The 72,089-nt window shown below is 43.0% G+C and overlaps 1 protein-coding gene across 1 annotated transcript; it reads right to left on the bottom strand.

The window, feature by feature from the left end:
• Positions 1–39,666: 39,666 nt before the first annotated feature.
• On the bottom strand, positions 39,667–70,550 carry LOC127648010 (adhesion G protein-coupled receptor E1-like). Its single transcript, XM_052132567.1, has 19 exons — positions 70,256–70,550; positions 64,549–64,638; positions 57,861–58,004; positions 57,625–57,777; positions 57,357–57,509; positions 57,133–57,255; positions 56,489–56,532; positions 56,263–56,385; positions 53,530–53,683; positions 52,729–52,845; positions 51,064–51,251; positions 50,816–50,980; positions 49,472–49,666; positions 47,869–48,086; positions 47,720–47,786; positions 47,035–47,126; positions 46,684–46,852; positions 43,763–43,858; positions 39,667–43,270 (listed from the first exon to the last, which is right to left on the bottom strand). The coding sequence occupies exons 1-19, from the start codon at positions 70,281–70,283 to the stop codon at positions 43,229–43,231; spliced, it is 2,361 nt and encodes a 786-aa protein (XP_051988527.1). The 5' UTR covers positions 70,284–70,550; the 3' UTR covers positions 39,667–43,228.
• Between the last annotated feature and the right edge of the window lie 1,539 nt (positions 70,551–72,089).

The following is a 72,089-nucleotide window of genomic DNA, read 5'->3' as shown; positions in this document are numbered from 1 at the left end:
TACAGGTGAAACGGTATAGTGTAGTCAGGATTACAGAGGCAGGTGCAAATGATATCATCGCATCTGAATTCCATTTTAATGGAGTATTTAAATTTTGCAATCCTGCTTGTTTCATGATTTCTCTTAGTGAAGCTGTTTTACTGCATATCCAATCAGAACTGAAGCCTGTCATTCCTAGAAAAGTCATCATCTGTACTACTGTTTGTGGCAATGGTGTTTTATGTATGCCTTCTAAATGATCTGGGGCTATAGCTTTTGTGCCATATGAGATCAATCGTCCTAAGTGTTCCACTTGTGGCTGGCAATACTGTAGTTCTGTTTTGGATGCCTTTTGTCCTCCTTGAGCTAATCTAGTAAGTACTTTAATATAATCTCTATGACACTGTTCCAATGATATGGAGCAGATCATTAAATCATCTACATACTGCAGCAGAGTACTGTCTATCATAAGGTCTTCTAAATCAGCTTTGAGAACTTGATTGAATATATGTGGTGGTGTTTAAATCCTTGCGGCATTCTGGTGTAGGTATAATGTTTACCAGCATATGTGAATGCAAACAAGTACCTACTTTCCTTTGCTACCGGAACACTGAAAAAGGCGGAGCATAAATCAATCACAGTAAAGTATTTGGCATCAGGAGGGAGATTTGTCAGCAGCGTGTGTGGATTTGGAACATCAGCCGGCCAATTTTCTACTATATCATTGATTGCTCGTAGGTCATGAACTGTTTACCAGCATATGTGAATGCAAACAAGTACCTACTTTCCTTTGCCACCGGAACACTGAAAAAGGCGGAGCATAAATCAATCACAGTAAAGTATTTGGCATCAGGAAGGACATTTGTCAGCAGCGTGTGCGGATTTGGAACATCAGCCGGCAAATTTTCTACTATATCATTGATTGCTCGTAGGTCATGAACTAAAATTGGAAGTTGACTCTCCCCTGTAGGATTCTCTGGGCATCCCTAATATCCTTGATTTGGACCTCCCCAAGGGTTTACTGGACCTTGAGATGGACCTCGAAAGGGCTGCTGCCTCTCCCCCCCTCCAACCCCAGGTGGTGGTTGCCATGGATTTATGGGGCATTCATCTTTGTTATGTCCACTCTGTCAACATCCCCAGCACCCTCTTGGAGGAAATCTTTTAGGTTTGCCTCTTCCTCTCTGTTCCCCTTGTGATGGTTTTATTTTCCATCCCATCATCTCTGGTTGTTGAGCATAAACATTGATGATTAAGGGTCACAGAGACCTGGTGTGTACTTGAAAGTATTGCTGTAAGTGGATTCAGCTGCATGGTTGGTGTTTGAGCATTTACAGGAGCCATTATTGTCATTTGCTCTGATTCTTCTTTCTTTACTGTAAATTGAATCTTCTTATGCTTATGTGTCAGTTCTTCAAGCTGTAACTGAGTTAGTTTTTTCTGCAGCTCTTTCTCTTGGTTTTTGAGCTTTTGTTCATTTTTTCTGTTTTGCTCCACTGCATGAGTCACATGATCACATAATTCCTTGTGTGTTTTGGAGGTTAAGCCGGCCACATCTTCTAGCTTGCTCTTTACAGCTTCTGGCATAGCATCTATCTAAGCATTTCTAAACAATGTAGCTATTAATGAGTCTCCTTCTGGATTCCCTTCAGTCTCTTGCTTCCATTTATTTAGTTGTTTCTGAACATATGTGATTGTGTTTTCTGTTTCCCCTAGCTGCTCCCCTTTTAGTGCCTTCGGGTCCACTCTGGTTGGATACCCAGCACGCATTGTTAACCGAAAACACATACAATCCACAGTGTTATCAGCTGAAAACACATACAATCTACATGGATATTAACTGAAAACACATAAATGCATTCTGAAATTAACCGAAAACACATACAATCCACACTGATATTAACTGAAAACACATAAATCCACACTGATATTAACTGAAAACACATAAATGCATATTGATATTAACCGAAAACACATACAATCCACACTGAAATGAACTGAAAACACATACAGTACAATCCACACTGAAATGAACTGAAAACACATACACTCCACACTGATATTAACTAAAAACACATAAATCCACACTGATACTGAAAACACATAAATGCATACTGATATTAACCGAAAACACATACAATCCACACTGAAATGAACTGAAAACACATACAGTACAATCCACACTGAAATGAACTGAAAACACATACACTCCACACTGATATTAACTAAAAACACATAAATCCACACTGATACTGAAAACACATAAATGCATACTGATATTAACCGAAAACACATACAATCCACACTGAAATGAACTGAAAACACATACAATCCACATTGATATTAACTGAAAACACATAAATCCACACTGTTATTAACTGAAAACACATAAATCCACATTGATATTAACTGAAAACACATACAATCCACACTGTTATTAACTGAAAACACATACAATCCACATTGATATTAACTGAAAACACATACAATCCACACTGATATTAACTGAAAACACATACAATCCACACTGATATTAACTGAAAACACATACAATCCACATTGATATTAACTGAAAACACATACAATCCACATTGATATTAACTGAAAACACATACAATCCACACTGAAATGAACTGAAAACACATAAATCCACACTGATATTAACTGAAAACACATACAATCCACACTGAAATGAACTGAAAACACATACAATCCACACTGAAATGAACTGAAAACACATAAATCCACACTGATATTAACTGAAAACACATACAATCCACACTGAAATGAACTGAAAACACATAAATCCACACTGATATTAACTGAAAACGTATCGGTTACCTAACGTAACCTCGGTTCTCTCTAGATGAGGGAACGAGTATTGCGTAAGCTAGCTTACGCTACGGGAAAGATTCATCTTTTCTGAGATATTGAAGCCAAAAAATTATCCTTAATTTTTGTATCCATTGTCAGCGCCAGTCGCGGCGGCTGCAGACCTTGGCGGGCTAGCTAGCGAGCTCATAGGTTGCTCTGCGGCAACTGCTGCAGCCTATAGAGCGAGCTTGGGCGAACTCGCATCCAATGAGAAGCGTCCGGCGCTCACTGCATCAAAGCCCGCCAAAAGGGCGTGACTAGAGTGCATATAAGCGTGGTTCAGTAGGCTGGAACCCTGGTTTTCATTGACTGAAGCGAAAAGTAGCTCAGTGGCGCGAGCACGGCCGACTACGCAATACTCGTTCCCTCATCTAGAGAGAGCCGAGGTTACGTTAGGTAACCGATACGTTCTCTTCACGAGAGGTTCTCTCGTATTACGTAAGCTAGCTTACGCTACGGGAACCCATTGTCAGCGCCGTGCGCTCAAGCATCCACTGTATAAGCCCCAGGGAATTAAGGGGGACCGGGGAGCCCTTATGAGTGGGGAAATAATATTTGGCCGGCAAGAATGCGGGTCATTGATTGTGTAATACATAAGCACATAGTAGGGCCGGGAGCGACAGAGCGCGGTGCGGTCTGTGTGGAATGTGTCCCATCAGTGCAGCTCACCAGGGGAGCTGTAGCGTGATAAACCGCTAGTAGTTTTGCCTGCAGAGCGGGCACTTCCATATTGTAAAATCTGACAAAGGTGGAGGAAGTCCATCCAGCTGCCACACATATGTCGTGAATGGAAATTCCGCTGGACCATGCCCACGAGGATGCCATGCCTCTAGTGGAGTGAGCCCTAATGCCCAACGGGCATGGCAGATCTTTTGGCGTATGCAGCAGCAATAGCGTCCACTATCCATCTAGATAGTGTCTGTTTGGCGGCGAGACCTTTGGTGCGCCCTCGAGCAAGCGAAAAGCTGCTCGGGCGTCTGAAAGCAGCGGGCGTGCAGTATACAATCTCAGTGCTCTGACCGGGCAAAGGAGATTGGCGTCGCGTTCGCTATCCGGTGCTGGCAGCGCCGATAGGAAATGACCTGTGCTCTGAAAGGAGTACCGATCACCTTGGGAACATAGCCGTGTCTAGGCTTTAAAATGACCTTGGAGTCACTTGGTCCAAACTCAAGACCGCATGGCGCTGACAGACAGCGGCGTGAAGGTCTCCACTGCGTTTGACTGATGACAGGGCAGTCAGAAAAGCGGTTTTGAGTGAAAGGTATTTCAAATCCACGGATTGAAGTGGTTCGAAAGGGGGCTTTCATAGTTTCGAGAACTATAGAAAGATCCCAGATAAGGAACCGATGGGAGCGCGGGGGTTCATCCTTCTAGCTCCCCTGAGGAAGCGGATGACCAGCTCGTTTTTACCCCATGACTGGCGTGCAGGGGTTCAGCGAGCGCCGCAGCGGCCGCCACTCACTTTGGCGTGGATGGGGATCTGCCCTCATCCAGCAGCTCTTGTAGAAATCTGAGCAGCGGCGACACCCCACATGTCCGTGGGTCCAGGTCTCTGTCGGTGCACCATTTTGAGAACACAGACCATTTTGGCGCATAGAGTCTTCTCGTGGAAGGGGCTCTAGCGTGTATGATGGTGTTTATTACTCCTTCTGGCAGAGCGGCGGGTAGTCGTTGATCACTCACGCATGCAGCCCAGCGCTCTGGGTGGGGATGCCAGATTGTGCCGTGAGCTTGAGAGAGGAGATCTGCTCTCACTGGGATGGGCCCGCGGCTGTCAGTGACAGCTGCGTAAGCTCCGGGAACCATGTCTGATTCTCCCCAGCGGGGCTATGAGGAGCACCGAGTGGCGCGTTTCCCTGATCCTCTGCATTACCTGTGGCAATAGCGAGGCGGGAGGGAAGGCGTAAAGCGGGCGTCTGGGCCAGTCCTGGGCCAGCGGCGTCCTCGCTTTCGAGAAAAATACTGGGCAGTGAGAGTTCTCTTTGGGCGCTAAAGAGGTCTATCTCTGCTCTGCCGAATAGGTGCCATAGCGTCTGGACTGTTTGGCGTGCAGGGACCATTCCCCTGGGGAATATTGTCTCTGGACAGTCTGTCGGGCCGTCGTTCAGGTGGCCTGGCACGTCGCGTCGCCCTCAGCGGCGCAGGTGGCACTGGGACCAACTCAGTATGCGTTTTGTCAGATGGAAGAGGTTCCTGGATCTGACACCGCCCTGGCGGTTTAGGTAGGATACCACAGATCTGTTGTCGAGCGGACCAGGGCGTGGTGACCCTGAATGACCGGGAGAAAGCGCCGCGGCGTACTCGACCGCTATCATTTCCAGACAATTTATGTGAAGGAGCTTTTCCTGAACTGACCATAGGCGAAACCGGAGAGCCCTCGCGGACCGCGCCCCAACCCGTGTTGGGCGGCGTCTGTCGAGATGACTTTCGGCGAGATACAGCTCCCATTGTCACTCCCGCTGATACCATTCGGCCACTGTCCAGGGCTGCAGAGCTGATATGCAGGTCTGAGTCACCTTGATGGGCTGGCGGCCTGTGGCCCAAGCCCGGCGAGACGCGGTGTTTAGCCAATGCTGAAGCGAGCATGTGCAGTAAACCCAGCTGAAGTACTGCTGCGGCTGAGGCCATGTAACCTAGCACTCTCTGGAATTTCTTCAGAGCGTGAGGCTGTTCATCTGAAAAGATGCGGCTAGTCAAGCTGAACACGGCGTCTTGCGCTGTGTAGATAAGCGAGCCGTCATTGCCACGGAGTCTAGTTCTATTCCCAGGAAGGAAATGGTCTGACTGGGCTGTAGTGAGCTCTTGGTCCAATTGACTGCAAGACCCAAACTGTTCAGATGGCTGAGGAGAACTGCTCTGTGAGACAGAAGCTCCATATGTGACTGAGCCATAATCAGCCAGTCGTCCAAATAGTTCAGAATTAGCAAACCCTGACTCCGCAGGGAGTGCGGCGCCGCATCCATGCGCTTCGTGAAAGTACGAGGTGCTAAGGACAGGCCGAGCGGAGGACGGTGTATTGATAAACCTGGCCGTCGGCGAATCTCAAGAATGGCCTGTGGCGGGGATTTATCTGAATCTGAAAGTATGCATCTTTCAGATCGAGAGAAATAAACCAGTCCCCTGGCGCACATCGCGAGGAGTTTCCTGATTGTAAGCATTTTGAGCGGTCTTTTTGCAAGCACCTTGTTCAAAACCCTGAGATCTAATATGGGTCTGAGGCCGCCGTCTTTCTTGGGAACAAGAAAATAGCGGCTGTAAAGCCCGACTTCAGCTCAGAGAGGGTGGCACTTTTCTATGGCCCTTTTGCACAGAAGGCTTGCTATTTCTGAGCGAAGCATGCACGCTGCTTCCGTGTTCACAGTGGTTTCGAGCAGCTCTGAAGCGAGGCGGCGATCGAACTGTAGCAAATAGCCCTGTTGTATTGTGCTTAACACCCACTTGGATATCCCTGGAATAGCTTCCCACGCTTTGAAGCGTAGCGCTAGAGGGTGAATGGCCAATTCGCTCTGATTGCCGCACACAGAGCTGAACAAAATGTGTGGCGCGTTTAGTGTGTTCATGCATGATTGCTCGCAGACAGCATGAACAGGCTGTTTTGTGAGTGACTTCCGATTGGAATGAATGGGGAAAGAGTCACATCTGTTACGTGATCGCTAAAGCATAGTCATGAGCACGGGACTTACACACAGAGGAATGGTTGCTGGCCGTGTAACAGAGCGGGCAGAGAATGGTAGCGCCTGCGCATTTGTGAGCGCATTTATTGACTCTAAGCGCTCGGCGGTTACGTAACCGCTTTATGTGGCGTGCTCTGGTGGGGACCACGAGACATGCAGTGCTTGTGTGCAGAAGTGAACACTGGATTGTGGGCACATTTTCTACACATAGGGCTGGTCGGTGTGACAGAGCGGGCAGAGAATGGTAGCGCCTGCGCATTTGTGAAGCGCCTTCATTGACTCTGGCCTTTCGGCGGTTACGTAACAGCTTTATGAGGCGTGCTCTGATAGGGAGCGCGGGATGTGTTATGCTTGTGTGTAGAGGCGAACACTGGGTTGTGGGCACTTTTTCTACACATAAGACATGTTTGCTCTTTACAAGATTTATTTGGGTCGCCGTGAAAGCGGCGTTTGAGTCTGAGCAAGCGGGCAGTGTCACCCGGCTTGTTGGCTGCTAAATTCACCACTGTAGTAGCCTGAGAGAGGGGACTGACAGGGGGTAAAGCTTTGACAGTGGTCCGGCCGGCGGGACTGAGCCGTCGTTGTTCAACACAGTTAGGAAGACTTCGACTGCTTTCGGGTTTCAGCGTTACCTTAGATCGAGGCCAGCGGGAGGCGGTCTGCGGCGGCTGTCTGGCCTTGATCGAGGCGGCAGCCCTGTCGGCAGCTAGAAGTCTGAGATTGTTGAACTGGGGCTGTGAAGAGGCTCGTGCAGGAGGCTGATCACGTGAGCGGCCTGCAGAGGAGCTAAGCGCGGCGGCAGGAAGAGGTTCATGGCTTGGGTGGCTTTCTGGACTTCTGAGAAGCGGTCAACAATGCCACTCACCGCGGAGCCGAAGAGACCGGTTGGAGAGGCGGTGCGTTGAGGAGCGTGGAGCGCTCTGCTTCTCCCATGTCGGCTAGTGTTAGCCATAAGTGTCTCTCGGTCACAGTCAGCGAGGCCATGCACTTCCCTAGAGCTTGGGCTGCAGCTTTGGTAGCCTGAAGGGCGAGGTCTGTCGGCCGTAGATCAGTAACAGCCTCTGGGTGCCTGCCTTTCTCATCCCACTCGAAGAAGGTCTGCTTGTAGGATCTGTAAAGCGGCCATTGAGTGCAGAGCAGATCGCGGCTTGGCGGCGGCGGAATAGTAGCGGCCAACATAGGCGGAAGTCGCTCTGCAGGCCTTAGAGCGGGAGCACAGGCTTGGAGCGCCATCTCGCGGAGGCGGACAAAGGTGTGCTGCTACCGAGTCCTCGACCGGGGGATGGAGGAGTAGCCTCTCTCAGTGGCGCCGTCCACCGGCGCGAGAGGTGGAGGCGTGTGAGCGGGTCCTGGCTGAAAGCGGGCGTTCCGCGACTTTGCAAGCTCCGTATGTAATTCCGGCAGGAAGGGGCGGCCGGACGCGGGTGTAAGCGGCGATGGCTTTGAAGAAAGCAGCCGTCGAGTCTGTTGGGTGCCTGCTCAGGGGCGGTGACCACTTTCGAGCCAGGCGGTCGGCGGCCTGTGTGAGGCGTGTTAACTCCCGCTCGACTCGGCCGGGTCCTGCTGGATTCCTGGGCTGAGGAGGAGGCTTGGGAGCCTGTCCACTCCTCGCTGTCGAAGCCATGATGGAACAGCAGCCCTTATCCTCCGCTCGTCATCCGAGATGGCAGCAGTCGCGGCGCTTCGGCGGCAACTCGCTGGCGTCCGAGGCGGGGAGGGTGGCGATGCTTTCGAGGAGAGGCTCGGCGAGGCAGTCGCTTCAACCACAGTTTCCGGCAGCCTTTGTGGCGGCTTCTTCCTCTTGTGACTGAGGGTAAAGGCGTGGCGGTTTCTGCTTTGACGGCTCGAGTCGAGCCCGCGGGGTCGACATCGGTAACTCCTCGCAGAAATCGCATCCGCCCTCAGTGAGGCGAGCTCTGCGTGCCCCAGTCCCAGGCAGAGGCGCCAGATGATGTGGCGGTCTCCTGTGCTGAGAAGAGCGCGACATGAGGCGCAAGTGGGCGAGGCATCTTGAAAAAGACGCTTCGTACTCTTTTGTGAATAGTTCTTGAGAACTAGCTTGCTTAATAAAAGGATACGTCGTCGGATGGCGTAGCTTCGCAGGATGGCTGAAGGTGGCTGAGGCGGCCGGCTTCTTCTAGCGCTATCCACGCTTGCTAGATGCCCCTCAAGCGGCAGCGGCTTCCAGGTCAGCGATGCGGAGAGCTCAGCTGAAGAGATGAAAATCAGGGTTCCAGCCTACTGAACTACAGCTTATATGCACTCTAGTCACGCCCTTTTTGGCGGGCTTTGATGCAGTGGCCGTGGACGCCTCTCATTGGATCTTGAGTTAAGCCCAAGCTCGTCTATAGGCTGCAGCAGTTGCCGCAGAGCAACCTATGAGCTCAGCTAGCTAGCCCGCTCAAGGTCTGCAGCTGCCGCACTGCGTTGACAATGGATACAAAAATTAAGGATAATTTTTTGGCTTCAATATCTCAGAAAAGATGAATCTTTCCCGTAGCGTAAGCTAGCTTACGCAATACGAGAGAACCTCTCGTAAGAGAACACATACAATCCACACTGAAATGAACTGAAAACACATAAATCCACACTGATATTAACTGAAAACACATAAATCCACACTGTTATTAACTGAAAACACATAAATCCACATTGATATTAACTGAAAACACATACAATCCACATTGATATTAACTGAAAACACATACAATCCACACTGATATTAACTGAAAACACATACAATCCACACTGAAATGAACTGAAAACACATAAATCCACACTGATATTAACTGAAAACACATACAATCCACACTGAAATGAACTGAAAACACATAAATCCACACTGATATTAACTGAAAACACATACAATCCACACTGAAATGAACTGAAAACACATACAATCCACACTGAAATGAACTGAAAACACATAAATCCACATTGATATTAACTGAAAACACATAAATCCACATTGATATTAACTGAAAACACATAAATCCACACTGATATTAACTGAAAACACATAAATCCACACTGTTATTAACTGAAAACACATAAATCCACATTGATATTAACTGAAAACACATAAATCCACACTGATATTAACTGAAAACACATACAATCCACACTGATATTAACTGAAAACACATACAATCCACACTGATATTAACTGAAAACACATACAATCCACACTGATATTAACTGAAAACACATACAATCCACACTGTTATTAACTGAAAACACATACAATCCACACTGATATTAATTGAAAACACATACAATCCACACTGATATTAACTGAAAACACATACAATCCACACTGATATTAACTGAAAACACATACAATCCACATTGATATTAACTGAAAACACATACAATCCACACTGATATTAACTGAAAACACATACAATCCACACTGATATTAACTGAAAACACATACAATCCACACTGATATTAACTGAAAACACATACAATCCACATTGATATTAACTGAAAACACATACAATCCACATTGATATTAACTGAAAACACATACAATCCACGTTGATATTAACTGAAAACACATACAATCCACACTGATATTAACTGAAAACACATACAATCCACATTGATATTAACTGAAAACACATACAATCCACATTGATATTAACTGAAAACACATACAATCCACACTGATATTAACTGAAAACACATACAATCCACACTGATATTAACTGAAAACACATACAATCCACATTGATATTAACTGAAAACACATACAATCCACACTGATATTAACTGAAAACACATACAATCCACACTGATATTAACTGAAAACACATACAATCCACATTGATATTAACTGAAAACACATACAATCCACATTGATATTAACTGAAAACACATACAATCCACATTGATATTAACTGAAAACACATACAATCCACACTGTTATTAACTGAAAACACATACAATCCACATTGATATTAACTGAAAACACATACAATCCACATTGATATTAACTGAAAACACATACAATCCACACTGATATTAACTGAAAACACATACAATCCACATTGATATTAACTGAAAACACATACAATCCACACTGATATTAACTGAAAACACATACAATCCACATTGATATTAACTGAAAACACATACAATCCACATTGATATTAACTGAAAACACATACAATCCACATTGATATTAACTGAAAACACATACAATCCACATTGATATTAACTGAAAACACATACAATCCACATTGATATTAACTGAAAACACATACAATCCACATTGATATTAACTGAAAACACATACAATCCACACTGATATTAACTGAAAACACATACAATCCACACTGATATTAACTGAAAACACATACAATCCACACTGATATTAACTGAAAACACATACAATCCACACTGATATTAACTGAAAACACATACAATCCACACTGATATTAACTGAAAACACATACAATCCACACTGATATTAACTGAAAACACATACAATCCACATTGATATTAACTGAAAACACATACAATCCACACTGATATTAACTGAAAGCGTATCGGTTACCTAACGTAACCTCGGTTCTCTCTAGATGAGGAGCAGTATTGCGTAAGCTAGCTTACGCTACGGGAAAGATTCATCTTTTCTGAGATATTGAAGCCAAAAATTATCCTTAATTTTTGTATCCATTGTCAGCGCAGTCGCGGCGGCTGCAGACCTTGGCGGGCTAGCTAGCGAGCTCATAGGTTGCTCTGCGGCAACTGCTGCAGCCTATAGACGAGCTTGGGCGAACTCGCATCCAATGAGAAGCGTCCGGCGCTCACTGCATCAAAGCCCGCCAAAAGGCGTGACTAGAGTGCATATAAGCGTGGTTAGTAGGCTGGAACCCTGGTTTTCATTGACTGAAGCGAAAAAGTAAGCTAGGTAGGCGCGAGCACGGCCGGCTACGCAATACTCGTTCCCTCATCTAGAGAACCGAGGTTACGTTAGGTAACCGATACGTTCTCTTCTGAGAGGTTCTCTCGTATTGCGTAAGCTAACTTACGCTACGAGGAACCATTGTCCAGCGCCGTCTTGCTCAAGCATCCACTGTATAAGCCCCAGGGAATTAAGGGGGGACCGGGGAGCCCTTATGAGTGGGGAAATAATATTTGGCCGGCAAGAATGCGGGTCATTGATTGTGTAATACATAAGCACATAGTAGGGCCGGGAGCGACAGGCGGCGGTGCGGTCTGTGTGGAATATGTCCCATCAGTGCAGCTCACCAGGGGAGCTGTAGCGTGATAAACCGCTAGTAGTTTTGCCTGCAGAGCGGGCACTTCCATATTGTAAAATCTGACAAAGGTGGAGGAAGTCCATCCAGCTGCCACACATATGTCGTGAATGGAAATTCCGCTGGACCATGCCCACGAGGATGCCATGCCTCTAGTGGAGTGAGCCCTAATGCCCAGCGGGCATGGCAGATCTTTGGCGCGTATGCAGCAGCAATAGCGTCCACTATCCATCTAGATAGTGTCTGTTTGGCGCGAGACCTTTGGTGCGCCCTCGAGCAAGCGAAAAGCTGCTTCGGGCGTCTGAAAGCAGCGGGCGTGCAGTATACAATCTCAGTGCTCTGACCGGGCAAAGGAGATTGGCGTCGCGTTCGCTATCCGGTGCTGGCAGCGCCGATAGGAAATGACCTGTGCTCTGAAAGAGTACCGATCACCTTGGGAACATAGCCGTGTCTAGGCTTTAAAATGACCTTGGAGTCACTTGGTCCAAACTCAAGACCGCATGGCGTGACAGACAGCGTGAAGGTCTCCACGCGTTTGACTGATGACAGGGCAGTCAGAAAAGCGGTTTTGAGTGAAAGGTATTTCAAATCCACGGATTGAAGTGGTTCGAAAGGGGGCTTTCATAGTTTCGAGAACTATAGAAAGATCCCAGATAGGAACCGATGGAAGCGTGGGGGTTCATCCTTCTAGCTCCCTGAGGAAGCGGATGACCAGCTCGTTTTTACCCCATGACTGGCCGTGCAGGGGTTCAGCGAGCGCCGCAGCGGCCGCCACTCACTTTGGCGTGGATGGGGATCTGCCCTCATCCAGCAGCTCTTGTAGAAATCTGAGCAGCGGCGACACCCCACATGTCCGTGGGTCCAGGTCTCTGTCGGTGCACCATTTTGAGAACACAGACCATTTTGGCGCATAGAGTCTTCTCGTGGAAGGGGCTCTGGCGTGTATGATGGTGTTTATTACTCCTTCTGGCAGAAGCGGCGGGTAGTCGTTGATCACTGCGCATGCAGCCCAGCGCTCTGGGTGGGGATGCCAGATGTGCCCTGAGCTTGAGAGGAGATCTGCTCTCACTGGGATGGGCCCGCGGCTGTCAGTGACAGCTGCGTAAGCTCCGGGAACCATGTCTGATTCTCCCAGCGGGGCTATGAGGAGCACCGGTGGCGCGTTCCCTGATCCTCTGCATTACCTGTGGCAATAGCGAGGCGGGAGGGAAGGCGTAAGCGAGCGTCTGGGCCAGTCCTGGGCCAGCGGCGTCCTCGCTTTCGAGAAAAATACTGGGCAGTGAGAGTTCTCTTTGGGCGCTAAAGAGGTCTATCTCTGCTCTGCCGAATAGGTGCCATAGCGTCTGGACTGTTTGGCGTGCAGGGACCATTCCCTGGGGAATATTGTCTCTGGACAGTCTGTCGGGCCGTCGTTCAGGTGGCCTGGCACGTCGCGTCGCCCTCAGCGGCGCAGGTGGCACTGGGACCAACTCAGTATGCGTTTTGTCAGATGGAAGAGGTTCCTGGATCTGACACCGCCCTGGCGGTTTAGGTAGGATACCACAGATCTGTTGTCGAGCGGACCAGGGCGTGGTGACCCTGAATGACGGGAGAAAGCGCCGCGGCGTACTCGACCGCTATCATTTCCAGACAATTTATGTGAAGGAGCTTTTCCTGAACTGACCATAGGCGAAACCGGAGAGCCCTGCGCGAGCCGCCCCAACCCGTGTTGGGCGCGTCTGTCGAATGACTTTCGGCGAGATACAGCTCCCATTGTCACTCCCGCTGATACCATTCGGCCACTGTCCAGGGCTGCAGAGCTGATATGCAGGTCTGAGTCACCTTGATGGGCTGGCGGCCTGTGGCCCAAGCCGGCGAGGCCGTGGTGTTTAGCCAATGCTGAAGCGAGCGCATGTGCAGTAAACCCAGCTGAAGTACTGCTGCGGCTGAGGCCATGTAACCTAGCACTCTCTGGAATTTCTTCAGAGCGTGAGGCTGTTCATCTGAAAAGATCGCGGCTAGTCAAGCTGAACACGGCGTCTTGCGCTGTGTAGATAAGCGAGCCGTCATTGCCCGCGAGTCTAGTTCTATTCCCAGGAAGGAAATGGTCTGACTGGGCTGTAGTGAGCTCTTGGTCCAATTGACTGCAAGACCCAAACTGTTCAGATGGCTGAGGAGAACTGCTCTGTGAGACAGAAGCTCCATATGTGACTGAGCCATAATCAGCCAGTCGTCCAAATAGTTCAGAATTCGCAAACCCTGACTCCGCGGGGAGTGCGGCGCCGCATCCATGCGCCCGTGAAAGTGCGAGGTGCTAAGGACAGGCGAGCGGAGGGCGGTGTATTGATAAACCTGGCCGTCGGCGAATCTCAAGAATGGCCTGTGACGGGGATTTATCTGAATCTGAAAGTATGCATCTTTCAGATCGAGAGAAATAAACCAGTCCCCTGGCGCACATCTGCGAGGAGTTTCCTGATTGTAAGCATTTTGAGCGGTCTTTTTGCAAGCACCTTGTTCAAAACCCTGAGATCTAATATGGGTCTGAGGCCGCCGTCTTTCTTGGGAACAAGAAAATAGCGGCTGTAAAGCCCGACTTCGCTCAGAGAGGGTGGCACTTTTCTATGGCCCTTTTGCACAGAAGGCTTGCTATTTCTGAGCGAAGCATGCACGCTGCTTCCGTGTTCACAGTGGTTTCGAGCCGGCTCTGAAGCGAGGCGGCGATCGAACTGTAGCAAATAGCCCTGTTGTATTGTGCTTAACACCCACTTGGATATCCCTGGAATAGCTTCCCACGCTTTGAAGCGTAGCGCTAGAGGGTGAATGGCCAATTCGCTCTGATTGCCGCACACAGAGCTGAACAAAATGTGTGGCGCGTTTAGTGTGTTCATGCATGATTGCTGCGCAGACAGCATGAACAGGCTGTTTTGTGAGTGACTTCCGATTGGAATGAATGGGGAAAGAGTCACATCTGTTACGTGATGCGCAAGCATAGTCATGAGCGCAGGACTTACACACAGAGGAATGGTTGCTGGCCGTGTAACAGAGCGGGCAGAGAATGGTAGCGCCGCGCATTTGTGAGCGCATTTATTGACTCTAAGCGCTCGGCGGTTCAGTAACCGCTTTATGTGGCGTGCTCTGGTGGGGACACGAGACATGCAGTGCTTGTGTGCAGAAGTGAACACTGGATTGTGGGCACATTTTCTACACATAGGGCTGGTCGTGTGACAGAAGCGGGCAGAGAATGGTAGCGCCTGCGCATTTGTGAGCGCCTTCATTGACTCTGGCCTTCGGCGGTTCAGTAACCGCTTTATGAGGCGTGCTCTGATAGGGAGCCGCGGGATGTGTTATGCTTGTGTGTAGGGGCGAACACTGGGTTGTGGGCACTTTTTCTACACATAAGACATGTTTGCTCTTTACAAGATTTATTTGAGTTAGCCGTGAGCAGCGTTTGAGTCTGAGCAAGCGGGCAGTGTCACCGGCTTGTTGGCTGCTAAATTCACCACTGTAGTAGCCTGAGAGAAGGGGACTGACAGGGGTAAAGCTTGACAGTGGTCCGGCGCGGCGGGACTGAGCCGTCGTTTGTTCAACACAGTTAGGAAGACTCGGCTGCTTTCGGGTTTCAGCGTTACCTTAGATCGAGGCCAGCGGAGGCGGTCTCGCGGCGGCTGTCTGGCCTTGATCGAGGCGGCCGCCCTGTCGGCGCTGAAGTCTGAGATTGTTGAACTGAGGCTGTGAAGAGGCTGCGTGCAGGAGGCTGATCCGCGTGGCGGCCTGCAGAGGAGCTAGCGGCAGCGGCAGGAAGAAGGTTCATGGCTTGGGTGGCTTTCTGGACTTCTGAGAAGCGGTCAACAATGCCACTCACAGCGGGCGAAGAGACCGGTTGGAGAGGCGGTGCGTTGAGAGCGTGGAGCGCTCTGCTTCTCCCATGTCGGCTAGTGTTAGCCATAAGTGTCTCTCGGTCACAGTCAGCGAGGCCATGCACTTCCCTAGAGCTTGGGCTGCAGCTTTGGTAGCCTGAAGGGCGAGGTCTGTCGCGCTCGTAGATCAGTAACAGCCTCTGGGTGCCTGCCTTTCTCATCCCACTCCCGAAGAAGGTCTGCTTGTAGGATCTGTAAAGCGGCCATTGAGTGCAGAGCAGATCGCGGCTTGGCGGCGGAATAAGTGCGGCCAACATAGGCGGAAGTCAGCTCTGCAGGCCTTAGAGCGGGAGCACAGGCTTGGAGCGCCATCTCGCGGAGGCGGACAAAGGTGTGCTGCTACCGAGTCCTCGACCGGGGGATGGAGGAGTAGCCTCTCTCAGTGGCGCCGTCCACCGGCGAGAGGTGGAGGCGTGTGAAGCGGGTCCTGGCTGAAAGCGGGCGTTCCGCGACTTTGCAAGCTCCGTATGTAATTCCGGCAGGAAGGGGCGGCCGGGCGCGGGTGTAAGCGGCGATGGCTTTGAAGAAAGCAGCCGTCGAGTCTGTTGGGTGCCTGCTCAGGGGCGGTGACCACTTTCGAGCCGAGGCGGTCGGCGGCCTGTGTGAGGCGTGTTAACTCCCCTCGACTCGGCGCGGGTCCTGCTGGATTCCTGGGCTGAGGAGGAGGCTTGGGAGCCTGTCCACTCCTCGCTGTCGAAGCCATGATGGAACAGCAGCCCTTATCCTCCGGCCGTCATCCGAGATGGCAGCAGTCGCGGCCGCTTGGCGGCAACTGCTTGGCGTCCGAGCGGGGAGGGTGGCGATGCTTTCGAGGAGAGGCTCGGCGAGGCAGTCGCTTCAACCACAGTTCCGGCAGCCTTTGTGGCGGCTTCTTCCTCTTGTGACTGAGGGTAAAGCGTGGCGGTTTCTGCTTTGACGGCTCGAGTCGAGCCGCGGGGTCGACATCGGTAACTCCTCGCAGAAATCGCATCCGCCCTCAGTGAGGCGAGCTCTGCGTGCCCCAGTCCCAGGCAGAGGCGCCAGATGATGTGGCGGTCTCCTGTGCTGAAAGAGAGCGACATGAGACGCAAGTGGGCGAGGCATCTTGAAAAGAGCGCTTCGTACTCTTTTGTGAATAGTTCTTGAGAACTAGCTTGCTTAATAAAAGGATACGTCGTCGGATGGCGTAGCTTCGCAGGATGGCTGAAGGTGGCTGAGGCGGCCGGCTTCTTCTAGCGCTATCCCGCTTGCTAGATGCCCCTCAAGCGGCGGCGGCTTCCAGGTCAGCGATCGCGGAGAGCTTCAGCTGAAGAGATGAAAATCAGGGTTCCAGCCTACGAACTACGCTTATATGCACTCTAGTCACGCCCTTTTGGCGGGCTTTGATGCAGTGGTGCGGGCGCCTCTCATTGGATCGCGAGTTAAGCCCAAGCTCGATCTATAGGCTGCAGCAGTTGCGCTAGAGCAACCTATGAGCTCGCTAGCTAGCCCGCTCAAGGTCTGCAGCTGCGCACTGCGTTGACAATGGATACAAAAATTAAGGATAATTTTTTGGCTTCAATATCTCAGAAAAGATGAATCTTTCCGTGGCGTAAGCTAGCTTACATATCTGAGAGAACCTCTCGTAAGAGAACACATACAATCCACACTGATATTAACTGAAAACACATACAATCCACATTGATATTAACTGAAAACACATACAATCCACATTGATATTAACTGAAAACACATACAATCCACGTTGATATTAACTGAAAACACATACAATCCACACTGATATTAACTGAAAACACATACAATCCACACTGATATTAACTGAAAACACATACAATCCACACTGATATTAACTGAAAACACATACAATCCACACTGATATTAACTGAAAACACATACAATCCACACTGATATTAACTGAAAACACATACAATCCACATTGATATTAACTGAAAACACATACAATCCACACTGATATTAACTGAAAACACATACAATCCACACTGATATTAACTGAAAACACATACAATCCACATTGATATTAACTGAAAACACATACAATCCACACTGATATTAACTGAAAACACATACAATCCACACTGATATTAACTGAAAACACATACAATCCACATTGATATTAACTGAAAACACATACAATCCACACTGATATTAACTGAAAACACATACAATCCACACTGATATTAACTGAAAACACATACAATCCACATTGATATTAACTGAAAACACATACAATCCACATTGATATTAACTGAAAACACATACAATCCACATTGATATTAACTGAAAACACATACAATCCACACTGATATTAACTGAAAACACATACAATCCACACTGATATTAACTGAAAACACATACAATCCACACTGATATTAACTGAAAACACATACAATCCACACTGATATTAACTGAAAACACATACAATCCACACTGATATTAACTGAAAACACATACAATCCACACTGATATTAACTGAAAACACATACAATCCACACTGATATTAACTGAAAACACATACAATCCACACTGATATTAACTGAAAACACATACAATCCACATTGATATTAACTGAAAACACATACAATCCACACTGATATTAACTGAAAACACATACAATCCACATTGATATTAACTGAAAACACATACAATCCACATTGATATTAACTGAAAACACATACAATCCACATTGATATTAACTGAAAACACATACAATCCACACTTGATATTAACTGAAAACACATACAATCCACACTGATATTAACTGAAAACACATACAATCCACACTGATATTAACTGAAAACACATACAATCCACACTGATATTAACTGAAAACACATACAATCCACATTGATATTAACTGAAAACACATACAATCCACACTGATATTAACTGAAAACACATACAATCCACACTGATATTAACTGAAAACACATACAATCCACACTGATATTAACTGAAAACACATACAATCCACATTGATATTAACTGAAAACACATACAATCCACATTGATATTAACTGAAAACACATACAATCCACATTGATATTAACTGAAAACACATACAATCCACATTGATATTAACTGAAAACACATACAATCCACATTGATATTAACTGAAAACACATACAATCCACACTGATATTAACTGAAAACACATACAATCCACATTGATATTAACTGAAAACACATACAATCCACATTGATATTAACTGAAAACACATACAATCCACACTGATATTAACTGAAAACACATACAATCCACATTGATATTAACTGAAAACACATACAATCCACATTGATATTAACTGAAAACACATACAATCCACATTGATATTAACTGAAAACACATACAATCCACATTGATATTAACTGAAAACACATACAATCCACACTGATATTAACTGAAAACACATACAATCCACATTGATATTAACTGAAAACACATACAATCCACACTGATATTAACTGAAAACACATACAATCCACACTGATATTAACTGAAAACACATACAATCCACACTGATATTAACTGAAAACACATACAATCCACACTGATATTAACTGAAAACACATACAATCCACACTGATATTAACTGAAAACACATACAATCCACATTGATATTAACTGAAAACACATACAATCCACACTGATATTAACTGAAAACACATACAATCCACATTGATATTAACTGAAAACACATACAATCCACATTGATATTAACTGAAAACACATACAATCCACACTGATATTAACTGAAAACACATACAATCCACATTGATATTAACTGAAAACACATACAATCCACACTGATATTAACTGAAAACACATACAATCCACATTGATATTAACTGAAAACACATACAATCCACACTGATATTAACTGAAAACACATACAATCCACACTGATATTAACTGAAAACACATACAATCCACACTGATATTAACTGAAAACACATACAATCCACACTGATATTAACTGAAAACACATACAATCCACATTGATATTAACTGAAAACACATACAATCCACATTGATATTAACTGAAAACACATACAATCCACATTGATATTAACTGAAAACACATACAATCCACACTGATATTAACTGAAAACACATACAATCCACACTGATATTAACTGAAAACACATACAATCCACATTGATATTAACTGAAAACACATACAATCCACATTGATATTAACTGAAAACACATACAATCCACACTGATATTAACTGAAAACACATACAATCCACACTGATATTAACTGAAAACACATACAATCCACACTGATATTAACTGAAAACACATACAATCCACACTGATATTAACTGAAAACACATACAATCCACATTGATATTAACTGAAAACACATACAATCCACACTGATATTAACTGAAAACACATACAATCCACACTGATATTAACTGAAAACACATACAATCCACACTGATATTAACTGAAAACACATACAATCCACACTGATATTAACTGAAAACACATACAATCCACACTGATATTAACTGAAAACACATACAATCCACACTGATATTAACTGAAAACACATACAATCCACACTGATATTAACTGAAAACACATACAATCCACACTGATATTAACTGAAAACACATACAATCCACATTGATATTAACTGAAAACACATACAATCCACACTGATATTAACTGAAAACACATACAATCCACATTGATATTAACTGAAAACACATACAATCCACACTGATATTAACTGAAAACACATACAATCCACATTGATATTAACTGAAAACACATACAATCCACACTGATATTAACTGAAAACACATACAATCCACACTGATATTAACTGAAAACACATACAATCCACATTGATATTAACTGAAAACACATACAATCCACACTGATATTAACTGAAAACACATACAATCCACACTGATATTAACTGAAAACACATACAATCCACACTGATATTAACTGAAAACACATACAATCCACACTGATATTAACTGAAAACACATACAATCCACATTGATATTAACTGAAAACACATACAATCCACACTGATATTAACTGAAAACACATACAATCCACACTGATATTAACTGAAAACACATACAATCCACACTGATATTAACTGAAAACACATACAATCCACATTGATATTAACTGAAAACACATACAATCCACACTGAAATGAACTGAAAACGTATCGGTTACCTAACGTAACCTCGGTTCTCTCTAGATGAGGGAACGAGTATTGCGTAAGCTAGCTTACGCTACGGGAAAGATTCATCTTTTCTGAGATATTGAAGCCAAAAAATTATCCTTAATTTTTGTATCCATTGTCAGCGCAGTCGCGGCGGCTGCAGACCTTGGCGGGCTAGCTAGCGAGCTCATAGGTTGCTCTCGCGGCAACTGCTGCAGCCTATAGACGAGCTTGGGCGAACTCGCATCAATGAGAGGCGTCCGCGCGCTCACTGCATCAAAGCCCGCCAAAATGGGCGTGACTAGAGTGCATATAAGCGTAGTTCGTAGGCTGGAACCCTGGTTTTCATTGACTGAAGCGAAAAGTCAGCTCGTGGCGCGAGCACGGCCGGCTACGCAATACTCGTTCCCTCATCTAGAGAGAACCGAGGTTACGTTAGGTAACCGATACGTTCTCTTCACGAGAGGTTCTCTCGTATTGCGTAAGCTAGCTTACGCTCACGGGAACCCATTGTCAGCGCCGTGCGCGTCAAGCATCCACTGTATAAGCCCCAGGGAATTAAGGGGGGACCGGGGGAGCCCTTATGAGTGGGGAAATAATATTGGCCGGCAAGAATGCGGGTCATTGATTGTGTAATACATAAGCACATAGTAGGACGGGAGCGACAGAGCGGCGGTGCGGTCTGTGTGGAATGTGTCCCATCAGTGCAGCTCACCAGGGAGCTGTAGCGTATTAAACCGCTAGTAGTTTTGCCTGCAGAGCGGGCACTTCCATATTGTAAAATCTGACAAAGGTGGAGGGAAGTCCATCCCGCTGCCACACATATGTCGTGAATGGAAATTCCGCTGGACCATGCCCACGAGGATGCCATGCCTCTAGTGGAGTGAGCCCTAATGCCCAACGGGCATGGCAGGTCTTTTGACGCGTATGCAGCAGCAATAGCGTCCACTATCCATCTAGATAGTGTCTGTTTCGAGGCGGCGAGACCTTTGGTGCGCCCTCCGAGCGAAACGAAAAGCTGCTCGGAGCGTCTGAAAGCAGCGGAGCGTGCAGTATACAATCTCAGTGCTCTGACCGGGCAAAGGAGATTGGCGTCGCGTTCAGCTATCCGGTGCTGGCAGCGCCGATAGGGAAATGACCTGTGCTCTGAAAGGAGTACCGATCACCTTGGGAACATAGCCGTGTCTAGGCTTTAAAATGACCTTGGAGTCACTTGGTCCAAACTCAAGACACGCAGCGCTGACAGACAGCGCGTGAAGGTCTCCCACACGTTTGACTGATGACAGGGCAGTCAGAAAAACGGTTTTGAGTGAAAGGTATTTCAAATCCACGGATTGAAGTGGTTCGAAAGGGGGGCTTTCATAGTTTCGAGAACTATAGAAAGATCCCAGATAGGAACCGATGGGGGCGCGGGGGTTCATCCTTCTAGCTCCCCTGAGGAAGCGGATGACCAGCTCGTTTTACCCCATGACTGGCCGTGCAGGGGTTCAGCGAACGCCGCAACGGCCGCCACATACACTTTGAGCGTGGATGGGGATCTGCCCTCATCCAGCAGCTCTTGTAGAAATCACGAGCAGCGACGACACCCCACATGTCCGTGGGTCCAGGTCTCTGTCGGTGCACCATTTTGAGAACACAGACCATTTTGACGCATAGAGTCTTCTCGTGGAAGGGGCTCTAGCGTGTATGATGGTGTTTATTACTCCTTCTGGCAGAGCGACGGGTAGTCGTTGATCACCCACGCATGCAGCGCCCAGCGCTCTGGGTGGGGATGCCAGATTGTGCCGCGAGCTTGAGAGAGGAGATCTGCTCTCACTGGGATGGGCCACGGCGCTGTCAGTGACAGCTGCGTAAGCTCCGGGAACCATGTCTGATTCTCCCAACGCGGGGCTATGAGGAGCACCGAGTGACGCGTTTCCCTGATCCTCTGCATTACCTGTGGCAATAGCGAGACGGGAGGGAAGGCGTAAAGCGGGCGTCTGGGCCAGTCCTGGGCCAGCGCGTCCTCGCTTTCGAGAAAATATTGGGCAGTGAGAGTTCTCTTTGGACGCAAAGAGGTCTATCTCTGCTCTGCCGAATAGGTGCCATAGCGTCTGGACTGTTTGAGCGTGCAGGGACCATTCCCTGGGGGAATATTGTCTCTGGACAGTCTGTCCGGGCCGTCGTTCAGGTGGCCTGGCACGTGCGTCGCCCTCAGCGGCGCAGGTGGCACTGGGACCAACTCAGTATGCGTTTTGTCAGATGGAAGAGGTTCCTGGATCTGACACCGCCCTGACGGTTTAGGTAGGATACCACAGATCTGTTGTCCGAACGGACCAGGACGTGGTGACCCTGAATGACCGGGAGAAAGCGCACGAGCGCGTACTCGACCGCTATCATTTCCAGACAATTTATGTGAAGGAGCTTTTCCTGAACTGACCATAGGCCGAAAACCGGAGAGCCCTCGCAGACCGCGCCCCAACCCGTGTTGGACGCGTCTGTCGAGATGACTTTTCGGCGAGATACAGCTCCCATTGTCACTCCCCGCTGATACCATTCGGCCACTGTCCAGGGCTGCAGAGCTGATATGCAGGTCTGAGTCACCTTGATGGGCTGGCGGCCTGTGGCCCAAGCCCGGCGAGACGCGCGGGTGTTTAGCCAATGCTGAAGCGGGCGCATGTGCAGTAAACCCAGCTGAAGTACTGCTGCGGCTGAGGCCATGTAACCTAGCACTCTCTGGAATTTCTTCAGAGGCGTGAGGCTGTTCATCTGAAAAGATGCGGCTAGTCGCTGAACACGGCGTCGCGCTGTGTAGATAAGCGAGCCGTCATTGCCACGGAGTCTAGTTCTATTCCCAGGAAGGAAATGGTCTGACTGGGCTGTAGTGAGCTCTTGGTCCAATTGACTGCAAGACCCAAACTGTTCAGATGGCTGAGGAGAACTGCTCTGTGAGACAGAAGCTCCATATGTGACTGAGCCATAATCAGCCAGTCGTCCAAATAGTTCAGAATTCGCAAACCCTGACTCCGCAGAGGGTGCGAGCGCCGCATCCATGCACTTCGTGAAAGTACGGGGTGCTAAGGACAGGCCGAACGGAAGGACGGTGTATTGATAAACCTGGCCGTCGAGGCGAATCTCAAGAATGGCCTGTGACGGGGATTTATCTGAATCTGAAAGTATGCATCTTTCAGATCGAGAGAAATAAACCAGTCCCCTGGCGCACATGCGCGAGGAGTTTCCTGATTGTAAGCATTTTGAACGGTCTTTTTGCAAGCACCTTGTTCAAAACCCTGAGATCTAATATGGGTCTGAGGCCGCCGTCTTTCTTGGGAACAAGAAAATAACGGCTGTAAAGCCCGACTCGCTCAGAGAGGGTGGCACTTTTTCTATGGCCCTTTTGCACAGAAGGCTTGCTATTTCTGAACGAAGCATGCACGCTGCTTCCGTGTTCACAGTGGTTTCGAGTCAGCTCTGAAGCGAGGGGGCGGCGATCGAACTGTAGCAAATAGCCCTGTTGTATTGTGCTTAACACCCACTTGGATATCCCTGGAATAGCTTCCACGCTTTGAAGCGTAACGCTAGAGGGTGAATGGCCAATTCGCTCTGATTGCCGCACACAGAGCTGAACAAAATGTGTGAGCTGCGTTTAGTGTGTTCATGCATGATTGCTCGCAGACAGCATGAACAGGCTGTTTTGTGAGTGACTTCCGATTGGAATGAATGGGGAAAGAGTCACATCTGTTACGTGATGCGCAAGCATAGTCATGGGCACGGGACTTACACACAGAGGAATGGTTGCTGGCCGTGTAACAGAGCGGGCAGAGAATGGGCTAGCGACGCATTTGCGGGCGCATTTATTGACTCTAGCGCTCGAGCGGTTCGTAACCGCTTTATGTGAGCGTGCTCTGGTGGGGACACGAGACATGCAGTGCTTGTGTGCAGAAGTGAACACTGGATTGTGGGCACATTTTCTACACATAGGGCTGGTCGTGTGACAGAGCGGGCAGAGAATGGGCGCGCGTACGCATTTGTGGGCGCCTTCATTGACTCTGACGCTCGAGCGGTTCAGTAACAGCTTTATGAGAGCGATGCTCTGATAGGGGCACGGGATGTGTTATGCTTGTGTGTAGGGGCGAACACTGGGTTGTGGGCACTTTTTCTACACATAAGACATGTTTGCTCTTTACAAGATTTATTTGGGTCGCCGTGAAAACGGCGTTTGAGTGCAGGCAAGCGGGCAGTGTCACCGGCTTGTTGGCTGCTAAATTCACCACTGTAGTAGCCTGAGAGAAGGGGACTGACAGGGGGTAAAGCTTTGACAGTGGTCCGGCCGCGGCGGGACTGAGCCGTCGTTTGTTCAACACAGTTAGGAAGACTTCGGCTGCTCGGGTTTCAGCGTTACCTTAGATCGAGGCCCGCGGGGAGGCGGTCTGCGGCGGCTGTCTGAGCGCTGATCGAGGGCGGCCGCCCTGTCGACGCTGAGAAGTCTGAGATTGTTGAACTGGGCGCTGTGAAGAGGCTCGTGCAGGAGGCTGATCACGTGAGCGGCCTGCAGAGGAGCTAAGCTGACGCGGCAGGAAGAGGTTCATGGCTTGGGTGGCTTTCTGGACTTCTGAGAAGCGGTCAACAATGCCACTCACCGCGGAGCCGAAGAGACCGGTTGGAGAGAGCGGTGCGTTGAGGAACGTGGAGCGCTCTGCTTCTCCCATGTCGGCTAGTGTTAGCCATAAGTGTCTCTCGGTCACAGTCAGCGAGGCCATGCACTTCCCTAGAGCTTGGGCTGCAGCTTTGGTAGCTGAAGGGCGAGGTCTGTCGCGCCGTAGATCAGTAACAGCCTCTGGGTGCCTGCCTTTCTCATCCCACTCCCGAAGAAGGTCTGCTTGTAGGATCTGTAAAACGGCCATTGAGTGCAGAGCAGATGCGGCTTGGCCGGCGGCGGAATAGGCGCGGCCAACATAGGCGGAAGTCGCTCTGCAGGCCTTAGACGGGAGCACAGGCTTGGAACGCCATCTCGCGGAGGGCGGACAAAGGTGTGCTGCTACCGAGTCCTCGACCGGGGGATGGAGGAGTAGCCTCTCTCAGTGGCGCCCGTCCACCGACGCGAGAGGTGGAGACGTGTGAGCGGGTCCTGGCTGAAAACGGAGCGTTCCACGACTTTGCAAGCTCCGTATGTAATTCCGGCAGGAAGGGAGCGGCCGGGCCGCGGGTGTAGAGCGGCGATGGCTTTGAAGAAAGCAGCCGTCGAGTCTGTTGGGTGCCTGCTCAGGGGCGGTGACCACTCGAGCCCGAGGCGGTCGACGGCCTGTGTGAGGAGGCGTGTTAACTCCCTTCGACTCCGGCGCGGGTCCTGCTGGATTCCTGGGCTGAGGAGGAGGCTTGGGAGCCTGTCCACTCCTCGCTGTCCGAAGCCATGATGGAACAGCAGCCCTTATCCTCCGCTTCGTCATCCGAGATGGCAGCAGTGCGGCCGCTCGGCGGCAACTGCGCGCGTCCCGGGGCGGGGAGGGTGAAAGCGATGCTCGAGGGAGAGGCTCCGGCGAGGCAGTCGCTTCAACCACAGTTCCGGCAGCCTTTGTGAGCGGCGCTTCTTCCTGCGCGGCTGAGGGTAAGGCGGCGGGCGGTTTCTGCTTTGATCGGCTCGAGTCGAGCCCGCAGGGGTCGACATCGGTAGCTCCTCGCAGAAATCGCATCCGCCCTCAGTGAGGGCGAGCTCTGCGTGCCCCAGTCCCAGGCAGAGAGCGCAGATGATGTGGCGGTCTCCTGTGCTGAGAAGGGCGCGACATGAGGCGCAAGTGGAGCGAGGCATCTTGAAAAAGACGCTCGTACTCTTTTGTGAATAGTTCTTGAGAACTAGCTTGCTTAATAAAAGGATACGTCGTCGGATGGCGTAGCTTCGCAGGATGGCTGAAGGTGGCTGAGACGGCCGGCTTCTTCTAGCTGTCCACGCTTGCTAGATGCCCCTCAAACGGCGACGCGGCTTCCAGGTCAGCGATGCGGAGAGCTTCGCTGAAGAGATGAAAATCAGGGTTCCAGCCTACGAACTACGCTTATATGCACTCTAGTCACGCCCTTTTTGGCGGGCTTTGATGCAGTGAGCGCGCGGACGCCTCTCATTGGATGCGAGTTCGCCCAAGCTCGTCTATAGGCTGCAGCAGTTGCCGCAGAGCAACCTATGAGCTCGCTAGCTAGCCCGCTCAAGGTCTGCAGCTGCCGCACTGCGTTGACAATGGATACAAAAATTAAGGATAATTTTTTGGCTTCAATATCTCAGAAAAGATGAATCTTTCCCGTAGCGTAAGCTAGCTTACGCAATACGAGAGAACCTCTCGTAAGAGAACACATACAATCCACACTGATATTAACTGAAAACACATACAATCCACATTGATATTAACTGAAAACACATACAATCCACACTGATATTAACTGAAAACACATACAATCCACATTGATATTAACTGAAAACACATACAATCCACGTTGATATTAACTGAAAACACATACAATCCACACTGATATTAACTGAAAACACATACAATCCACACTGATATTAACTGAAAACACATACAATCCACACTGATATTAACTGAAAACACATACAATCCACATTGATATTAACTGAAAACACATACAATCCACATTGATATTAACTGAAAACACATACAATCCACACTGATATTAACTGAAAACACATACAATCCACACTGATATTAACTGAAAACACATAAATCCACACTGATATTAACTGAAAACACATACAATCCACACTGATATTAACTGAAAACACATACAATCCACACTGATATTAACTGAAAACACATACAATCCACACTGATATTAACTGAAAACACATACAATCCACACTGATATTAACTGAAAACACATACAATCCACACTGATATTAACTGAAAACACATACAATCCACACTGATATTAACTGAAAACACATACAATCCACACTGATATTAACTGAAAACACATACAATCCACACTGATATTAACTGAAAACACATACAATCCACATTGATATTAACTGAAAACACATACAATCCACATTGATATTAACTGAAAACACATACAATCCACATTGATATTAACTGAAAACACATACAATCCACACTGATATTAACTGAAAACACATACAATCCACATTGATATTAACTGAAAACACATACAATCCACATTGATATTAACTGAAAACACATACAATCCACACTGATATTAACTGAAAACACATACAATCCACACTGATATTAACTGAAAACACATACAATCCACACTGATATTAACTGAAAACACATACAATCCACACTGATATTAACTGAAAACACATACAATCCACACTGATATTAACTGAAAACACATACAATCCACACTGATATTAACTGAAAACACATACAATCCACACTGATATTAACTGAAAACACATACAATCCACACTGATATTAACTGAAAACACATACAATCCACACTGATATTAACTGAAAACACATACAATCCACACTGATATTAACTGAAAACACATACAATCCACACTGATATTAACTGAAAACACATACAATCCACACTGATATTAACTGAAAACACATACAATCCACACTGATATTAACTGAAAACACATACAATCCACACTGATATTAACTGAAAACACATACAATCCACATTGATATTAACTGAAAACACATACAATCCACACTGATATTAACTGAAAACACATACAATCCACACTGATATTAACTGAAAACACATACAATCCACACTGATATTAACTGAAAACACATACAATCCACACTGATATTAACTGAAAACACATACAATCCACACTGATATTAACTGAAAACACATACAATCCACACTGATATTAACTGAAAACACATACAATCCACACTGATATTAACTGAAAACACATACAATCCACACTGATATTAACTGAAAACACATACAATCCACACTGATATTAACTGAAAACACATACAATCCACACTGATATTAACTGAAAACACATACAATCCACACTGATATTAACTGAAAACACATACAATCCACACTGATATTAACTGAAAACACATACAATCCACACTGATATTAACTGAAAACACATACAATCCACACTGATATTAACTGAAAACACATACAATCCACACTGATATTAACTGAAAACACATACAATCCACACTGATATTAACTGAAAACACATACAATCCACACTGATATTAACTGAAAACACATACAATCCACACTGATATTAACTGAAAACACATACAATCCACACTGATATTAACTGAAAACACATACAATCCACATTGATATTAACTGAAAACACATACAATCCACACTGATATTAACTGAAAACACATACAATCCACACTGATATTAACTGAAAACACATACAATCCACACTGATATTAACTGAAAACACATACAATCCACACTGATATTAACTGAAAACACATACAATCCACACTGATATTAACTGAAAACACATACAATCCACACTGATATTAACTGAAAACACATACAATCCACACTGATATTAACTGAAAACACATACAATCCACACTGATATTAACTGAAAACACATACAATCCACATTGATATTAACTGAAAACACATACAATCCACACTGATATTAACTGAAAACACATACAATCCACACTGATATTAACTGAAAACACATACAATCCACACTGATATTAACTGAAAACACATACAATCCACACTGATATTAACTGAAAACACATACAATCCACACTGATATTAACTGAAAACACATACAATCCACACTGATATTAACTGAAAACACATACAATCCACATTGATATTAACTGAAAACACATACAATCCACATTGATATTAACTGAAAACACATACAATCCACACTGATATTAACTGAAAACACATACAATCCACATTGATATTAACTGAAAACACATACAATCCACATTGATATTAACTGAAAACACATACAATCCACACTGATATTAACTGAAAACACATACAATCCACACTGATATTAACTGAAAACACATACAATCCACACTGATATTAACTGAAAACACATACAATCCACACTGATATTAACTGAAAACACATACAATCCACACTGATATTAACTGAAAACACATACAATCCACACTGATATTAACTGAAAACACATACAATCCACACTGATATTAACTGAAAACACATACAATCCACACTGATATTAACTGAAAACACATACAATCCACACTGATATTAACTGAAAACACATACAATCCACACTGATATTAACTGAAAACACATACAATCCACACTGATATTAACTGAAAACACATACAATCCACACTGATATTAACTGAAAACACATACAATCCACATTGATATTAACTGAAAACACATACAATCCACACTGATATTAACTGAAAACACATACAATCCACATTGATATTAACTGAAAACACATACAATCCACACTGATATTAACTGAAAACACATACAATCCACACTGATATTAACTGAAAACACATACAATCCACACTGATATTAACTGAAAACACATACAATCCACACTGATATTAACTGAAAACACATACAATCCACACTGATATTAACTGAAAACACATACAATCCACACTGATATTAACTGAAAACACATACAATCCACACTGATATTAACTGAAAACACATACAATCCACATTGATATTAACTGAAAACACATACAATCCACACTGATATTAACTGAAAACACATACAATCCACATTGATATTAACTGAAAACACATACAATCCACACTGATATTAACTGAAAACACATACAATCCACATTGATATTAACTGAAAACACATACAATCCACACTGATATTAACTGAAAACACATACAATCCACACTGATATTAACTGAAAACACATACAATCCACACTGATATTAACTGAAAACACATACAATCCACACTGATATTAACTGAAAACACATACAATCCACACTGATATTAACTGAAAACACATACAATCCACACTGATATTAACTGAAAACACATACAATCCACACTGATATTAACTGAAAACACATACAATCCACACTGATATTAACTGAAAACACATACAATCCACATTGATATTAACTGAAAACACATACAATCCACACTGATATTAACTGAAAACACATACAATCCACATTGATATTAACTGAAAACACATACAATCCACACTGATATTAACTGAAAACACATACAATCCACATTGATATTAACTGAAAACACATACAATCCACATTGATATTAACTGAAAACACATACAATCCACACTGATATTAACTGAAAACACATACAATCCACATTGATATTAACTGAAAACACATACAATCCACACTGATATTAACTGAAAACACATACAATCCACACTGATATTAACTGAAAACACATACAATCCACACTGATATTAACTGAAAACACATACAATCCACACTGATATTAACTGAAAACACATACAATCCACATTGATATTAACTGAAAACACATACAATCCACACTGATATTAACTGAAAACACATACAATCCACACTGATATTAACTGAAAACACATACAATCCACACTGATATTAACTGAAAACACATACAATCCACATTGATATTAACTGAAAACACATACAATCCACACTGATATTAACTGAAAACACATACAATCCACACTGATATTAACTGAAAACACATACAATCCACATTGATATTAACTGAAAACACATACAATCCACACTGATATTAACTGAAAACACATACAATCCACATTGATATTAACTGAAAACACATACAATCCACACTGATATTAACTGAAAACACATACAATCCACACTGATATTAACTGAAAACACATACAATCCACACTGATATTAACTGAAAACACATACAATCCACATTGATATTAACTGAAAACACATACAATCCACACTGATATTAACTGAAAACACATACAATCCACATTGATATTAACTGAAAACACATACAATCCACACTGATATTAACTGAAAACACATACAATCCACATTGATATTAACTGAAAACACATACAATCCACATTGATATTAAGACTAGAGTGGCTTTCCAGCTGAAGAAGGAAAGCCGTGAACGCAACGTTGCCATGAACATATTATCGCAATGAGAACATGAACCATCCACAAACGCTGCCTCAATGTGATTGCTACCCAGACACGTGAGGCAGCGCCCCTGGCCATCGGAAGCAGAGAGATAACGACCATATTCAGGAATCACACAAAGACGGAAAGGCATCTTTATAAAGATGCGTCTTTAAAAAGACGTTCAACGTCACCGTACATGCTCTAATAGAGAAAATATACTCTTTAGCAGGAATATGCACTCTTTTAGCTCCGTTGAAGCAGCTGCGCCGTATATCCTATAGCATACGCTTCTTAAGAGGTGAATGGAACAGCAGTAGTATTCAGCTCGCTAATACAACCGCTCTGCTCCGAAGAAAAATTCTGAATGGAGTGGCATTCCAGCTCATTTTATACCTGTATGTCAGGGGGAGTGGCATGCAAATTCCACTCGCCAATTCTCATTGGCCCTTTCTCAAAGAATGGGAGGTGTTCGGTGCTCTCAAGGGTGACCCCTAGTGTCACTACATCGACACAACGTCGAGTGAGTGACATAACGGGAACAAATGTTATTTTCCCTCTGGCAGCTGCAAAATTTGGTGCTTATTTTAAATACTGTATATATGCATTTTTTTTACATTTTATCTCCACGAGATGTGCTGTGTTGTAATTGACCATTGCAGGGACATAAAGATAACCATTTTCTTCTTTTTATTCTTGTCATCTCGAGTGAGTCAATTTATAAGAATTTATTTATTGTCCACAATCCACATATTTTAGTATACCAAGTCTTATACTCTGTCACATATATCACAGAGACAGAGAAATTGATATAGCCTTTAATTGATTTATACATGAAAAATTATTACACGCCAATGACTGCTTCTACACATCTATGAAACAATGTTTCTGTTAGACAAGAGAATAATTATACAGATATTAGATTTTTAATTCCAAAATAAAGTAAAGTAAAGAAGGAATAGGGCTGTGTTCTCAAAACAGAATCAAACAAAACAAAACAAAACAAAACAAAACAAAACAAAACAAAACAAAAAAACAATACATACATATGTAGCATGTCTGGATCGGACACCCTCTCAAATAAAGACCACACAACCACTTGATGAGATCAAGAGCTCCTGTTTAATTGTCGTTTTCCAGACACTGCCACCAGAACGTGAACAACGAAGATTCTTTGGCCATCGATTTCAAGAGCGTTGTGATCCCACGTTGTCGAACCCCAGCGATCAGCTGCAGCAGATCTGGTGAATCCGGGTCATGGCACCAAATTCTGTAGCATGTCTGGATCAGACACCCTCTCACATAAAGACCACACAACCACTTGATGAGATCTAGTGCTCCTGTTTAATCTGTAAAGGTGAAAGATCATCAGTGGATCAACAGGGCATCAGCTTTTCTCTCTCTTCCAAATACACAGAGATTCACGGAGAAAAGCAACAGTGCACACATATGCTCATCAGCCTCGCACATAAGTAGACTGAGGCTATCGCATGTTGCACCCGGAAAACCCCGAAGGTGTTCCACCGATGACACTCCCTCCACAAACAAACACCCGAAGTAAAGTTTTGCTACAATAACATTATTTTCTTTTAACGTATGAACTATAACAGGAACAAAATTTCATGAAGTTCAATAAATTCTTCTAATAACAAGACATAACTGAAATTGAACATAAATTCCGACAATATATTTGAAAACAATACAAATACAAAATAAAAAAACAAAACACAAAAGTCAAAACAATTAATGAATAAATTACACCAGTTACACATACACACATTTATTATTCATCATCCGTGCCAAACTAATTTATTAAAAATACTCATATTCTTTAAAAGCGTAAAATTCCTGATGCTCAAAACTTGTTTGTAGGCCTATGCTAAACTATTATACTAATGTTATATCTGTCTATCTATCTATCTATCTATCTATCTATCTATCTATCTATCTATCTATCTATCTATCTATCTATTATATATATATATATATATATATATATATATATATATATATATATATATATACAGTATATAAACAGCATGTATATATATATATATATATATATATATATATATATATATATATATATATATATATATATATATATATACAAACGCACAGTAAATAAATCCTTGTGAAGTCACAAGTTCCACAAATTTCAAATGAGCTGTTTCTGGAGCTTGGTTTAAATAAATGCTTTTTTTCTATTAAGGAGGAAGTTTTCAGTATGTTTTTGATAGTACAATGTCAAAAGATCAAGGAAAATATGTATCCCTTTAAAATGATCTTTTCTTAAACACACCTAGCGTTTCACTTCAGAAGACATTAATTAATTCACTAAAGTTGTATGGATTACTTTTATGATGGCTATATGTCAAAAATGTTGCATTTTATGAACCCACAGAACTGAGATATTGTTTCAAAAATATTAATTTGAGTTCTGCTGAAGATAGAAAGTCATATTTGTGATGGAATGAGTGTGAGTAAATGATGAGAGAGTTTTCATTTTTGGGTGAACTATTCCTTTAATTGACCTAACTTCACTTCCATCATACATTAGAGTTGTGTGGGGATGGGGTAGGTTAAGACTAGAGAGGGGGAGGGAGAGAGAGAGAAAGAGAGAGAGAGAAGAGAGAGAGAGAGAGAGAGAGAGAGAGAGAGAGAGAGAGAGAGAGAGAGAGCATAATTAAGATAAGTTCTATCTATGTCAGACTTTTCATAACAGAGCCATTAAAGGTCTACAAAGTTCAATACTTTAAGACATTATTTATTTTGCACTTTCCAGTGTCTTGGGTCTATGAATCATAATAATACCATGTTGTGCTTTATGAACTCCTACTTGATGAAATGTTAATACTCAGTGACAACTGAAGCAGATCATAATCCATGTAATGTTTCTTTTTATTCAGAGAGAAGAGAACATTATCTTGTACTATAGTGGTATTTTAAATGTGATAAATGATAAGGTTCATCTGAACTGGCAAATAGAAAGTCAATGTGACCTGGACATCGACAATGTATGCCCTACTGAGTCCAAACTTAATGTCATTACAGAGTAGTGACTTGTATGATAAGTTTGATAGTTTGTTATTTAATGCAATGGCATTTATTAATTATATATTTTGATTAAGTGTCTAAATAATTTTTGGGCCACTGAAGGTATAAACATCTAGATGCTATTACCATCCCAGTCTAAAAAGCACCATCAAGGCTGTTATTGCATTTGTGTGAAAAAGTGTGTATTGTATTTTTGCACTGTGGTGCAAATAGCAATGAATGCACCCTAGTGTCATTTCTTGTATACTAAGAATCACATCTTTGTCAATATTAGCTAATTAGCTAACTTTCTAGTTGGCTTACTGCCCGCCAATGTTATCTAGCTCAATTGTTCTCAATTCTGATACTGCAGAACCCCAAATTTGCACAACTCCCTTATCTTAAACTGCTATGGTAAGCAGGGTTGGAGGTAACACATTAAAAGTAACACACATAGGACTCTATTTTCGTGAGTGCACAAATTTTAATGCTATGCCTTATCCAATTTTCATGAGAGCAGAGCACTAATTCTAAGTGCAATATCGGTGCCAGCCAAAGCGCAAGTGTGAGTGGGTGTGAGTATTTCCGCTATCAGTGGGTGTGCAAGCTCAAACTTGTGGGTGTATGATAAAGCTACACTATGTAACGCTTGGCCCTCTAGCGGTTGAAGTAAAGGACTGCACGTTACTTGCAGAGGAACATTGTTTTGTGAATTACTTGAGTCTTCTCTGTTCTTCTGCGATGAATCTGATGGTTTGATGAGTACCAGTGTAACCATGGTTACAGGTGATCAACTTATCAGCGTGAATGTCACTTATGACAACAGAACTCGCCCACTCCCCTAAGGGAAGAAAGGAAGAAAAAGAAGAACATTGCTGACATTAGACAATGACTGCTGTCTTGTCAGATCATTTCAAACAGTGGAATCTATTATAACTTAACTAGCAGGCAAATAGACTAAGGTAGAAACTGGTTTAGAGATTGGCATTGATATAAAGTTTATTTTTTCCATTGCCCTTCCTCGAAAATTAAATCAAGCACTGCAGTACCACAATTCATAATAAAATTCCCCATTAGAGTGGGTAAAGTTATCTAATAACTACTGCGCTAAGAGAGCTTCTTGGCTGACAATCGGTCCACTGAAACATCTTACGAGCAAGAGATCTTACCTTTCAGATCTCAGAGTTGTCACCACCTTTTTTCATGTTTTATTATGGGCTCTATTGCTTTCCATTTTTGCTTGCAGACTGTTCTCGGCTTCTTTATTTTGAAAACGGCTGATTCTCCAGAGGGTTGTATTTTTGAATGATCCATGGTCAGTGTTGCTCATGTGTTGGCCACAAGCTTTCAACTTCAAACTACTACCACACTGTGACAAGGAGGACACACGCCCGGCCCTGAATCGGGCTAATCAGCCAGGAGGGGGATAAAGATGAGCCAGAGGATCCAGTTAGAGAGAGAGAGACAGAAGTGGCCACTCTGTGTGTGTGTGTGTGTGTGTGTGTGTGTGTGTGTGTGTGTGTGTGTGTGTGTGTCTATGTGTTGTGTTTGAGTTGTTTTAAGTTATGTCATTAAAGTTATGTGGACTATCCTGCCAGTTCCTGCCTCCACCTTGCCTATCCTGACCCTGTTACATTGGTGCCAAAACCAAGGAAGGAGGAGGGATGCGCTGTCGCAGGGTCCTTGCCACTACCATCCTGACAGGAGAGCAGCCTCGACTGTCTGCCTGGGGACAGAGGGGTTGCTGCCGGCCGCCGAGAGTCGGAGAAACTGCTGTCGTCTGCCAAGAAAGGGGAGGAGCCGTTCCATCCGCCAGGGGTCGTAGGAGTGGCTGAAGACCAGGCAATGGCGTATGCCCTGCCTCGCTCTTTCCCTCTCCCCTTTTCCTCCCCTCATCTCTCGCAGGGCTCCAGAAAGGCTGGGAATACCTGCCGCAGGCAAGGCCAGAAGGGCAACACCCCCCCCAGTTCAACAGTTCAAAAGAGAGAGAAAGAGAGAGAGAGAGAGAGAGAGAGAGAGAGAGAGAGAGAGAGAGAGAGAGAGAGAGGGAGACACATGTGGCTGCTGTGTTTGAGTGTCTATGTGTATTTGTTTGTGTTTAAGTTGATTTGAGTTAATTTATGTTATTAAAACGTATGTTGACTGTTCAGCCAGTTCCTGCCTCCTTCTTGCCCACCTTACATCTATCACCGCACAAATACACACGCTGTAGTAGCTGAATCTGCTATTCTTTATTCTTTATTTACGGACATGACGTAAGCACACATGGAAGTATGCAATTTTCCATCAAATCTATCCTGACAGCTCTAAAATATAAATAATTATTATAGGCTTACCATAATGAATCGGGGTAAGGCAAAAACAATTCCTATGACTTTGTACTACACCCAATCACGTCGCTGGACATCTTTTCCATCTAATTCTCGACAATTACTTGCTTCTGTCACAAACAACAGCTTTCTATCATGCCTACACACTATACTGATTGGTTAAGTTTATAAAAGGGGTTTGGGTAAGGGCATAATATTAATAGGTCACTTTTTTATTTATTTATTATGTTTATATTCATGATCGTATTTATGATGTAATATGTATTGATATTTTTCCACCTGTTGTCGGAGTGATTTTTATCTCACTGCAAAAGGTTCCAGTGAAAGAAGTGTTTAAAATGCTTTGATTTGGTATGATTTTTTTGACCACTTCACTATTTTGCTTATATTTTAATTTAGTTAAAGTGTAATTTTAATTTAGAATTTTTTTTTTTTTGTGTGTGTGTGTTTCAATACGTGAATAACATTTTTCAAAATCAAAATAGACTGGTAGAAGTGAATATAATCACTGTCCAATACACTCACTGTTAATACAAGCCATGATTTGAGTGTCTGAAATAATAATGAAAATTATTAATAAACCTCATATTAATAATACTTACTCTATAATTGAACAGTGTAAATCAAAATCCTGACGAGAACAACCACCAGAAATATGCCCGAGATTCAACAAGCACGCAGTAAACGCACAAAAGAACATAAGTCCATATTCCAATTCTAGTCCGTTTATACTACCAGCTCCTTATGAATGTGCTGCCTTTGTTTATATCACTAGTGCTTGAGTTAATGGACTAAATAATAGCATGCAGACCGTGGAACATCCAGAGAAGAACCTCCAAATTAAATTGCACTTGAACCAGCACAATAGAGCTTTGTGCACACAATTTCGCTAAACCCACTTGCACCTCGACTTAGTGCACGCTTGCATGAAAATACAAAACTTCATGGCCATGCAAACTGACTTTAAACTTATGATTTATGGCATAGTGCTGCACTTAGCTCTAATTCTCTTAAAATAGGGCCCATAAAACAATTAAACTACTTATCAAGTAACAAGTAATGCAACAAAATATTTTGGAATGTTAGATCAGAATAGCATTGATTTTTTACAACTCTCCTTTCCATGCATTAGCAGAAATCTATAGTAAAAGAGTGCAAGCTGTGAGGAAGGAGTTATTGTATGTGTGGGTAGTGCATGATGTGCATTGGAGTTTTAGAGAGACGAGGCTTGCTTATTACCGATGCACAGAGCGAAATACGTTTTCTTTCAGACCACCCTGAGATTTATGTCTTAAAAACTGCTAAATTTGGCTGATAAAGGAATATGAATCTGAACACTAGAGTGGAATCCAGTTGCACTTATAATTTTTCAGCGGTGGATTTGTTCTGCAACTTTGCAGTTCTCATGACAATCACAGCTAGAGTTAAGAAATGTAACCACATAATTACAAAAATGTAACATTCGGGTAAGTGAAACATTGTTTCCTGCATAGGAGTTAGGGTGGAGAAGTCTTCACTTGGCCACATCATAATTATGTATCCAGTTTTGTACAATATAGAATGATCACTCAGTATACTCAGTATATATTACTAGTGCATCCATCCAAACTGCTTCATTTTAAAACTTCTAGTAACCACTGGACTAGGATTAGTTTGCATCTCAACTGCTTTGTGATAAAGCATTAAACATTCATCATTTTGGTGAGTGAAAAGTGACTGATTTATGTGCAAATACACGCTGCATTAAAAACTCTGTAAACGTGCTTAGGCAGAGGGATTATAAGGCTAGCCTTCTCCTGGCCATGGCATGATGTACATGGGTGAATGCTCACTCAATTAAGACTTATACAGCCTGCCTCTGTCTGGTATACTTTAAGTAAAGTACCTCCTCCAGAAAAAAGGAAGGTTGAAGCAGGTCAGATATTAATTCTGCACTTCGTCTGGCTCCCCCAGACTCTTCGGGTGCAAATAGCTGTACTGTACTATTTGATCTTTTTTGTTAACTGGTTCTTGATGAGTTCACATTTATCTGTTCAAACTAGAACACCAAAATTTGTTTTATAGACTATGGCACAAAAGCCACGTCATTCTGCCCAAGCCTTAACTCTTTTTTTCAATCTCCGCTTCCGTACAATGCTCAACACATCTAATTAAATCCTCCTTCCTCGCTTCTGACGTGTTTCTTCTTGTGTTAGTTGACTCAGGGAAACCCATAACAGCACTGCATTCACACTTTCAAATTAAGCTTGCATATCAAAGTAAGTTCTGGCTCTTATAAGCATCACTTTTGAAGAGGAAGATATCTGAGACGTGTTGAGTGCCTAAAGAAACATTTTAATAACATAACTCTGCAACATCAAAAGATAAAATAAAATAAAAGTAAAATAACATTAAATAGTGGCAGGAAGATAAGGCAGGTAGGTCATTTCACATGCAAAATAACAGGGTCAGAGATTCAGAGACTCATCACCTCACTAATGTTAAAGATGGGATTGAATTTTGCTAAAAACATTTTAGCATATCAAAGTAATTTAGAAAACAACTGGTTTGAAATAACTGGTTTGACATGCCTTTACACTTATTCACTTGGTAGATGATTTGCTCAAAAGTGTATTCAATGTACAGCATACATTGTATGTGTTCCATTGTGTTTCCAGGTATACAGTGTATGTGACTCAAACCACTGTATGTGACTTGGTGCCATTCTCTACCCGTTGAGCAACAGGAACTAAATGCATTAAAGCTTAGCTTTCATCCCAAAATGAAAAAACTCTCATTTACATACACTCATGCCATCCCAGATGTGTATGAGTGTCTTTCTTCTGAAGAACACAAATGAAGATTGTTAGAAGAATATTTCAGCTCTGTAGACCAGAACAATGCAAGTGAATTGGTGACAAAATATTGACCAAAAAGCACATTAAGGCAGCATAAAAGTAATCCATATGACTCCATACGTGTTTTTATATAGTATTTATATCCATGATATTTGTGGGTGAGATCAGATCAACATTTAAGTTCTTATATGCTAGAAATTCTACTCCCTGCCCAGTAGCGGGTGATATGCATGAAGAATACGAATAACTAAAAACACAAGAAGAAGAATGTGAAAGTTAAAGTGGAGACTGACTGAGTAGGGAGCAGAATTTCTAGTAAAAAAGTATATGAATATTGATCTGTTTCTCTCCCACATCATATCGCTTCAGAACATATGAATTGAGTCGTTTGGCTTACTTTTATGAGCTTTTTAGTGCGTCAAAATTTTGGCACCCATTCACTTGCATTGTATGGACCTACAGAGCAGAGATATTATTTTAAAAATCTTTATTTGAGTTCTGCTGAAGAAAGAAAGACATTCACATCTGGGATGCACGAGAGTGAAAAATTATAAAAGAATTTTCAATTTTGGGTGAACTATCCTTTAAAGTTTTAGAAGATTATTCTTTAAAAACAAAGAAAACATGGACAACAATTACACACACACACACACAAACAGGGGATTAGTAGAACAGTGCCTGCCTCTTTTAACAGACCGCAGCCCAACACCCCAGTCTTCACACACACACACACACACACACACACACACACACACACACACACAAAGTTGTGTTTCCATGTTTTATGGGGACTTTCCATAGACATAATGGTTTTTATACTGTACAAACTTTATATTCTATCCCCTAAACCTAACCCTACCCCTAAACCTAACCCTCACAGAAAACATTCTGCATTTTTACATTTTCAAAAAACATAATTTAGTATGATTTATAAGCTGTTTTCCTCATGGGGACTGACAAAATGTCCCCACAAGGTCAAACATTTCGGGTTTTACTATCCTTATGGGGACATTTGGTCCCCACAAAGTGATAAATACATGCTCACACACACACACACACACACACACACACACACACACACACACACACACACACACACACACACACACACACACAAACACACACAAACATGGCCCAAATAAAAAGGTTCTTCTATGTGGCCAGCGTCTACCCTTTAACTCAGTGGTTCTCAACTGGTTTTGCTTCAGGACAGATTTGACTAATTTACACCATAGTAAAAACTTAAACTATATTTAATGTATCCTGGGTCGCATTTCCTTTTTATGTTGCATAGTTTTGTTCATGGTTTTCAAGTACATGCATCAAGTGACATTATTTTTTGTTATTGTTTTAAAAACAAAAAGACAGGAAGTTTTCTCTCCCCCCTTTTAAAATCTGAAGTGCGTATTTACTTATCTGAGCCCATTATTATCCCATTTGTTTCCTAATTTCAAACATAATTCAAGCGCATAACACAGTGTTGCTCTTTTCCTCCTCAGTGCTGTTTGGCATATCAGTGTTGTCTACTGTTTGAGAGGTTTGACTTGACTTCCTCCGTAATGCTTTAAACTAGAAAAGTCTCACTAGAATTGAAATTGGTCACATCAGTTTTGAGGTCTGCTCTCCGCAATATCGAGGGAAGCCCAGTTGTTGCATACGTGCGCCAGAGAGCGGAGTATATCATGATTGCAAGCTGGTTCTGTTACAGTCGTGTGAAAGTGCAAATGAGAAGCCTTTAGCTGATTGCGAAATTATCATTAAATCTGCTTAAATAGGATTAAATCACTTGGGCGGCCACCGAAATATCTTCAATGGGAGAACCATGTCATTGTTCGTTCCCTGCTGTTCGTGACAGAGTCCGAATAGACCTGCGACCCACCAGTTGAGAAACACTGCTTTAGGTAATATATTTTTGAACAGTAAATAAATAAAAAATATTCCAAAATCACTGTTTCATGTTTTCATATTAAACTATTTTTTAAAACCTCAAGTTGTCTTACCTTACATCTGCTCTAAAAACAATCAAAATAAACAGTTTGTTGCCTATGTTATATCATCTACACATGTAACATCCTCAATATATTAATGCTTCATTTCCTTTCAGTCAAAGTCCGCCAACAAACATGTTTTGCAACATCATCTTACAGATAGCTGCAGACGAGAAAAATGTATTTGGATATTTAAGCCTCAATAAAAAGATGTATGGATGTCATTGCATTATGTACAAATAGCAAGTGGCATCTGCAAGTTTCTCTCAGTATAATAATAAAAATTACAACCAACAAATTTCAAAACTAACAAACTTCTTGTTATGAAATATAAATACACTGATAACACTAAACATGAATGTTCCCTTTGTTAAGGTTTTATAAACGGGGTTTGTTAATAACTAATAAGTCATTAACATATGCATTATAAATCATTTATATGCAGTTATAGCAACAAACATGAATAGGGCAACTTTCCAATACTTGCCAAATAGTTAGCATTATAAATTATATGCTATGAAACATGATGGATGTCACAATGTAATATATATAGACGTGTGAGGTTAAACAAGGGATTATGTCATTTTGATTTTGCCCATTTGTGTTTATATTAATTACTGTAAAGTATTGACTCACTTGTGTTGTCACTGACTTTTACACATAGACGTTAAAAAAAGAAGAAAAAAAAGAACTGTTTTAACTAGTCCAAATTACCTACAGTACAATCCCATATTATAGAGCATTATGACCAAGCAAGCAAGCAAGGTACATTTTCATATGTTACTAATGTGAAACAAGTGTTATTACACATTTGTAGCATGTGGGATAAAAGGGCTCACTGTTTGGCAGGTCTTCCATGAAAGTCACTCTTTTTATGCACGTTGTTATAACCACATCAATGATTTAGAATGCATTTGTAAATGAAACATTACTGTTAAAAGGAATATTAATGTTAAGTGTTACCAATTTGGTATACAATATATAAACATTTCCATAAAATGCTGCACACAATCTTGCAAAAACTGTTAAAAAAGAGAGTGGCCTGTTGACATGGCCTCCTACATGTTGGATTCTGCTGCGTGTTGAATGCTCTTGGATACCTGTAAAAGAGTTCGATACAGTCATATCACAGCCCCAGCTCATTGATATTCACAGTCACAACTAGTTATTACAAGAACACCCAAAGTTCAGATTGTCTAAAATGCTCCAGTCATCCAATCATCTCCACCCCTCATAAACATTCGGAAAGGACATACAGTGTGTTAATGAGAAATGCTAATGTTTCTCTTCTGAGGGTGCAGCTAGTATTTGATCTTTGATTTCTGTTACTGTTGCGATGAGGACACTGAAACTTGGGCCCTGATTTATAATAATGTCAAAGCAACAAATAAACACATTTAATGTCCTCAATATATTCATGCACACACTTCAATACAGAAACAACTGTAAGTCTAACCACAAATTGAATGAGCATTCATGTTGGTATGGCATTTGCAAACCTCACATTGAGACATAAATCAAGCTTTTGGCTGATTGCATTTGTGCGTAATCAGAGACAGTCAGTAAACGTCGCCTCTCTAAAATGAGTTTACCTGGGATTTGCTTGTTTGGTTCGAGCTGAACTCTGAGTATTTCCTCTTCTGTGGTGCACAGATGCATGACAGGAATTTGGCATACTCCTCTCTTACCTGTTGGGAAATGATAGACATTAAAACAGAAATAGAAAACATTGGTGTTTTGATTGTCCTGTTTTTTTATGCTACTTAATTGGGATCATAATATTGCCAGGCATACGCAGGAAATCTGTTTCATAAAAAACAGAATTGATTTCTTAAAAGCATAATACACCCAACCATCTCACATCCTAGAATTACTGTAGTCTGACAGAACTGTAACTCATTTTAATGTTTAATTTCTCTATGCCTGTTCTGTGTCAAAGTTATATTTATTACAATGCTTGCAAAGGCAGCACTGCATTAATATTCCTCAAACTTTCTTGTTATTGGTTTGATCTATTGAACTGCTTTAACAAACGTCATTAAAACTTTGTTTGGTAAATCATTTTAGTCTTAAGGCCAAAGTATGCTTTGGTTGACCACGTTGCTGATCACTCTTTGCACGGTATTCGTGACATAAAGGTCATCAGCAGCACAGTCTGCTTGAGCCATCCGCGTACATCCCAGATTTTCTCGACACATGGACATCGTTGGCGCATGTGCCTGCCATTAACTGTACAAAGAGAGCATTACACAGCAGTCGTAAAGCGCATACTTTAAACGCATATGCATTCTCTTGCGGTCATAAGAGTACACTTTCAAAGGCGCCGTGGCCGACCGGGTGTGATCTTGTCCAGAATGCAGAAAAACTGAAGTGTACTTGGGACTTTAAGTGTAAAGTATACTTCGGTTAAGCTGGCACCACACTAGCAGACTCCAAACAACTTGATTTTGGCCGAGGGTGTCACGATTGCAGACTGTTTTGCTGAGATCTCTCTCACTTCAGTCGGACTTGCTGATTAAGAACAGTGGAGGGGTGACAAATATATCAACTCACCACAACTCACTCTCTCTGATACCCTGTCACGTGGAGCTCACCAAAATAATAAGAGGGGTACTGCGGGAGCATAAAAAATGGTTAAAAAAAAGTGATTTAAGGCCTTTTCAGACCTGTAGCTTGATTGATTTGTTCCAAAGGGCTAACATATTGACAATGTTGCATTTTATTCATCGTTCGGTTCGCTTTCATAAGCTTACATTTTAAAATGGACCAAAAAGATCAAATGTCTTTTGTGGTCATTTTTATCAACAAAAGTACTTGTTCTCACAGTCACAGAGCTCTCTTCGTCTCTCTCACCCACAAACGCCCTTAGGAATTGATTCGTAGAGCAATTTTAACTTGTGAAGAGGAGTATTTATCACCTCAAAGTTTGCAGAAGTATGCGTATGACATATGCAGTTTACATAAAGTAAAGAACTGATCTACAATAAAAACAGACTGTTGTTCTTTCACTTTTTGATTTCATTTGTCATTTTAGTGTAGGAGAAAAATACAGGAAAGAACTCTTGGTTGCAGAATCACTATGAAAACAATCAAAAGAAGAGAGCGTAACGGTCAACTAGCGTGTTACGACAGTAAGTTACCTTTTGCAGATACCATATACATAAATGAATGTTGAGAACAAGTGTGCCGCACAAGCCCTCAAAAGTGAAGCCAAAACGTCTCGATCACCCCCCGGTGACTGGTCCTAGTATAGGTCATAAACCCCGCCTCCCCATGGACGTGAGACCAACTAAACAATTAAATTACACTTCACATATCTTTTTTCCAAAGATAGTTTCTGTCATTTACTGTACTTTCTTTCACGTTGATGTAATTTCAAGTGTTTGTTTTCAAAATAAGTTTGTTTTTAGTTAGTTATTTGATGCTATAAAAATGGTGCTGTGACATCATGATTGACAGCTGTGATTGACAGCTTCTCTGAGCGAAGCACCAACTGACTTTTTTCGGGATCTTCGGAGGACTGAGGAGATTGGAGCTTTAAATTTTATATCTAAATTTCTATAATTAATTATTTCACACCGTCATAAGTTAAGAGTCAAAAGTGCAGGGGCGTGTGCTTGCTATTGATTCAGCGAGAGTGTGGGCGGGGCCTTGATTTCGCGGCTTTACTTCCTGCTCGCTACTGCGCAGGTCTGGTCCCGAAATCGCAACTGTGCAGACTCAAGTCCCAAGATGTCAGCGCCATATCGGGACACTGGCGGCTTCAGTTCTCACCAATGGAAAAGAGCGAAGGGGCGTCGTCCATCTTTTTTTACAGTCAAATGATGTACACTTTGAAAGGTTGAGCAATCGACTGTACGCATAAGTTAAGTATTTGCGTCGAAACTGAAGTATACTTTGGACTTTAAGTGGGTTATCTATTTTTGATTTTGGTCAACAAGATATTTTTTTAATCTGTCATCAGTTTACATGGATATAAAGATCAAAATGCGCCATCCTAACATTTACAAAATTAATCCGGTTAGTCTTTCTTACGTCCACGTATTTGCATACTGAAAATGTATTAGTTTTGCCATCCTTGTGTATATTTAACCATATATGCTTGGTTTTGATGCCGCAGAACTTAACCAAAGGCTAAAACATTTGCTTACCTTAAAATATAAAAATATTCTTTTGCTGCCTTCAGTCACTGTGTTTATCCTTCTCGAAATGCAAACCTAGTTATTATCTGTTTCTTTCTGTACACGTCTTGTGTTAAACATTTACAATAAACTAAAGGAGAAATTACATTTTCTTCCTTCTTTTACTTTGTAGAAAAGTGAATAACACATGCTCAGTTATGTTCCCCTCACTGTTTTTAAAGCTTTTAAAAACACACATTTTTCAAGATTTCTCAGGTATAAGTCACAAATGTTAAGTCTGTTAAATCACAATGTTAAAATAATTGTTAATCTATCATTTTTGCATGTTTAGCTAATCTTTGTGTTTACAGGTCAAACGGAACAGCGCTCACTTGTTTTGAGAGCAAGCAATGCAGGATGAACATCAGCGCCCCCTGCAGGCTGTTTAGTATAGTGAAGATGTATGACATTGCCAGCGTGTCCTTATTAAACTGAAAGCAGCCAAAGATCCACATGATGCCGAGGACGCACAGTTGAGCGATGGCAGTGACTGTAAATGACCTGTAGAGGGGGACAGAGATGTGAAAGCTCAAGAGGGCGATGTGGCAGACTGTAAATGATGCACACTAAAAAACAATTAAATTACATTAATAAAATAGAAGCTTGTATTATTGCAGTAGTGTATACGTTTTTAAAATGCAATCTTCTATTCAATACCGATCAGTTTTGAATAACATTCTCACTTGATTTTTTGTAGATTGTGTAAGTCTGGGTTGAGGGAGGAAAATTTCTCTGCCAACTTCCAAATAGTTATGAGGAAGAACAACACATTAACCTGAAAAAATAAAAAAATAAATAAAAATAAAAGCTGATATCATATTATTCTTTAATTTACGCAGATAGCTTTTGATAGTTTGTATGTGGCATTTTCCACTAACAGTGCAAACTTTAAAGCATAAAAAAGATTAACTATTAAATATGTTAGATAAACTATTATCTAACATAAAATGAACATACCATGAAACATAGGTCATTTTAAAGATATCTGATATCAGTATCTCCCGTTCTGACATCATTTTAAAATAATAAGTTGAAATGATATTTATCGTAGTAATAGTCTATTATTAGCTCATTTTAATTAGATTTGTCCCACATTTTACATGTCACAAGATGAATTCTATGGAGGGCTAAATAACAAGAATAATAGATATTTAAATGAGACATTAAATCCATAAATTGTTTACTAATTTGTAAAAGTACAAAATCATTAAACTCCTTAAATCACTAAATGAACCCATAAATGTCCCTTAATTTTTAGCATTAGTTTGCATTATCTTTGGGTTGATTTTTTATTAAAACACAAGCTCTATGTCTCAGGCCCTATTTTGTTTCTATTTATGGAAAGTACCATGTTTAAGAAGTACTTACAATAATTATCACACAAACTGGCCCATAGAAGCTCCAGATAAAGCCATCTTCAAAGTTGAGCCAACAGCTAAAAAAGAAAAAAAAAAACTTTACAAAAAAGTCTGAAATTCTTAGATTTGTCAATGAATAATCATGAACATAAAACTTACTATCTCTTCGTGCCATATCCATTTGCATTCACTGCAGCTGAAACAGCCACAATAACAGCAGGAACTCCATAACCAGATGCAAACATATAGATGGGTCTCAGAGTTGTGTTGAAGACCAGCACCACCATACGGAAGAGCTGCACTCCCTCCAGACACATCCAGCAGAACGCCGACAGAAAGAAGTAGTGCAGCATGCCTGCAACGATTGAGCAGCCCACCTGACCCATAACAAGGGGAGAAGAAGTGAACCAAAGGGATGTTTGAGATATTTGATATATAGAAAAAAGAGACCATAAAATGTTTCAGTGAAATATATAGTAAAATATTTTTATAGCATTATTTTGAATATATCTTGGTTATTTGATAAGTTAAGTTTTTATATATTAAGTTTTTTATTTTATTGATTTATTTTTAATGTTTTGGCTGTATCTATTGCAAGGTTTCATAACTCAGGGTTAAAGCAATGATAAACAATGGATTTTAAAAAATAAAAATTTAAATAAAATTAAAATGTAAAATGTTTCAAAATATTTACATTTTTTACAATATGTTTCAAATATTCTTTGGTATATATATATATATATATATATATATATATATATATATATATATATATATATATATATGTATACTATGGTATACTGTATATTTATATTTGGGATAGGAAATATAATACGTTAATTTCTGCAATGAATATTTATTAACACACTTGAAAAAATGAACGCAATAAATGTATCAGTATAATTTTTTTTAACTTTCTGACATATTATCATAATGTAATGTATCATGTACCATAATTTATTCACGATTAATCACAGACAAATGTGCGATTAATTAGTTAAAACAAATTTAATCGATTCATAGCCCTAATATTTATATATATATATTCAGCTTTTAGTCCTAAAACCCAGAAGAGTGTTCTCCCCCAAATAAACAAGAGCATGGATGTGATCTTCTGAAGTTTGAGTCCACAAATATTTATATTTTGCATTGTTCTAATTTAATTGTTTATTTTCATTACAAATGATATTATCAGCATAACAGTTTGCTTGAAAAACACATTTGTGCAAAACGTGATGATTATGATATAATCATAATCCTACATGTGGATTTTCACAGAGCATCTTGTGAATGTGTTTAATGCTGGCGTGCCAGTGATTACCCCTCCATAGGTTCCATAGGTTACCGACCTTTGGTTTAGACTTTCACATTTTGTTCTACAATGTTCACAAATGTAAGTTGCAAACAAGTGTCTAAATAAGGACTAAAACTACTGTACCACAAGGATGTGAGTTTTCTGACAAATTGTATAGCTGTTGTCATCCTCATATAGCAACTTAATAGAAACCCATAGCAAAAAAACATTTACATTTATTCATTAAACAGATGCTTTTGTCCAAAGAGACTTCCAAATGAGCAATATAGCAAAAGCGAATCATCCTAAGAAGGTTGATTCGCTAAGTTCTGCTATAAAAAAAAAAAGTACAAGCAGAGAGGGAAGTAAGAGATAGTGGTGAAATTAGCTTTCCAGGCTGACCTAAAATGAACCCAAAATTTTAAGCTGAACACAAAGCAAAATACACATTTGGCCGGGATGGTTTACCTCATTGTCTGTGTGGGTGATACCCACAAGGAAGACAAAGCAAGCGATGAAGAGACTGATACAAAGGTGCAGGTGGATGGTGTTGCGTGTGCTCTGGATAGAGCGCACAAAGTAAAATGTGGCGATGCATATGAGAAGGCAGACCAGAGACAGCGACAATCCCACCCATGTGATCAGATGCAGCTCATAAACATCCTGTGGGGAAGGATAAGAAAGCATATGAGGATTCTCCTTTACAGAATTCACCTAAAGTGTACATGAGAGGGCCACCTTGGTTTTACTGCTGTGGTTACCAGTAGGGGGAGTGAGTGATATACATGCACAAGCTGGTTAGCATCACAAGCTGCTAGTGTTCTGTAATAAACAGGTGGCTCTGAGATATACCTCTCCGTGTGAGTAGTTTATGAAATACACTACACGAGAAGGAATACTACAGTTACTGTGGAGACATAGCACGTGTGGAGGCTTCATGCTATTCTCCGCAGCATCCACACGCCCCACCGAGAGTGAGATCCACATTATAGCGACCACAAGGAGGTTACCCCACGTGACTCTACTCACCTTAGCAACCGGGCCAATTTGGTTGCTTCTCAAATGATATATTGTAGCTACACACACTTTTTATCTAGTACTGATGTTTCTTGGAGAACACAAGAACATGACCCAGACGTCTATTTGAAGTGTGCGTTTTCATCTGGAAGACATTTTTTAGAGTGTTTGCTCATCGGTAAGGGTTCACATCAAGCATGTTTTTGCCTCCATCTACGCTGTATTTCAATTGTTTTTCTACATGAACATGCACTAGATGGATGTCTAAACAGTGTCTTGTGTAAGGCCGCTGCATTTTGTAGACACTGTCTTGTAAAAAGCGTAAAAGAACTTGCATTGCGCAGCGTCTAGTATTTTTAGCACAATAACACAAGTTTGGTCTGAACGCCCGTAAGACATATCCTCTCAGATGTCAAAAGGACATTCAGCAGATGTCTTTGAGACAACTATGATTTAGAATATAAATATGATTTTTTGTTTACCAGATTAATGAATGTAAGAATTAGAATGCTATGCTTTCCAGATGAAACACCCTTGAACAAACATCCTGGAGATATACATGTGATGGTAACAACATCTTCAGTCATGGGTGGACTGGCCATAGGTAAACACCCCCCACCCCGGTTTATATTTTCAAAATTTCTGATTTCTCTTCCCAGTCCACCCCTGTCTTCAGTTCTTGGAAAAGTGTATGATGGTGAAACCAGATGTAATTTTTTTTGCATTCAAACAAGTTTCACTTCTCTAATGTGCTAAAAATAAACAGTTGTTGTGACAACCATTATAGATACAAACCCCTATGTCATAGAGTGCCATCAGTACAGCAAAGCTGCTGAGGTGATTACAGGAACAGACAGTCTGAACATTACTAATGTTCATGGTAGTGCAGCCACGTGTGGACCACGCACCACCTTTCAGAAGAGGGTCCCAAAACACACAGATGTGGTCCTCACGAGTGGGCTGGGAGAAATGTACAATGTATTTAAATATGAACATTTAATTCAAACATTGTATCTGTAAATGAAGAGCACCATACTCCATACCTTCAAGTGAGAGAATGTGAGAATTACTGGCTTCTCCAGATGGCCTGTCTCATTGTTGCTAACAACGGCAGTTACTACTTTGGAATTAATCTTGAAATGTTTGTTTTCTGATCCCTTTAAATGGTCATAAAATCTGTCAAGTGATTTTTCCAGACTTTTGTGGCTGAGAAGAGTTGCGGTTGTAAAGCCTGTTTCACAGATACAAGTTAAACTTAATTAGTTGCATAATAATATATAAATTATTTTCTATGATCAAGCTGTAGAAATATGATCAATAGGGCTGTCAGTCGATTAAAATATGTAATCAAATTAAAAGCATTATTTACATTAGCCAAATTTAATATCAATATTTTCTGAGAAAAGGCCCCCAAAAAGCTTCTTTGAGATATAAGGTGTAAATTTCTGTCATCATTTACTCTCCCTCATGTTGATCCAACCCTATTTAAAATCAACATGTTGCTACCTGAATATTCCGATAACGTCAAATGAACCCCATTATGCTGTATTACTGACAAACACCATCCCTTTTGGACACTTCTGCATGAATTCAACTGTATTTACCTTTCCCTGTAGTGCTATTGATAATGTGATTCGTTGGCAGCCACAGAGACCATGTCCTGGTCCCATGAAAACCAGGAAATAATCGCTTTCAGATTTCCGAAAATAAACACTGATTAGTGTAATTCGAATACTACTTTTACATTTTTACTAGGTTTAAGGTCAGGGATTAGGATAGGGTGTAGAGATAATGCAAATGCATTCCTATTGAGAGTGTATAACATCATTTACAATTAAAACAAATAGCTTTAAAACTCGCTTTTGTCGCCCCTCTGTGGACATTTCACCAAAAAACTAGAGCTCACAAGCGCCCATACACTCAACAACACTTCAATCTTCGGCCACTGGGGGCAGTGATTAAGAATTTGGTAAGCACAGAGTAAAGAACTTTCATCCTATTGTTACTGAATTCACAGTGCGATCAGTTTACTTTCTTCCATGAAACATAAAAGGAGATGACAGGCAGAATGTTAGTGACTGACAACCTCGATCACCCTTCACTTTTATTGTGTCTGCATCATCAAAAAATCTACTCAAGTGTTCCTCAGCAGAAAGAATGTCATACAGATTTGAAATGGCATGAGGGTAGGCAGAGGCCCAAAATTATAAACGCAATGTATTCAATATATAGGGGCGCTACACAAAGGGGGGCGTCAACAGGGCCGTTTCTAAAACGATCTAGGGGGAATGCAAACAACCCCTCCAACCCCCATCCCAAATTGTTTTACAAAATGTTGGAAACAAGACATAATATTTAGTGTATTTTTGTTTCTCAAGTAAATGTATCTTGTTTTAGCGATGTTTATGACAAAAATACAGATTAAGAAAAGGCTGTGTTAACTGTATGAACGGCTCCTGCTGCTGCTGGTAAGTGTGATTTGGCGAGGCGCGTTGCTTGTAGTAGCAGCTGAAACTCGCAAAAAGCATGCTTTCAATATAGATGGTATTGCTAACATGGTACGAAAATCCCTTAATATGGTATTTTAAAGGCCAGGGAGCATGATTAAATGCATTCATTTTTTTGCGTTATTTTTTTAAATGAACAGAAATTGACATTTTGACAACCCTAGTAATCAAACACTTTGTAATTAATCAAAACATAAATACCAAGATAAGTGATGCCTGTTGCTGTGTCCCAGTGGGATTTAAATTGTGTGGTGTTGGTGGATATCATTAAAGGACCCTGAGGTGGAGAAGTTCCCCTCTTTACCAACAGCTCCACCTCTGGAAGGCAAAAATCACATTAGGAATGTTAGGAGAAATAGAGTAGTGTATTAAACTGAAAACTAATACAATTCTGTAGACACTGGTCTAAGCTAGCATTAAGCAACCAGATTTTTACATTTTCTGAAGAAACAAAATAATAGTTCTTGCCTATGCAAAAACTTTCCACCATGATGCTAATGTGCTGTGCATGGTGGTCAGGGCATGGTAGTTTGCTAGGCATTCTTAGTGGATGCCAGGGCACTGGTTGCTAGGGTATTCTGGGTGATTCAAGGTGTTTGCTTAGTGGCCCAAGTCAAAAAAGCCTATAAATAAAGTATCTGCGATATGCAAGTCCATTTTATCACCTGCCAGTCCATAATCAATTTAAAGTAACAGAATGGCTCCCCTCAACGAACTGCATGATATGAGTTATCATACATCTCTGTAGCACAAGCAGCCTTGGTAAGGGGTTTGTTCAAATAACCCTAAGTATGAGTGACAGTCATAGTGATGCTTGCCTTATCACTAATAATGTGGACTGCTATCATGACTACTATGATGTAAGACATTACATTTTTTGTTTGTTTTGTTTTTATATTTCAAGAAGCTCTTTTGCTCTTCACTTTCAATTCAATAATGTTATAAACTAACAGTTAAGCTGATATATTGAATGCAAGTGTGATACTGAAGTTTATTCCTTACCAGTTTTTTTTCTTGACCTCTGGGTCTGGCTGTTTTTTAGAAAAGGTGCGATCAGTTTTAGTGCAATTTCCTCAATTTCAAAAATCTTTGAAACCATATAGTTATTAGGTTGGAACCCATCATGAAGCAGGTCATCCAGGGCATCCAGAAATTTCTATGTTGTGGTTGGGAGAGATTTGTACAGAAGAATGATGTTTAAGTATAAGCATCTATTTGAGGTCTGCTCTTTAAATCAGAGGTACAATTTATAGCGGTGAAATCAACAAACAATTGTGCCACTCCTAGATGCTTTATTTCAGGGCAAAAACTTGCATTCCCCTTCTGTCACTCACTCGACGTTGTGTCGAATGAAGTGACACAAGGGGTCTTCCTGGGATGCCAAACGTAACTCTGAGAAAAGGCCAATGTCAAGTTGGCAGACAGAATTTGCATGCCCGCCCTGGACATATGGGTATAAAGGGAAGCTCGGCAGCGAGTGTCAGTCAGAATTTTTCTTCAGAGCCGAATGGTTGTGCAACAGCAAGCTGAGTTCACCACTGTTCCTCTCACCTCTACTGGCGATAAGCACTACTGTTGGATCTACGGCACGTTTCCAGCTGGCATTCTCTCTCGCTGCACACTGAGCAGTCCACGCCCCTGGGCGCTTCGACAGCACTTTCATTGCCTGAAATAGTGTTTCTCCTCCTAAAAATAGATTATTTCCTCAAAAAGAGTATGAGTTCCCACTCATAAAAGAGCGATACACAGCAGGCGTTGAACGTCCTTTTCAGGTCGCGTCTTTTTAAAGATGTCTTTCCGCCTATGTGTTGTTCCTGGATGTGGTTGATTTCTCTCCACGTCTGATGGTCATAAAACTGCCTCGCGTGCCTGGGCCGCATCGGAGAGCGTCACAGCGGCGTCTGATGCCGATGCCTCGTGTGGGCTGCCACCTTTGGATCTGCTCACCCAGTCTGGCAGGACCACCCGGTACTCCACTCCAGAGCCTCTAGAATAACGTCATCACTGACCTCGAAAGTCTACAGCGCCACCGGACAGACCGCCTCCGCCCTGCATGCTATGGCTCTCCTGCAAGTTCACCAAGCCAAGGCACTGAAAGATCTGCACCTGGGTAGTTCCGACCCCGATGTGCTGCAGGAACTGCGCTCTGCCACCGACCTCGCTCTCAGAGCCACGAAGGTCTCAGCGCAGGCACTCGGGCGGGCGGGCGATGGCCACCCTCGTGGTCCAGGAGCATCACCTCTGGCTGAACATGGTCGAGATGCGCGACGTTGACAAGGCACGCTTTCTCAATGACCCTGTCTCCCAGCTTGGTCTCTCCATCGTTGACTTCTTGTTGGGGAGGGCTACGTGCAGCCGACACAGTTGCCTCTAGCATGCAGTAGCGTGCTTGCACCTGTCTCGACAGTTCATGTAACACAGTCAGTGCGTGGTGTTTTTATATGGGACCCCTTGTGTCACTTCATTCGACACAACGTCGAGTGAGTGACAGAAGGGGAACGTCATGGTTACTGTCGTAACCTCTGTCCCTCCTGCCACAGCACTAGACCTACCACTGTAAACCTTATTTTCGGCTCCTCAGTGCAAAATCCTGACTGACACTCGCTGCCCCGCTTCCCTTTATACCCGTATGTCTGGGATGGGGGCATGCAAATTCTGTCTACCAACTTGACATTGGCCTTTTCTCAAGTTCAGAGGTACGTTTGTTGTCCCAGGAAGACCCCTTGTGTCACTTCATGCGACACAACGTCTCGTTCCCTCCCTCGGGGAATGGAGGTTACGACAGTATCCCATGACGTTCTTAGCACATAGCAATACTCTACTTAATTATGTGAACACCAGATGCTTCTGCTACGCAAGCAAAAAAGCTGAAAAATATTTCAGTGAACAGTCCGCTTTTACAGTTAGTTTGCTCTTTCAAGTCAACTGCTGTCAAGGATAGAAACAGTTTGAAAAGAATATTGCTGAGCATGTAAGATAAAGTCAATATATGTTTAGCAACTGACCTGAAGACTGGGGTTTAACCCCGGTGTCCTGGCCAAATTCCCTCCATTGGCCCATATCTATCATGGCCTCCTAATAACCTCCATCTCTGAACTGGCTACATCACTCTACTCTCCTCTCCATTAATAGCTAGTGTGTGGTCAGCGTTCTGGCGCACTATGGCTGCCATCACATCAACCAGGTGGATGATGCACACTGGTGTTGGTGGTTGAGGAGATTCCCCCTATACTATGTAAAGCACTTTGAGTGCCTAGAAAAGTGCTATATAAATTTAAGGAATTATTATTAATTATTATGAAGACATCCAGTATAATGCCCAAACCTTTGGAGGTAACTCTATTTCCCCCTTGAGAATTAAGATTTGTAACTGCCACGGTAACGCAAGAATGCATGTTAAGTTTGTTCAACAGAAACGGCACATTGGCAATGCGTAGTACATTTCTGGCCTTATGCACTAACCGCATGCAATTCCGTTTAGGCACCATTATTGCCATTAACATAAACTTGCCTCGTTTTGGTGTAAATTAGACTTATAATACATAGGTGGAAAGCAAGTCATTGCATTATTTTTTGCAGAAAGAAAGTGGTAAATGGAAACGTGTGTAGAAGACAAAGTTATCAGCAGGCCAAATCTATTCATAGTGAATTCCCCTCTTTTTGCAGCACATAATTTAGCCAAATGAGAACTATTGCATTTCTGCAATAAAACAGGAAATATTCACAAAGTGTAACCTCTAAAAGTCTTTCTCCATCTAGTTGACTGAAGGGTTCCTTCCTGTGAGACTTATTTGCACTTGTTTGTACCAAACAGCTGTTGCTCATCAAAGAGACAATTTCTGAGAGCTCTGGAAATGTCTACACAAACAACACAGAGAAAAGAGAAATCATTATTCTGGTCAGTGTAGTGAGTGTAATAATCTGTAGCAGTTTCAGTAATCCAGCTCGAGTCAAACAGTACCTGGGATGTTTCACTCATACTCATAAAGGTGTCGCACTTAAGCTCTGAAGAGAAAGCATACATAGCAAGGATCAGATAAGAAATTCAATTAAATGTGCATTTCCTGAAGAAAATGTCAGTGCGTGCAAGGCACTTTTGCAAGGTGTTGAAGTTTACACACTAAGTTTAGCTTCTTGACTTTTGTTAGATGTAAATAAAATGCCATGTTAAAGCTCTTTAGCTGTTGTCATAATACTTGCTTTTTGTCAGCGTTGCATTCAAATAACAAAAATATATGATTAAATAGATGCAAGAAAGAAAAGATCAATCAGAATTAAATATGTACATAGATGTAAAAAAGAGAACTGTCTGAATTCAGTATGCAATTTATACTGTACTATGATGATTTGATCTTTGTTACTTATATTCTATAGATATCAAAATCAATGTCAAAGTCAACGGGAGATGGAGCCTGTGGATTAAGTGGTTTAGGCTGAATTAATTGCAGAAGTTTCATTTCTAATAGATAAAAACACTAAGGGTTCTAAGGGTTTAAAACAAACCACAAAAATATTTGAGGAATATTAATATAGTGCTGCTTGCAAGCACTCCAAAAGTTCCTAACAAATGATATTAGAATGAGAGTCAAATCAGAAGACAATTACCTGTGCATTTCATTTTCTTATCACCATAGTTGGTGAATCCAGAGTTGCACATGCATTCATGGCCATCTTTACCAATCTGGCAGAGTCCTCCTCCACAAATTGACTTGTCAAGGATGCATACACCTTCAACACAATGAAAACAGCATTTTAGAAGTGGATCCTGCATTTCTCTAAAGATATTTAAACAAAACTTCAATAAACGTAAACATTTAAATGGACCTTACTTTGACATTTCTCGTCTTGTTCATGTTCAGTGAAGTGAGTTTGTCCTGAGTTCAGTCTGAAGCCTGCAGCGCATGTGCATTTGAAACCACCAGGGGTATTTTGACATGATGCATTTTCTCCACATAAACTAGAATCTTCACATTCATTCCTGTCTGTTATTTAAGGACAGAAGGCAAATAAAAGCATTAAAACTCATTCATTGCAAACAATGTAACATAATAAATGGTCAAATCTCTCACTACAGTCTCCCATGTTACTGTATCTTACCAATACATTGAACTTCTTGTTCTACAATAAATGTCTCTTTGCCATTGTTGGAAGTGTAGCCATCCGCACATATGCATGCATAACCTCCTTCAAAATTTTCACAGTTTGCATTAAGACCACAGTCAGTTCTGTTTTCCATACATTCATTGATGTCTGAAATGAGATAAATGGACACTCAGTTATTGTCTTTGCTGCACAGATTTCATACATGAGGTAATTTTTTAAGATCTCTTTACCTTTGCATTCAATCCCAGTGTCTTGTGTGAAACTGACAGCTGGCTGGAACCCCTTTTCACATAGACAGTAGTAGCTACCAATCGTGTTTGTGCAATTTGCATTTTCTCCACAAATTGGATCATCATATTCACACTCATTCTCATCTATTGCAATGACAGAAAAGGTATGAATAAAATTGCACCTTTACTAACAATTGATTCATATGTATTTTAGTAGGGAACTAAATATCTCTTAAAGCTCATGAAAAAAAGAGTAGTTGTCTAAATGACAAAAGAGCTTCTAAAATAAGCTGCAATACATGGGAAGGTATGTGTGCATGCATAACGTTTGGTTACGTATGTAACCTCCGTTCCCCGAGGGAGGGAACGACACGTTGTGTCGGAGAAGCGACACTAGGGGTCTCTCTTGAGCGCCGATATTCACCTCTGATCTTATTAAAAAGGGCCAATGGGAGTTGGCAGTCAGTATTTGCATACCCCGCCCCCGGACATACGGGTATTTAAGCGGGGCAAATACGGGAGTTCATACAGGATTTTTCTGAGGAGCCGGAATGGTCCGGCCACAACAGTGGCTCGGTTCAGCGACATGGCGGAGGAAAGACACAACGTGTCGTTCCTCCCTCGGGGAACGGAGGTTACATACGTAACCAAACGTTCCCTTCTGTCGCTCTCTCCACGTTGTGTCGGAGAAGCGACACTAGGGGACCCATTCCAATCTTGCCATGCGCTGAACCTTGTACGTGGACCGCCGATACAGAGGCGGGCAGGGATTTCATCCAGTGCCGCGCATCGTCTGTACCTGGCTGCACGTACCCTTCCCCAATGCCCCATAAGAACATCAGAGTCCTTCTAGTTACCCTGGGAGGGGAACAAGGCGATGTTTGCCAACATGGGAACGGGCCAGCCTGGCTGGGCCTCTTTTCTCTCTATGTTTCTCGCATAGAGCAATCACGGCTGGGTCCCTTACATGCATATAGGGAAGGGGGTCTTACCCAGACCCTGCGGAAACCACACCTGCCCTTTTTCTTGGGGAGGAAAAAGTGGTAGACACGTCACACGGCCGTTTAGGGCTCATGTGGAAAGTATGGTGCGGTGGTAGATCCAGCCTCGAAAGGGGGGAGTTGCTACCGAGGCAGCTGTAACTGCCTAAGGGAGACACGGGGGTCCGCTCGTAAGGGGACAGAACCATGGAATTACACACAGGGGGAGTCCGAGCAGGAGGCCTTACCTGTGGAGCACCTATACCAGTACAGGGTAGCCATCAGGGTACCCGCAGTTCCTCTGCTGAACCGCGGACCCGGAGGGCTGGGGAGGAATCGACCAGGGGCCCGACTCGGAGTGGGGCGCCCTGGGAAGAAGGCGCACTACTTTACCTTGACGTCAGGAAAAGGGCGCTGGGCGCAAGTGATCCACCCGGCCGGTCGGTCTACGTGTTACCGAGTTCTACGGGCTCGGACCTGAGAAAACACGAGACGCAACCGACTCAACGCGGAGGTTGTAAAACCTCGCGAAGGTGTTGCCCAACCCACGGCTCTACAGATGTCTCCTAGGGAGGTGCCCTTGGCCAGTGCCCACGAGGACGTCTCATTTGGCCCCTTGTTGAGTGAGCTCGGACCCGCAAGGGTAGGGGCATGGCCTGGGTGTGATAAGCCAGTGTGATGGCGTCGACAACCCAGTGGGCGAGCCTCTGCCGTCCCCCAAAGCAGACAAAGAGCTGCTCAGAGCATCTGGTGCTCTGTGTGCGGTCCAGGTAAATGCGCAGGGCGCGCACTGGACATAGCAACGAAAGGGCTGGGTCTGCCTCCTCCCGGGCAGCTTTGCAGGTTCACTACCTGATCTCGGAATGGTGTGGTAGGAACCTTGGGCACATAGCCGTCCGGTCTTAGGATCACAGACGTATCTGCCGGACCGAACTCCAGGCAAGTGTCGCTGACAGAGAACGCTTGCAGGTCCCCGACCCTCTTAATGGAGGCGAGCGCGATCAGCAGGGCCATCTTAAGAGAGAGGGCCCTGAGTCCAACTGATTCGAGCGGCTCAAGGGAGGTCTCTGGAGTCCTGCCAAGACTACCGAGAGATCCCAGGAGGGAACTAGGCCTGGCCGGGAGGGATTCAACCTCCGAGCGCTCTCAGGAACCTGAGGATCAGGTCGTGCTTACCCAAAGACTTGCCGTCTACAGGATCGTGGTGGGCGGTGATAGCGGCAACATACACCTTGAGGGTGGACGGGGACAGCCTCCTGTCCAGCCTCTCCTGTAGGAACAGAAGCACTGGCCTAATCGCGCATCTCTGTGGGTCTTCGGCTCGGAAGAACACCAATCTGCGAACAAGCGCCACTTTAGGGCGTAACGCTGCCTGGTAGAGGGGCTCTGGCTTGGTTGATGGTATTCACAACGGTCACCGGTAAGCCGGCTAGCTCTTCCGCGTCCCGTCCAGGGACCAGACGTGGAGATTCCAGATGTCTGGGCGCGGTGCCAGAGCGTGGCCCGTCCCTGATAGAGGAGGTCCTTTCTCAGGGAATTTGCCAGGGAGGAGCTGTCGCGAGGAGCCTGAGTTCCGAGAACCAAGTCCGAGTGGGCCAGTAAGGGGCCACCAACGTGACTTGCTCCTCGTCCTCCCTGACCTTGCACAGCACCGGTGCAAGAAGGCTCACTGGGGAAATGCGTACTTGCGCAGCCCCGAGGGCCAGCTGTGTGCCAGCGCGTCTGTCCCGAGGGGAGCCTCTGTTAGGGCGTACCAGAGCGGGCAGTGGGAGGTTTCCTGGGCGGCGAACAGGTCTACCTGGGCCTTGCCAAACCGTTCCCAAATCAGCTGGACCGACTGGGGTGAAGCCTCCACTCCCGCCGGGCAGGCGTTGTCGTGATAGCGCGTCCGCTACGACGTTGAGCTTGCCGGGATGTGAGTGACTTGAGTCGCTGCTGGCTCCATAGGAGGAGACGGCGGGCGAAGTTGTGACATGTGGCGGAGCGTACGCCGCCTTGGCGATTTATGTAGGCCACCACCGTGGTGCTGTCCGATCTCACGAGGACATGTTTGTCCCGAACTAACGGGAGGAACTTCCTGAGAGCAAGAAGGACGGTCAGCAACTCCAGGCAATTGATGTGCCAACGCAGCGGGCCCTTTCCAACGGCTGCTGCTGCGTGTCCGCTGCACACGGCACCCCACCTGGACCGGAGGCGCCGGTTGTGACCAGGACGCGTCGGGACACCTGCTGCAGGGGCACTCCTGCCCGTAAAAAGCAGAGGTCTGTCCAGGGTCGGAGTGTTTTGAGGCAGGCGGGGTGATCCTTACCCGATGCGTGCCGCGGTGCCATGCTTGTCTCGGGACTCGAGTCTGGAGCCAGTGCTGGAGTGGTCTCATATGCATCATCCCCAGCGCTGCCGCCGCGGAGGACGCCATATGCCCCAGGAGCCTCTGGAAAAGTTTTAGAGGGACCACTGTGCCTGGCTTGAAGGAAGCGAGGCAGTCCAGCACCGACTGAGCACGCCGCTCGTGAGACGTGCTGTCATTGAGACTGAGTCTAACTCCAACCCGAGAAAAGAGATGCTCTGAACCGAGTGAGCTTGCTCTTTCCCAGTTGACCTGAAGCCCCAAGCGGCTGAGGTGCCGGAGCACCTGGTCTCTGTGTGTGCATAGTAACTCTCGAGAGTGTGCTAGGATGAGCCAGTCGTCGAGGTAGTTGAGAATGCGGATGCCGGCTACTCGTAGCAGGGCAAGGGACTCGCGACTTTCGTGAAGACGCCGAGGGACAGAGACAGGCCGAAGGGGAGGACTTTGTACTGAAACGCCTGGCCATCGAACGCGAACCGTAAGAAGGGTCGGTGTCGTGGCAGAATTGAGACGTGGAAGTACGCCGTCCTTCAGGTCCACCGCTGCGAACCAATCTAGATGCTGAACGCCAGCCAGAATATTTCTCTGCGTAAGCATTTTGAACCGGAGTTTTAACAAGGCCCGATTGAAAACTCGCAAGTCCAGGATTGGTCGTAAGTCGCCGCCTTTCTTGGGTACAATGAAGTAAGGGCTGTAGAAACCCTTCCTCATTTCGGTTGGAGGGACGGGCTCTACCGCGCCCTTGGTTAAGAGGGTCGCGATTTCGCGGCGCAGGGAACTGGTGTGCTCGCCGTGTACTGCGGAAAGCGGACGCTCCTGAAGGGGGCGGAGCCGGGCAAACTGAATTGCGTAATCGAAGTCGAATGGTCCGGTGCAGCCAGCGTGATGCGCTGGGAAGCGAAAGCCACGCTTCCCAGCTCTGCGCTTAGGGGCACCAAAGGGACGAGTATTTTGGACGTACCCGGCGGGCCTCGCAGCGGGCGGAACAGGTAATGCAGCGCCGGGCGGCTTCGCTGCGGCCTGAGGCTGAGGTGCTGAGAGAAGACTCAAAGCACTTACCTTGCTCCGCGCACCGGCAGGGGCGGGTTCTTGACTGAGGAGGAGGTCTGATGTTGGCGCCATCTGGACTCGCCTGAACCGGCTGGCCGGGGACAGTCGTGGGCAGTCGGAAGGCGGATCGCCGCGTCCGTGTACCGGACTGTTGTGATCTGAAAGCGCATTGCCGCGAAAACGGCATTTGCGGGCCAGGTGACCCAGAGGCAAAGGAAATAGCTCTTTTATTGAGAATGTGGGTACCACAGCCCCCGCCAGGGGTGTGGCAAATGAAAAAACAAAGGATTCTCCTCCCGGCCCTCCACCGGGGACGGAGCGGTCTTACCACCTCCGAGCTAACGTCTTCGGCTCTGGGTCGGCTGTCTCAGGAACGCTTGGGAGCCTTCCGGGTCCTGGAGGGGGTTCGTGAGACAGGGGCGGCGCCGCCTCGCGGAGTGCTCGACGCTGGGGCTGAGAGCTGGGCCTGGGTTGAGGCGGAGCAGGAGCTGGTTTCCTCACAGGGGACGCCTCGGCGGGCAGACGGGCAGGGCCCGTGGCGGCAGGTCTGCGGCGGGGCATGATGTGCTGAAATGGCCTCCGTCTGCTTCTTCACCGCGGAGAACTGTTGGGCGAAGTCCTCGACGGTGTCACCGAAAAGGTCAATCTGGGAGACAGGTGCGCCCAGGAAGCGGTTTTTGTCAGCCTCACGCATCTCGACCAGGTTGAGCCAAAGATGGCTTTCCTGGACCACTAGGGTGGCCATCGCCTGTCCGAGTGCCTGCGCTGTGGCCTTCGTCGCCTCAGGGCGAGGTCGGTCGCTGAGCGCAGTTCCTGCAGCACATCAGGATCAGGTCCACCCCGTGCATGTTTCTGAGAGCTTTGGCCTGGTGGACTTGCAGGAGGGCCATCGCATGCAGGGCGGAGGCAGCGCGTCCAGCCGTAGTGTAGGCCTTCGCTAGCTGAGGATGTTGTCCTACAGGGCTTGGACGGAGTACGGGCTGACCCCACCAGGAGGTAGGGCTACCGGGCATAGATGGTGCGCAACTGCCCTATCAACCTGGGGAATCGCGTCGTACCCGCGGTCGCTCTCCGCCGTCGAGGGTGGAGAGAGTGGAGCGGGTGGCACCTAGACAAGCGGAGAGCGGGCTCTCCACGTAGACGCCAGCTCATCATGCACCTCCGGAAGAAAGGGACCGGGGGATGCGAGGCCGCGAACGCACGCTGCCCCCAGGAACCAATCATCCAACCGAGAAGGCTGTGGGGAGGATGGAGGGTTCCAGTCCAACCCCACGCTCAAGGCGGCCCGGCCAGCATGTCGGACATCTGAGCTGCCGGCCTCAGCCTGGGCCTGCTGGCCCGAGGCGGCAGTCCAGGGAGTCCTCAGCATCAGACACCGCGACTCTCCGATGCAGCGGCGAGCTCATCTGCTTCGGACTCGGAGGATAGACAGCCAGGCCGTGAGGCGAGCCGCTATCGCCGCTGAGCGTGGACGGAGACCAGCGAGCCTGTCGGGAATGGGAGGTTCGAGGGGGTTACCCGGCGAAACTGCACCCACTGCCGCCTCAAATCGCCCTCAGCACCAACCGCACCGTCCTTAATCCCGTGGGAAGAAGGAGCAATGCGGGTGCAGCTGGGGTGGCTTGCTTTCTGTTGAAAGCAAGCCGCGATCGCTAACGTGGTCATGGTCATGTTCTCGTAGTGAGAACATGAACCATCCACAAACGCCGCCGGTGTGATCGCGGCCCAAACACACGAGACAGCGCCTGTGGCCGCCTGAAGCAGAGAGCACTCTACCGCATCCAGGAACGCACACAGGGGCGGAAAGGCATCTTGAAAAAGACGCAGTCCTTAAAAGGACGCTCAATGCCGCTGTGTTTGCTCTTTTAGACAAAATTACTCTTTAGTAAAACTCTTTAATACACAGTGTGTGTGTGTATGCGTGTCTGCGCTGTCGAAGCTCAGGGGCAACAATGCATGCCGTGCACTGAGAAGGAGAAAGCTGCATGTTGTGCGCCGTCAAGATCCAACAGCATGCAGATCGTCAGAGGAAAACAGGAACGCTTAAGTGGCGTGTAACTCGCAGCAAACTGCAGACAGACCATCGGCTCGAAGAAATTTTCTGAATGAACTCCCGTGATTTGCCCCGCTTAAATACCCGTATGTCCGGGGCGGGTATGCAAATACTGACTGCCAACTCCCATTGCCCTTTTCAATAAGATCAGAGGTGAATATCGGCGCTCAAGAGAGACCCCTAGTGTCGCTTCTCCGACACAACGTGGAGAGAGCGACAGAAGGGGAATGTATGTTAACCAAGGTTTTTTGTTCATACCTTCACACACTTTGGTTTTGCCTTTGTATGCAAATCCATTGGTGCATTTATCTTCCATCAATGCTTTTTCCATCAGAGCAAATACAATAACTACAAGCAAAGATAAATACTATTTTATTGCATATACAGTGTGTTTGGTGCAGTGATGTGCAGTTGTTACACTACAAATAGCGAAGCTGTTAGCATAACAACATTTCTCATTAGAGAGGTGGAAGCTTGGTTTTTAAATCAAGTAGTTTTTCAGTACCAAAGCTATTTTATTGATTAAGCAGCGGTGTAGAAAACTACAAGGCCATATTTTACATCAAGCAGTGTATCTGGTGTTTACTGTTGGTTTAGAAAGAGTACTGAAAAATCATACTCAAATAAAAGTCCTGTTAATTCCCCCAAAAATGTAGTGTGAGTAGAGTAAAAGTATCTGTCCTAAAAACTACTCAAGTAAGAATAAAAGAGTAGCTCATTTAAAAGTACTCATGAGTAGTAAGTATGGAGTACCGAGTTGCAAAACCTATGCCCCATTATAATGAACACTGTATGCCAACTTTTAAAATACATCACTTATCTATGATAAACACTACATGAATCTGATTCCAAAAAATAAAAGGGAGACATGATAACAGAAATGAAAAGACTAAAATGTTATTTTCAATACACTGATCACCATCTTAAATCATAATATATGAAACAATTACATTAAAATCAGTTTATATGTAGGGTCAAAATTTCCCTTAATGCCGACAGAGCGTTATTGTTGTGCATAAAACATGTTCAAACAATACAAGAAATGCAAAATGCTAAATAAACAGGATCCCTTGGCATGTCATGTCCTGCACAATAGAGGAGGTAGAGCAGGCATGGGAACATTTGTTTTGGTACAGGGTCTACATCACTCATACAAATGAATAATTCACCCAAAAATTCTCTCATCATTTACTCATTCTCATGCCATCCTGGATGTGTATGACTTTCTTTCTTCTGCCGAACACAAATTAAGGCTTTTAGAACAATATCTCAGCTCTTTTGGTCCATACAATGAATCGATGCTAAAATATTGAAGCTCCACAAATCACATAAATCAGCATAAAAGTAGTCTAATCCATGTGCCTCCAGTGATTTAATCCATGTCTTCAGAAGCGATATGATAGATGTGGTTTTTTGTGTTAATTTGTGTTCTGAAGAAAGTCATACACATCCGGTATGGCATGAGGGTGAGTAAATGATAAGAGAATTGTAATTTTTGAGCGAACTATTTCTTTAAGTAGCACATGGGGGGCCACATTGTCCTCCTTTTGAGATATGGAAGCGCAGCGTAGATCTAGCGGGAAGACTAGCAGCTGTACATCATCACATCATTAGCTGGGTAATTCCTAGCCAATCACATGTAAGCCATTGCTTTATAAGTCTGCTCACAATCTATCACATTGCTGTTTCAGTGTGCTAACACGGCAACCTCCACCCCACCACCACCAGTTGAGCCCTGTCTAGCACGGGGGTAGGCTCCTCGCCCCTGCCTCCTATCTCCGGCAGGACATGACGGTTCCGGGTACAACTCCCTCGAACCGCCGGAAGGGGCCTATGCCAAATAGAGAGACATTACTTTCTGTTTTACATTTATCAAATAAATGGCATCTTAAACATCACTCAAGCCTGCGTGTCTTCCTGATAGAAACACTGTTCCACATTTAGTTCTTGTATCTTTTATGCCCAGAAATAATTGTGTTCTCAGTCTAATGCATGATGCACAATTTTCTGAAGTTTGTGTCTGGTGGAATATTCTGCTGAAGTTTTGCTCTGCAAATGTTGATACTTTTCTATCTTTATAAAGGCTAAAAATAATTATAAAATATTTTATCATCTTTACTTTCCTTGTAATTTATTATACAAATTAACACACTCTCTACATCAGGGGTCGGTATTATTAAAAAACGAACAATATTTAAAAAATATATTATTATTATGAATGTCACTTTTTTTATTCTATTACATTAATACTTTTAAAGCTACTCAAGCTATTCAGCCAAAAGTAGTGAGTGGTTTTCTCGTTTCCTTGTTATTGTTGCTTGATTAATAGCCTTTATATGACATATAGCCTACTAGACAGTGCTCAATTCAGTTACATGTACACTTCAAGTCCAACTTTTTGATGCAAATACGCTTTTTGTCCCACTGTTTAAATTCACTTTAGACATAAATCACTGCGTTTACACTAAATCCTCATCAAGACGGGCATTGGTGGAATTATAAAGTGTATTTGACCATTTAGGCATGTAACCGCATTAGTGCTCAAATATTAGCCACCTGTCAATCAAACAACACACAGCTACAGACGTCAAGAAATAAAAAGTCAATCTTTTATATTTCATCTAGAGCAACCAACCAGCGGTGCTCTTGCTATCGCAATTGGTGTAATTAGCACCCCTGTTCTAGATGCTAAATATAGAAAACTACTCAAAAGTTTGATCAAGGACATAGCTCATTTTTCTGATAAACATACAGATGATTTTATTGCCCAGCCCAATTGATAACATTGCATTAGTCTCTCACAGCAGACCAATAATCTCAGTGATGGATTAATTACAGGCGACATTATAGACACACAGATTCTAGTAAGCAGAAATATGAAATTTACCTCAAGATGTTTCTTAAAATTAGAGGCAGGATTAATGCTGATATTTGGCTTGAGCAAGGTAAACTCGCATGACATTACTTCAAGCAATTGGCCTTTTTCACTGCGAAAAGCCCTTTCAGGTGTGGCCAAGAAGTTCAGCTGTTGAAATGTGCTTGAGAGATTCTCCACAGTTGGAGCCAGATCTGCAGCTGCCGTTCAAGTTTTTTACGTGTGATTTGATTTGGCATTGATAGATAAAAATAAAATCAGGACAAGGAAGTAGTGAACACAGACGTTGGGAAAATAGCACAGTAAAAGTACAGTTACAGGAATAAAAGTAAAAGTATAAAATATTATACTTTTACTTTACTACTTTTCCCCAAAATTTTACTTTTTAAGTAGAATTTTGGGGAAAAGTAGTTAATTAGAGTAATGTGAGTATTTGTAATTCGTAACTGTACACCCCTGCTAAAGATGAATCACTCTTTTGAGTTGGTTCTTTACAATGAATTGGGCACACGTGAATAACACACAGTCTGAATTGGTTCACAATTCAATCTGAATGACTTAGACTGCTAAATCCGATGCCACACTAGCCGACTATTCAAGTGATTTTCAGGTGAGAGCTTCATTTACTTAATTGTGGCCAGTAGGTGAGAGACTAAGAGTGGATTAGCGTCTGCCAGCGGGAGGTCGTAAACAGTGCCCTCAGTAATTGTGTATGTATGTCGATTTGGACTTACACTGTAAGGGTGTGGATACAGCATTAATCAAACTGAATAGATTTCAGCTACCAATGCCATTGGAGAAATTCGCAGTTCACAGTCAGCCATAATTATTTTAAGCAATGAGTATAAGTCTCCAAAAATAGAGCCATTACTAAGATTAAGCGAGTTGTTTTTGGCTGATTCTAATATGGGGCTGATTCTAACATGGGGCGGCCCATGAGGGGACCCTCTCCATGTAAAATAAAACAGCTTTTATAAAGTTACTGATATGACTGGAGTCTTCATCTCATGTGAGTGGCTATAATTTTATACATATGTTTAAAAATGACTAATTATTTATTTAAGAGTAAAACCTTTTAAATGAGGAAAAAATACTAAATGCACCTTTAATTACTTGACCTTCGGGACTCTCTGCTGAGTTAATTGTTTCCCGCAATAGGAAAATTTTTCCAACGGGACAGAACAAAATAGTTCTGTACTCTTCAAGTGACCAATAAGCTTCTTTTTTTGCTGAATATCTGACAAGATGTCAAGCTAATCTAAATGTTTTCATCACACTCAGCTGCATATCATCACAAACACTGATTGTAATCCATAGTGATTCTGTCAACAAGCATTTTTTCTACACAAAAATTACAAATGAAATCAGAAATTCTTGAACTTAATTTTTTTACTCACTGAAATCTACATATGGACACGTGTGTTCTACGGTAAGTCCTGAGGGGATAAATATGCAATCACACACTTTCGCAAGGTACGAATCACTGCCTTAATCACTCTTTTATACTTGTTCATGCTCCCATATTACTCCTGTTGTTGTTTAGGCGAGATCCACGTGACGTGAGTTTGTGTCTCTGTCACTCTTCCATCATTCTTAATTGGCAAGTGTGACATACCACTGACTGAGGAGAGAGAGATCTCAGCAAAACAGTCAGCAAGTGTGACATACCACTGACTGAGGAGAGAGAGATCTCAGCAAAACAGTCAGCAAGTGTGACATCCTTGGCCAAAATCAAGTTTTTTTGAGTCTGCTAGTATGGCCCTGACTTAATGCGCACACTAAAAATTTTGAAGCGGACCACTCCCCAACACATTTAAAAAACTGAAAATAAAGATAACGCTGGTTGTAGTGGATATTTATCTACAATTACTGTAAACCAAAACTGCAAATCTTATCCTATTGTTTGCCTGTGATGAAGATGGTCTTTATTATGTTCAAGACGTGTGCAACTTGTGAACGAATACTGCAGGTAAAGATATTTTCCAAACAAAAGATTATCAAAACACTTTGTAGCCTACATGAAAACACATCAAAAAGTACCATGTCATAACCATGTTTTTTGGACATAAACATTGAATCACCATGTTATTACAATGTAATATGAACAAGATAACCATATATCAAAGTACAATGGTGGCATTGCATTCTTATATAAAAACTTCCAGTACATACTGAAATACAACATCTCGACACAGAATTACAGGATAAGATGAATAGTATAGAGTATATAGTAATACAGTATACAGGCTACATTGTTATACAGGAATGTTCAAAGGAAATTATGTTCAAATCTGTATGGGTTTGCACAGATACTGTAGTATAAATCTGAACAATAAAACCCTGAAAAGTGTTAAAGGATTAAATATATATATTTTTTAAAATATTTTAAAGTGGTTTAACAACACTGGTGTACAGTAACTGAAGGTGTGGTCAAGACTGTCGTGCTCATTACAATGTTACCAAACACCAGGCAAACATTTATTCTTTTCAATCTAACAGTAAGGTTTATTTGACTTTGTGGACATTTGATAACTCTTTCTAGACTTGATATTACTGTCCCACTTTCCCAGTCCTTTCAGCCCATGGGGCAAATGAAAACACCTGGATTTCCTGTCCTGATTATGCTTTCGCAGTAATTTTTCCATTGTCAAAATCAAAGCCACATAACTTCAAGCTTTAACGCCCCAGGACACAATACATTTTCAGTAAGTTGTATTATTATTATATTATTACATTTAAAATCTAAATTTAGAGATGCTTCACAAATAGTTATGTGACAACGTGAGCGAAAATGCTTTAAGTCTTTGTGATCAGAACTCTTTGATATAAGAACAGATGTTCTGTTCTTTCTCCATTTTCTCTCAAATTCAGCTGTGCTTTCAAGATATTTAGATCTCATGGATTCTGAAGTCACATGTTCCTCTCTTTGGCAGTTTTCTTAGAAACAGCTTTGGAAACTGCAACAAACATGCAGCTGTTGGCAGAAGTGCCATTTCAGTTCCCAAAACCATATAGTGTCTCTAAACAAACATCTGCCTAAACATTCATTAGTGGAAACTTGAAAACCAAAAAAGGTTAAATGTGACTCACCCAGAATCAGTAGATATGCATGCCTCATGGTGAAAGAGTGCCTTACACTTTCAAAAAGCCACTTAAAATTTAAGCTTTGATACTGAGCAATTTCATAAAATGAAATGAATGGTAAAAAACCCTTCAATCTAAAGTTTTTCAATAGGCACCTCTTGAAGTGTCTTCAGTTTGTCAATCAAGGTTTGAGTCAATCCTGACCATGATCAAAGAAAAACAAAAACCAGGACAAAAGCTGAGTTTTTATTTCCAAACCTCCTTTTCTCAATCTAGCTTTACACACTAGTTCTGACGTCTTTCTCAGTCTCAGTGTGACTACGAGAGTTTTGTGAGTGCAGCTAAGTCACACCCTCTGCTCTGGGAGGGGAAAGGAGGGGAGGTGAAGAGTTGGCAGCTGTAAAATGACTGAGAATAGGCTTCATGACATCAATGTAACATGAACTGACTCAAGCCACAGAATTCTATGGATGCAGTTCTGCACTTTTACATTTAAATTTACTTTTACATTATTCATTTTAGATTTACAGGGACAGTGCACATCAATACACATTTCTGTATATGTGCCAGTTTAGCTAAAAATAAAGGTTCTTTATCTTCATCTTAATATTGGGATAAGGTTCTTAAGACTTGAAATTTGTTTTTCAAAATTCTTAAAAAAAGAACCTTTTTCCATGGCATTTTCCCTTTTCCAATGGGAACCAAAAATGGTTCTTATATGGCATCGCTGTGAAACTCCCTTTTTTGGAAGCTAATTTTCAACTATAGTCCCTTGGCAGGAATTCCATTTAACTTTAATTCCATTAAAAAGTAGAAATAAAAAGGGATGTAATTTTGAAAACCTAAGTGAAAATAAATATCATAAAGAAATATCATACATCCACAAACAATAACAATATCTTGATTGCATATTTCATTCACAGTCGATGACAATTATGAAGTATGCCGGGGATTTTCTTTTAACCATGATTTTAAAGTGCATATGAATGAGCAATATGTTTTACAATCCCTTTTATGAGTAGACTAAATATTCCAGGTCTGACTTGCTCTCACAGAAAAACTGTGTAGTCCAAAAGCTGATCTTGATGTGAGGATACTTCACAGTCCCCTCTAACAATGGATCTGGTGCATCTACCTGTTATCCATTATGTAAGCAGAGGAGGAGCTAATCCATGCAATATTGTATACACAATACAATAATCTGTTAATAGAATAAATTACCCCAGCTCAATATATTTGGATTTTGAATAGATTTACAGTGATGATATCTGTTTGGTTTCATGTCCAGCACCTAGAGAACCTGATGACAGGGGTGTACTGGGACTAAAAAGTGCCCTTTGACTTTCTGGCCCTGAGTGGCCCACCAAACCAAACCAAACCTGATAAACAATACACCACACCAGAACACACCGGCTCATTGATTTAATTTTCTGGCTCAATTTAAAAATGTTGTGTTAAAAAAAGAAATTTCTTTTGCCTGCTAGTCATGACAACATGCCCCACCAGTGCAAAAATGGTCAAACTTTAAAACATATAAAACCACTGTAAATACAATTAGTGGATTTTTGGGAAAAAGCACTAAAAATAAGTACCTTATACAGACAAATAGCATGTCAGAAAACTTTTTTCCCAACATACAGATGCTAGGTTAAAATGTACATGAAATTACAAGGGAAAGTGTGCATTTTAGGTGCTGTGACAAGTCAGCAAAGAAGTTGCTAGAAGAAGTTCTAGAAGTGCAAATAAACTATTGTCATAGTTAATATGAGGTTGTGTAAACAACAAGTATTATAATATATTATATACATTATATATATATATATATACATATATATATATA

Source organism: Xyrauchen texanus, chromosome 8 (genome assembly GCF_025860055.1).
Source record: "Xyrauchen texanus isolate HMW12.3.18 chromosome 8, RBS_HiC_50CHRs, whole genome shotgun sequence".
Classification (NCBI taxonomy): Eukaryota; Metazoa; Chordata; class Actinopteri; order Cypriniformes; family Catostomidae; genus Xyrauchen; species Xyrauchen texanus.
This window is presented reverse-complemented; position numbering and strand designations above follow the sequence as displayed.

Bases quoted from the DNA above. Each gene is read 5' to 3' on its own strand.
- LOC127648010 (XM_052132567.1), bottom strand. From the start codon at position 70,283: ATGAGGCATGCATATCTACTGATTCTGG. The intron at 47,127-47,719 runs GTAAGTACTTCT...TTATTTTTTCAG, and splicing joins CAGTTTGTGTGATAATTATT to GTTAATGTGTTGTTCTTCCT. The intron at 43,271-43,762 runs GTAAACTCATTT...ACTCTTTTACAG, and splicing joins ACCAAACAAGCAAATCCCAG to GTATCCAAGAGCATTCAACA.